Consider the following 72,089-nt stretch of genomic DNA (forward strand, 5'->3'; position numbering starts at 1 on the left):
CTTTTGTCCCTAAACACTGCTTGATAAACAGCTACCCTTACCGTGTCGGTTGCTTCACCATACTTCCCCACGCTGGTCAGGGCGGGTTGGTGGAAACGTGTTGGTGCGGCAACACTGGACCACATATATCGCTCAAACCCTGCACGGCAGGAGGCCACCGGAGCAATGACCTTTTAAATCGAACTTGAAACTCATTTCTCTCGAACCGCTTTTGTGTTTATTTTGTTGTTGTCATTCCCCACCCCGCACCCTCCGATTAGCACGGCTGGCTTCGTACGGTGCGAAAAAAGTTCAACGTTAAACCAAACTCAGTACACTGGCTGCATAGCGCAGGGCGCAGTGCAACTAATCCACTCAAAGCACCACACTAACAGCGAGTGCCCAGGAACCAGTTCAGATACACCTCGTGGCCACTGATGTAAGCAGGAGGCTTGGAATCCAACCCTGGATAAGCCGGATTTATAGCGCGTTGTGTGATCCGCTGCACCACCACCACCACCCTCCTCTTCACTGGGTGACATTCCCTTGTCGTTGTTATCTGCCCGTGTGGCGCTGTTTCGCTGAGCACTCGGTTCACGATCTCGCCTCTGCCCTCACGCTGCCCTTGTTAGTTTCGTGCCACTAACTGGACCAGGACATCGACAACCAGCGGCTCCGCAAACTGCGTGCGTGACGTGATATGTATGCGTGTGTTCGTTCGCGTGAATTCGTAGCTCTTGAAACATTGAAAAAATGTCTCGTCTTGTGATGTTGGTTTGCCGACCTCTGGACTGGACACTCGTGCAGTCGCTGCCTTTGGACTTGAGAGGATTGCGGATGAAAGATTCTACGTACTCTTTGGTTCTTTCGGTAAAGTCACGTGGGTATAAAATAAAATCAATCACGACGTTTCGGGCGCAACACAAGCGTCCGTCATCAGGTGGGAAAGCTTGCTTGCTTTCACACCTGATTTTCTACCCACGTGACTTTACCGAAAGAACCAAAGAGTATGGATTCCTGCGATCACGAAAGCTTCAAATCAAGATTGATTCTACGTACGTAAAAAAAAGTAACTATCGGCAAGATCGGCTCCTCATCTCTCCCAGATTCCAGATTTGAAGCTTTCGTGACTGCAAGGATTCATATTCTTAGGTTTTTTCGGTAAAGTCACGTAGGTAAAAAATAAAAATTACTTTTATTAATTTTAATTTTTTACCTACGTGACTTTACCGAAAAAACATAAGAATATCTCTCCCAGAGTTGATGGGAGTGAATGCCGACTCTGGAGGAGTGAACTCTGCGGGAAGAGCGGTTCGTGCGCTCGCCCTCTGAACCCGCTGGCCAGATGTTGGATTACCCGCCACGTGTAACATCAGTGGCAAGTGATATCAGAACTGTTTCTGCCCCCCCCCTCCCCGCCGCTCCTACCTTCCGATCACTTCACCAACCATCACCGACCAGTGTGGTGAAGTATGGTAAAAAATATAAACCCACTGACGGATTGAGAATATCAGCAAAATGTTGTGCATATACCATGGGAGCCTCCTTTGCCAGTAGCAAAATATGATAATTGTTTTTTTACCCTTTTATCTGGCAACAAAACTGACACCTTTTTTTTCATCTGGTCCAACACCATGTGAGACTAGGCTCTAAGAAAATCTGGCTCGGGTGTGGACCAATCAATTTCAAGGACAGTGCATACATTATCAGAGTTGTTTTTTGTTTGCATTCCGACCGCAGGTATTGTGGTCAATGCAAACATGACTCATTGTAAAAAAAGGTGTCAGTTTTGTTGCCAGATGAAAGGGTAAAAAAACAATGATCATGTTGTGCATATATTACTGTACTTGTATATAGTGACACACAGCGTATGGCTCGTGGTAACAAACGGAAAGCTGTTACTTTTCCCATTGCTAAGAGCAACTATGAATGAGAATACTTTTTTCCGATATCACCTCTTTATCTCTCTTTTATAAGTGACGGACACACTAGGACCTCCTGTGTACCGCATGCATTGCCGAGACACTGTACGTTTGACAATGCAAGCTTCTAATCTGTGTGCCATTCTGTTTTTTTCTCTCACCTCAGTCTCGCGGCACTTTTACAAACTGCTGGGCTCCATCTCTCGAGGCTTGAAATACGCGAGGGGGTTGGGGGGTGAAAAAGTTTTAATCGTTTTCCGTCTGTGCCTTTCCAAGCTGTGGAAATCCATAAATGTTACACTCTCTATCTAGCTTTCACGTCACGCTTATCTAAGTTTGTTGCGTAGTTTCTTTTGTGCTTGTTCCCCGTTCGGAGTGGAGAAGCTTTTTTGTTGGAGCCTTCGTAGCCACGATCAATGGATTTTTTTTTTGTTAAATCAAAACCTCGACGAGAGTGCAGGACTGGCCCAAATACGTTGTCTGGGAGGATAAGAGATTACAGTGAATAACTATAGTTTATATAACGTCAAAGAATACATGTGAAGTTGAGGGGTGTACTGTGTATAAGTGATTATTTGAACGTAACATTTGTGGTTGTTTCTTCGTTCGCCTCGGAAAACATCACTCGGCCTCAACATTCTCGTTTTCAGAAGGGTCTTGCTGGCAACATTTGGGCTGCTACCTTTTGATTATATTTCTAGGTAGGAAGAAAAAAATCACGGTACCTGGAGAAAAACTCGAGTATATGAGCAGAGAACTTTGCATTTCCAAGGCTCGAAATGGGAAGAAATTACTACCCCCATTAGATCTGGACCGTACATTAGATATGAGGAGCTTCGATCCGTGTGTGGGTCTCTGTGCGTGTCTGTGGGTCTCTGTGCGTGTCTGTGGGTCTCTGTGCGTGTCTGTGAGTCTCTGTGCTCTTCTCTGGGTCTATGTGCGCGTCTGTGGGTTTCTGTGCGTTTCTGTAGGCCTTTTTGTTTGTCTGTTGATATTTTTGCGTGTCTGTGAGTCTCTGTTAGTCGAGGGGATCTGTGAGTCAAAACAATATTAATCTTCTTGGTTCTTTCGGTAAAGTCACGTAGAAGGGAAATAATAAAATAATACCCGTACCCGGCCGGGTACGGGTAGCCGAGTATCGGGTAGGGTACGGGTATCCGGTACCCGGTTGCGACCTCTGGTCGACGGCGCCTACGAGAAAGTAGGTGAGGGCCGACGTCTGACAGCGCGAAGGGCCACTCACTGCGTGGGCAGTGCGAGCGCCTGAGTCGGGGTGGCTATTGGGAGGTGGGGCGGGGAGGGCCGGCGGGGAGGGAGGAAGAGAGGGAGGCTGTGTTGGTTACACCTATTATTATTATTATTTCATGGGACCTCCTTTGCCAGTACCAAAATATGAGAATAGGTTATTACCATTTTTTCTGGCAACAGAACAGCTGTGTTAAGATGTTAAAACATCAAACTGAAACGTTTTGCAATGAATCATGTCTGCATTGACCACAATGCTTGTGGTCAAAATGCAAACAAAAAACATACTCTGATTAAATATGCATTGTCCTTGAAACTGATTGGTCCACACCAGAGACAGCTTTCTTTTGAGCCTCTGAGCCTCGTCTCAAACGGTGTTAGACCAGAGGGCGCCAAAAGGCGGACAGCCCAAAGACAATGCACTATCAGAGTATGTTTTTTGTTTGCATTCTGGCCACAAGCATTGTGGTTAATGCAGACATGATTCCTTGTAAAAGGTTTCAGTTTGGTGTTTTAACATCTTAACACCTATGTTGTTGCCAGAAAAAAGGGGAAAAACCTATTATCCTATTATTATGTTTCATGATTCTTCATCCTGGCAAAAAAGTCCCATAGATATAGACCGTGCTGGATCACCACGTGTCTTGGTTAATGCTCCTAGAAATGTGATCGCTTTATTAATACACCCCAACAACCAAAAAAAAATCCACCGCTGTAAAATGTCAAAAACAAAGCAACGGCCTCCCCACATGAACACCAATTACACCGAACGGCGAGCCCTGTGTGAACTACCCGTGCACACACTCGCATGCACAATTTCAATACATTAACACCTTTATTTGCCGTAAAGGATTCCATTTCATGAAGTACATACATTTATTTAAATTATGACCCAGTATTACAGCCGTTTGACGGCCAACAGCACGGACATCTCAAAATCCCATTCTCAGATTCCCCCCCTGCACGGCTGCACTCCACACTCACCTCACTCGCCACCGAATCTCCGCATAATTGTCAGATTAGCTTGAAAACGTGACACGTGCTCTATAGCCTCTTACAGGGACGTCTCTTCCCCTAGAGGCGAGTGCCTCGTGTACAGACTCTTTATATTTAATTTTACCAGGTAAGGCCCACTTGTAGCTCTTTCCGAGAAGCGACCTGGCAACAAATGAGAGCTGAACAAAGTGGATTATAACTCACGTGTATCATACACAGGCTGTTCGGGTGTTGAGGCAAATGCTGATGCTTACCAGACCAGGCACTCATTTGAAGGCTGAGTCAACCTGGAGGAGGCGCAGGATATATTCAGACAACCACCCACTGATGTTACCCTGAGCCGGGACTCGAAATCAATGTGCTAGGTTTGTAGTTCCATAAACTTACCACTTTCTTAGAGCTTCCTGCAAGTACACACGTGTATTCACACGTACACAGCATGTTTTTTTTCACATTTCAAATACAAAATAAAGGGACACAGTGCGTGGTCCAATACATTGATATTTTCCCCCCGAACAAAAGGCTTGACATATACTCTAGCGGTGCAAATAAAAAGATCCATACGGTCCCATCGAATGAGACCACATTGTGCAATCGGACAGCCCTAGGACATTGCATGTAAATCAGATACCTGATTCGTTTCAGTATTCCTGTAATCCTCTCACTACGAGTGGGGGTTTGTGGCTCACGCTGAGCTCCATGTTTAGGGCGCCACGGTGGCGAGATGTTAAATCCCACGCCTGGGATACAGGAGGTCGTGGGTTCGATCCCGACCCTGACGCCTGCTGCTGTATATTTGGAGTTTGCACGTTCTCGTGGATTTGTCTCTGGGTCCTCCGGTTTTTCCCTCCGCATTTAGAATCAAAATGCGTTTCGAGTATTTGATAAGGAAGCTCTAGCAGAGTGGTTAGTTTGATGGCACTACAAAGCTCGCACATTGATTTTGAGACCCGGCTAAGGATAACATCAGTGGGTGGTTGTCTGAATATATCCTGGGCCTCCTCCAGGTTGACTCAGCCTTTAAATGAGTGCCTGGTCTGGTAAGCATCAGCATTTGCCTCAACACCCGAACAGCATGTGTATGATACACGTGGGATACTTGCCGTTGTGTGCTTAAGTAGAATTAAGTCTTGACTTAAAGCTTTCGTAACTGCAGGAATTCATATTCTTTGGGTCTTTCGGTAAAGTAAAAAAAACTACGACGTTTCCATCGCGACGTTTCGGAGACTTGTGTTGCCTCCGAAACGTCGTGATTTTTATTTTATTTTACTTTTATTAATTTGAATGTTTTACCTACGTGACTTTACCGACAAAAACCTAAGAATATGAATCCCTTTGTTTCCACAACGAGTGTCAATTGTGCTGCCTCGGTGCTTAAACCAAGAGCTCATTCTTCCCGCGGTGCTGAGCCGATCTCATAAAAGTGAGCAGAGCAGCCCAACTTCACGATCCCCTTTCCCAACCCGTGTCACACACACACACACAGAGCCAGGCATTGTGCCATCTCAGGGTCGAGATGCACAACACCGTGACATCACATGATTAGCTTAACTTCCCAGCTGTGTTAATGTTAAATATGTAATAACTCAGTGAGACAGGGTTACGGGTTATAAAAATATATATATATATACGCTTATTTACAACCTAGTTGCAAGTCCCGTTTTTCATTTTAACACCGTGGTATTTTTACCGAGCCAAACGTGGTCTGCACTGTGGCTTCACACTTGGCAGCGCTGCGAATTGCTAACAAGATCACTATATTACAACTTCTGAGACCTCCTGTCTCCCCAAGGCTTGTTACAAGCTCGCTTGTATATGTCATATTTTCCAACCAGAGCCTTTGATCCTAACATTTAGTTGGGTCCTTGTTCCGATTTCGTAACAAGCTGCAACGATGAATTTAAAATACCTGCCGTGGGCCGCCTGGCTTTGCCCCCAGATTTTTTTTTTAAATCAGCAACCGGCCTATCGTTACAAACGTGCTCTGTTACAACACCCCACGTTGGCTCTACCCATTGGATTACGATTGGTCTGCGAGGCTGCTCTGACAATCCTACCCCGCTTGCAATGTATTCTCTCACTCTCGAAGATAGAGAGACCAACGCAGAGACGCAACGAATTATAAACGAGCAGAAAAAAAAGACAGCCAAGCGATGAGCTCGCATCACATTCTGCTGCAGCATGTGAATGTCAAGCAATGGAGGAGACAAAGGTGGTTGGGAAATGTCCAGGCTCTTACGTGCGGCGCAGGAACGAGTAGGTTCTCGTTGACAGCACTTTCCCCTATGGTCTCAGTGGCTGAATTGGGGGGGGGGAGGGATTTTTAAATCCTTTATATTAAGTTCACTTGCTTGCTTGCGTGCTTACGACCGTGCAAATCTTTCGGTCGTTTTTTAACCCACTTCCCGTGATCCAATCGAGCTGACATTTTGCACACAGACTCGTTGTGCGTGACAATTGATTTTCGTGAAAATTTGTTCCAAAATTTTACACTGTTTAGGGAATTTTTTTAAAATATTTACTTACCAGATGCTTAATGGTGGCAGACAATCATCTGACCCATAGGTGGCAGCCATCTCAAGCCAGAGGATGAGAGGACTCTAGCCGCCACGCATATAAAGGATTTAGAGTGAAAAACTTTGCTTTTACGGGTTAATGTTTTTTAACGTGTGAACTGTAGAAATAAAACCATCGGAAGTCTTGTAATAGATATTAGAATGTGCACGGTTGGCTACGTGCGGTGCGAACTAAGTTCAACATACATATGAATTCTAGTTCATCACCGTTATTGGTATTTATAACCACGACAAAACAATGTATTGAGCTTTTTAAAAGCGTTTAATATCTTTTTACAAATCGAGTTTGAACAAAGACACGGGCCATATTGCCGAGAGACGTTCACGGTGCAAAATTAACCACATTGTCTCATTATTATCCTTCATTCCTTTGAGCCTCGCAGTCTATACGCCTGGCGCTTCACTTTGTAATTTGTATTCAGAAGAAGTTGCGAACATTAACGTCAATAGATATGCTAAAATCTCACCTTAGTAGCTTGCGTTTCTTCGGCCCCGAGGATTGTCTGTGTCGCATGTGCAAATTGAAAATGATTGTAAGCACTGGCACATGTTACAGAACAATTCCCCTTGAGTATATTTCAACAATATAAAGGATATACCCGCGGCTTTCACGCGTGCATTTTTGCATTTTCTACCGCCAAGGTACATCGTAGTTGTATTACGCTCGCACGGATGACCAGCTCAAGAGGGGGGCCCTTGTGAGCTTCGTGATGGGCCCTGCCCCGTCTCCCTGTCCGTGTCAAAACCAGACATGTCCATGGGACCGTCGTCACTGCAGGACCGCTGTACAAATCGTTTTTTTTCTCGATTTAAAGCTTTCGTGACTGCAGGGATTCATCGTCTTGGTTCTTTCGGTAAAGTCACGTAGAAGGGAAATAATAAAATAACAAAAATAAAACATAATCTAATTTCGATTTAAAGCTTTCGTGACGGCAGGGATTCATCTTCTTGGTTCTTTCGGTAAAGTCACGTAGAAGGGAAGTAATAAAATAACAAAAAATAAAACATAATCTAATTTCGATTTAAAGCTTTCGTGACTGCAGGGATTCATCGTCTTGGTTCTTTCGGTAAAGTCACGTAGAAGGGAAATAATAAAAAAATAATAATAAAATATAATAAAATAATTCTCACGACGTTTCGGCCACAACGCAAGCAGCCGTCCTCAGGTTGCGTTGTGGCCGAAACGTCGTGAGAATTATTTTATTATGTTTTATTTTTATTATTTTATTATTTCCCTTCTACGTGACTTTACCGAAAGAACCAAGAAGATAAATAGTTTTTTGTTTCTTTGGCTGCAACCCAGCAAGCTGTGTCTGGGGAGGAAGAGGCTCACTGTTGCGTTGTTGTCGTCGTTGGTGATGGACGCCAGGTGTCTCATCCTGGGCTGGGCCGCCACGGTGTTACCCCCCCCCCCTCTCTCTCCTCTTCCTTATCCCATGTCTCCCTGCCCTGACCCCGCCACCCACCACACTCCTCTTCCCATCCACCCACCCCCAAAACTTTTCCCGAATTTCTACTCGATGCGGTCTCCCACGTTGGTGAAGTGACTTGGGATGTTGGTTTTGTTGTTGTTGTTGTTGTTGAAGCCCTCATAAGGCGGTGATACTCAACTTTCACCCTAAGAATGTAGGCCCTCGAATCACACCCCATCTATTCTATGACATGCACACATTTGAAAAGTACAGTTGAACTTATGAACTTGTAAATAATTGGGTTAAATCTTGCAACCATGGCGTGCCCTGCATGTTAATCTAATAATTAATCATAGCGTACATATGTAGTTCCGGTCCTGGTTATACGTCCGCACCTCCAATAAGCGCGGTTGGCTACATATGGTGCGAAAGAAATTAAACATACATATATGCATACATGGACTCCTCTACTTATGAACATTTGACTTACGAACTTTCAGAGATAAGAATAAACCTCATCATGGGAACTCCTTTGCCAGTACCAAAATATACTAATAGGGTTTTTCCCATTTTTTCTGGCAACATTACTGACACCTTTTGCAAGGAATCATGCTTACATTAACCACAATACTTGCAGTCAAATGCAAACAAAAACAATACTCTGATAATTTATGCATTGTCTTTGAAACTGATTGGTCCACACCAGAGACAACTATCTGCATGATTCCTTGCAAAAGGTGTCAGTTTTGTTGCCAGAAAAAAGGGAAAAAACCCTATTAGAAGAATAAACCTGTCCGGATGTCCAGTTCCCTGTTCGGACCAAGAGCGTAAGTTCAACCACCGCGCAATAGACCGTGCTGGTGGCATCTATATCTGCAGAACGTGAAAACCCAGTGGCATCTAGAGGAGATAATACAACTTTAATATCCATTCCCCGTGTTTAGTGTACATGCTATAGAGCATGTTTGGAATCGACAGAAGTTACGAACAAATCGACTTACGAACTCATTCGTACGTACATAGAAACCACCACTACACGAGTATATGCAAGTGTGTTCTGGCCTGCGACCAAATCACCTGAATTGTGCCCAATCTCATCGGATCTGGCAAGGCTTAAACCTGCATGTAGTTGCTTTAATGGGTGACCACCATGCATTTATAAAAACAGGTGTTATAGGCGATTTCTGAGCTCCATTGTGAGCAAGGCCCAATGCAGAAAACGAATTGTTGTACTCTACTATGCTCCAACGTCTATGCTCCACACCGTCACCAACCCGAATTGATCAGCTTTGGTGAATTATGGTCAAACGAACCACCATGACCCGCCCGCCATGAGGCCTCTGTTCAGCGTTGGATTGACACGAGTGCTGTTTTTACGCGTGTATTGTGTGTGTCGCAGGTGGATGTACGAACCCGGCAGCCTACCTTCGCCCCGACGTTCTAGATAACACATCAGTGGCGAGTCTACGTCAATTTAATCTTATATTGAGTTCCGCGTGGAGTGTGTAAAAGCAGCAGTCGTACTAAGAAGCCAAATTTGGAAAATGGGCTGCTGGCTGCAGTCCCGTGTCTCGTGGCATGCAGGACAAAAAGGATGAACCGCTAAAAGCACTTTCACCCAAAAGGGTACAAAGGAAACCTATGTTTTGTTTGTTCTGTACGTCTGCGGGCGTGGATACAAGCAGCTGACCCCGTAATGTGCATCCGCTAGCCCAGGAGTCGGCAACCAAAACAACAAGAAGAGAAAAAAATTTGAATTCGTTCAAAAAAATAACAAATATTTCAAGAGCCGCAATGCCTGTGAATACGAAATGGTGGCCTTTGTTAAACTGAACTTCCATAGTGAACTGGACTCCCATGGTAAACTGGATTTCCATGGTAAACTGAACTTCCATGGTAAACTGGACTTCCACGTTGAACTGGACTCCCATGGTGAACTGGACTTCCACGTTGAACTGGACTTCCATGGTAAACTGGACTTCCATGGTGAACTGGACTCCCATGGTGAACTGGACTTCCATAGTAAACTGGACTCCCATGGTGAACTGGACTTCCATGGTAAACTGGACTTCCACGTTGAACTGGACTTCCATGGTAAACTGGACTTCCATGGTGAACTGGACTCCCATGGTGAACTGGACTTCCATAGTAAACTGGACTTCCATGTTGAACTGGACTTACATGGTAAACTGGACTTCCATGGTGAACTGGACTCCCATGGTGAACTGGACTTCCATAGTAAACTGGACTTCCATGTTGAACTGGACTTACATGGTAAACTGGACTTCCATGGTGAACTGGACTCCCATGGTGAACTGGACTTCCATAGTAAACTGGACTTCCATGTTGAACTGGACTTCCACGGTGAACTGGACCTCCATGGTAAACTGGACTCCCAAGGTCAGGGGACGGCAACCAAAATAACAGGATCCAAATTTTGTGTTCGAATTTCAAGAGCCGCACTGCACTCCTTAAAGAGCCACCGCATGCACCTCTGGAGCCGCAGGTGGCCGACGCCTGCCCAAGGTCAACTCAGCTTTGTGTCAACAGAGGCTGCGAGGCATGGTGCTCACCACATCGCCGCTGGTGTGCAGTGCCTGATTTAATAGGTTTGTCGCTAACGTGCTAAATGGGGTGTCTTTTCCTCTGTGTATATGTGTAGAGAAGTTCCGACGGACGCACTCGGAGACGGAGGTGAGTTAAGGGCTTCCGCCAGGGTTTATTAAAGCTGTTACAATAATTCTTAGGTTTTTTTTCGGCAAAGTCACGTAGGTAAAAAAATTAAAAATAATAAAAGTAAAATTAAAATAAAATAAATATCACGACGTTTCGGAGGCAACACAAGCTTCAGGTGGAACCGTCACAGCACGATAGCTGTATCACTTTTACCTACGTGACTTTACCGAAAAAAACTAAGAATATGAATCCTTGCAGTCACGAAAGCTTCAAATCTAGAACTGTTACAATATTACACAGGGTACACAACTCCCAGGGGCCAGGGGGGTCCTACTCTGAGTCCGGGTCCCTGCCGGCTAGCTCCGCTCTCTCTCTCTCGTGTCGGATCGGGGACTCTGCCGACTCCACCGACCGGAGAGAGAAGCACCTCTACGGCTACCACCGGCTTCTCCCCAGACTCCCTATTCGAACCCTCTCTCTACCCCTGGTTCCCTCTTCACCCTGCTTACTCTACGCGTTCCCACAGTGACCCCGCTTACGTCACGGGGTATCCCTTAAGTACCCTAGGAGACATGACGTCATCGCACTGAACGGCACACCTGACGTCACGTCCCCATATTACTCCTCTACATATGTATCGGTAGACGTACGTGTGTGGGGGTAGCGGTTAGCGTGCTTCAAACCCGGCGACTCGAGTCCAGCTCACGGCCAACACCAGTGACGATTATGTGAACTGGTGCTAGGCCTCCCCTCGGTCGACTCAGCCTCAAACGAGTACCTGGTGCCGAGTGTAAACATCGTCAGGAGGAAGACAAAGACGGCCCAGCGTGGTATTGGCCACCCATCCCCTCGTGTACCACATCAGCCTTCAAAGTAGCTCGCTCATATTATCTTCCCTAACAATCTGTTAAAGGCTACGTGGGGGATGTTTGTCGTTGTATAACACTGCTAAGAATGGCATTACTTGTTCTAAAATTACATAATGCACGGGCATAATATGACTTTGAAAACCCCCCGCCCACCTCCTACGCATTCCATAAGTAGTGACTAATCCCATATCTGCATTTCCCATAAATATGCTAAATTCCTCGTGATATGCAAATGTATTTGTCTCGGCGCTCTTCCCCCTCTAACCCAGCTTAAATATACGCTGCCAAGCCTGGTAGTGTTCATTCAGACGCTGTCTTTCCGACAGACCTGTTCTTCACCTGAGGACGGCTGCTTGCGTTGCGGCCGAAACGTCGTGAGAATCATTTTATTATGTTTTTTTTTTATCATTTTATTATTTTTCTTCTACGTGACTTTACCGAAAGAACCAAGAAGATGAAATTACTCGTTCGCATCGTGAAAATATTGCAATTGTAAACCCGCGAGACGTAACCCAGAAATTATTTTGAGCAACAACAAGAAGCTCGCCCTCCATGTCAAACAACAATTACTTCCCGTCAGTAATAAAATAAATCAAGCGGATCACAAGCTTGCGGTGAAGGGTAATGCCGTGTTCACTTTTGGCAAGCGCAGAAGAACGACTCTCACTTGTCAACGGATGAACACTCACCAAGCGAGGCTCATTGCATCTCGGCGTCTCTCAAAATAGATTCTGCTCAATGTGCCTTCTTTCTCTCGGCTTAATGAAATTTCAGACATTATTCATTTGCATCTTTTTTTTATAATTTCACGCAAATTTGTTTTAAATATTTATAAGTGTTATTATGATTATTATTCAGAGGCTTTGGTCAACACAATTTCTGGATGAATTACCACCCCGTGGCATATCGGTCGGTCACGGGGGATGTTTGACCATACTTCACCACGCTGGTTAGTGCACATATCACTCATCGACTGATGTTCGCTCAGGAATCGAACTCAAGCCACCAGGTTCGGAGCAGCGGCGTGCTCCACACCTCGAATTTACTCAATTCACTTTGTTTGTTGCCTTTTTTATGAGCATCTGCTTTAGCATCACTTCAATAGAATAGATGTGACTTCATATTGGCCCTACACGCAATTATTTATTTCCCTGTTTTATCCCAATTAACGTTTGGAAGATATTCAAAATCTGTTGGCAAGTGGAAATTTTTTATAAAGACATTTAATACAAATTAAACTTTGGTCCAAATACATTTTATCACCAACATTTACAATTGTTTCAAAATTTACATTGATTAACAACTGTTACGGATTTTTTTTTGCTTCACATATATATAAGCAACTGCTTAGGGCAGTGAATCACCATAAAAGTAGAGAATTAAATATTTAACACGTGGTCAATTCATAACACAGCTATGCCTGATGATATAATGCAAGCGAACTGCATTTGTAAACACTCATTATGAATGTGATTAATCCATGAATGAAGCCTTAATAAAAACATAAAATGCAAGGATTCAGCAGGTTCAAATTCATTACTTTTTAATTCCAATTTGATGAATGCTTGCGGACATTACAGATATATATCACGGCACACAATGTCCTCAGGAATATGCCAGTTATATACACACACACAAACCAATAAGCAGAGTCTCTTATCCTGACCTGGTTAATAAAATGAGATAAATCAAGTGAATCTGCGGCCACATGAGCATTGTGTTGGCACTCACCTCGTGGGGAAATTCCACATTGCCACGCGATTTCCCGTTGTAGACTTCCCACAAAGTTGCTACGCAATTTACCGATCTCAGAAGGATGATCAAGAAGCAAGTCGATCTCGTCTCGCGACCAGTGGTTGGGCATTTGTGACGACTGCACTGTGACAGAGTGAAGTGGAGCATGTCTGCTGTTTGGTTCTTTCGGTAAAGTCACGTGGGTATAAAATATAAAATAAATTAAATCACGACGTTTCGATTGCAACACAAGCAAATCGTCATCAGGTGGGAAAACTACGGCAAGAATTTCTTTTTTTTACGTGGCTTTACCGAAACAACCAAAGAGTATGGATCCCTGCAGTCACGAAAACTTCAAATCTAGAATGTCTGCTGTTGTTAGCCGACTTGCGCTACGAACCCAGTGACCTGAGTTTGATTCCCGGCTATAGCTAACAGCAATGAGCGAATTATATATTTGATCTGCTCCCCTAGACTTCCCGTTCACCGACTCGCACTGACCGGCTTGGTTAAGTATGGTACAAAAAAACAACCCTCACCGTGACCGACAGAGCGTGTAAAACACATTCCTGTGGAGGAAGCTGGTAGGAACGTTGGGTTGCTCGGTCAATGGCCAGGGTCAACGGCGGCGTGGTGTATTCCGCAAATATGCCCGATTGTGAGGGTGGGCACAAGCCGGCGTGAGTAGGTTAAACGTTGAGTTTTATAAGGGCACCACGGGGTGACCAGACCCACCCCTCCCACCCCCACCCAGCCCCTCCCCACCCTCCCCTTCCCAACCAGCCCCACCTCTCCCACCCCCCACCCAGCCCCTCCCCACCCTCCCCACCCAGCCCCTCCCCACCCTCCCCTCTCCACCCAGCCTCACCCCTCCCATTTTTGAATGCACGATGGACGGACGGACACAATAATCCCCTGTGGGCTGGTGGAACCAGTTGGTTCCTACCAGTATCACAGTAAGTAATATACGGTGCTCAGAGTATTAGGCGTCCCAACGGACTGTGATAGCAACTGTGTAAATGCGATTGGGTTGGTCTCCACACATTTTGACACAACTCTTTATTCAAAGCAATATTCAATATGACGGTGTGGAATGTCGCCGGTGTCAACGTGAGAAAGGCGAGCAATAGAATGCATACATTTGTGCCAGATGGCTTCCTGGAGCTTGCATTGTCCTTGTAAGCAGTGACGTGTAAAAAAAGAAAGGACGTAGTTTTTTTTCTCTGCATCTTCTTCCTGCGTCTGTTGTTGCATATAATTAACAAATGTCACGACGCGTGTGTGTGTGTTGTTTTTTGTGTATCTGTGTCACTCAAGCGTGTGTAATGTTGAGGATTAGAATGGCGCATTTGGTTTAAATGAAAACATCTCACCCAAGACATAAATAAATACCAAAATATGTGAGTGGTTTTATTTTAAATAAACACTGTGCAAATACCGGTCTCCATGTTTTATGTATACGTTATACACTATACCAGTAAAGTACGTCATGATAAAAATTTGTAGCATTTTCAAACACGCGCAATAAAATAGACACGGGAGTAGCAAACAGCAATGCTCAAGAATATTCATTAAATAATGCCGCGGTTTCATTCCCAAGGACTTCATGTCGTTGATTGACAGCTTGTGTGCGTGCGTGTTGACGTGTGGTACTAGTGAGGAGCGGTGGTGGAGCGATTAGCGTGCTGCACTATGAACCTGGCGACCTGGGTTCGATTCCCGCTCACGGCCAACACCAGTGACGATTATCTGAACCGGTCCCGGGCCTCCCCTAGGTCTACTCAGCCTCAAATGAGTACCTGGTGCGATGTGTAAACATCGCCACTAGAGAGACAAAGGCGGCCGGGCGTGATGTTGGCCACCCACCCCCTCGCGTGCCGTGCCAGCCTTCATAGGTGCTCACTAACAGCACTTGCCCCAACAGTCTGTTAAGGCTATACGGGGGATCTTTGTGGTACTTCCACCGGCTTCCCAGATATCTCCCCCAGTTCTGACAGCAGTGACCTGAGCAGGCGATTGCAGCCAAGGTACAGCAGAAGTCACGAATAGCAAGAGTCATGCACCTTGCGAAAGCGAGTTTTATCAGTGCGGTTTCACGTTTATCCGTCTGCAATATGCCGCGAAAACCATTCCCATCGCACATCCCGGCCTCTTTCCTAGCATTGAGGCCCATCTCTCATAACGGAGATATCGCCCAATGCCTTTGTTGTTGTTTGACTCTGGCTTTATTTTCAGCCACGGATAGAATTTGAATTCACAACGCCGAATCCCAAAAGCAAGCCCCTGACTCAAGAAAGAAAAAAAACTTCTGCAGTGGTGGGGACACTGCGTGACAAGAGATTTATGCCGATCTACATGAGCAGTGTGGATGACCGTATTTATTTGCTACCTGTTGGTATTGTAAGATAAAATAAATCAGATGCCAAGTGTGTGCCGCATGATGTTACAGCAAGCTAGCAGACGGTACATTACGTTTAGACCAAAACATTGCATTTTTTAAGTGCACTCAATATCAGAAATACATATTTTCAATGTAACTTGTTGGTACATGAAGCATTATATTTGAGGGTATGCCTGATCTTCAATTGATGCAACCTTTGTGATTTAAAGCTTTCATGACTGCAGGGATTCATATTCTTGGTTCTTTCGGTAAAGTCACGTAGAAGGGAAATAATAAAATAATACAAATATAAAACAATAACAATTCTCTCGACGTTTCGACTGCAACACAAGCAATCGTCATCAGGTGGATTTCACACTTGTCGTGAGAAGTTTTATATTTTTATTATTTTATTATTTCCCTTCTACGTGACTTTACCGAAAGAACCAAGAATATGATGCAACCTTATTTAATTTGTGCGGAATAATTTGTGCGACTCTTCATCAACAATTATGCAAAATTATTTTGCTTGTGTCTGAGATGTATTTAATTAAACATAATCATCCCTCTGGCAGGTGTGAGGCAAGAGATGCTGGCAAACATCAAAGTCAGGAGTTAAAATTTGCTTCACATTCCAACTATTTGTTTACTGCAGGCTGGAGTGCCACTATTTTAAGCATAAAAATTCTGCAGTAAGTTAGCCAGACCTCGAAAAAAATATTCCAATCAAATATCTCACAATCTGCTGTGTAGTTATGTATATGTGCACACACATGCACATAACACTGCATTTTGAGTGCAACTCTGCAGCCTCCTTAAATTATACTGTGCATTGTATAGTGTGAAATATAACACATATTACTCCTTCACCTGTCGATGACTTTTTTTTTATCCAAATACACATTGGCTGCATACCAACATTTCACACATGCACATGCATTAACACGTACAGCAATCCACAGCAAATGTTCTTTTCGGTTTACCATAATAACTTTCAAATAATGTCCATAATAATAGTAATAGTGGCAATGAATCGTTTTACGGGAAATAAAAACAAACATATCCAAGAGCAGCACAATGGATTCCCCTTCTGAGACATCTAAACGTACCGTTGCACCCCTAGCAAGGAGGAATATAGCATCTGTAAATAACTAACAAAATCACCATGTGTTAAACAAATTTTGAGACACGGCACATATTTCTTTTTTAGTTTAAAGGACACAGAGTTGCGTTCGTGGGATCTGCAACACCTTGTGGTATAGGATGGCTAGATTGGGTGGTTGTCTGTGATGGAAAGTCTTCATTTTTAATGGTGGACTGAACGGTGGACGTGGCGAGAGGACACTGTAACTCTCGTGAAAAAAAATGTTCCAGGATGAATGAAACTCGAGTCCACAGTTGTGCCGCGACAGCGAATAGGCTCTTTACCCCGATTGAAACTGCCCAAACTAATCAAAAGATTTCGTTTGCTGCCCAGCAACTTGGAGACACGAAGCAGAACCAAAACCAAAAAGTACTATCTTCTTGGTTCTTTCGGTAAAGTCACGTAGAATGGAAATAATAAAATAAATAAAATAAAACTCTGTCTACTCGACAGACCTGCTCTCCACCTGAGGACGGCTGCTTGCGTTGTGGCCGAAAAGTCGTGAGAATTATTTTATCATGTTTTATTTTTATTATTGTATTATTTCCATTCTACGTGACTTTACCGAAAGAACCAAGAAGATGAATCCCTGCAGTCACGAAAGCTTTAAATCGAAACAAAAAGTACTATTTCAAATATGAAAACGCATCTGCCCTAGGAGATACCTTTCAGCTTCCATACCGTTAATAAAATACTCCCGAGGACAAAACACACGTTGGAAGGCGGCGGGTTGCGTAATCCATGTTGCTCGCATGCTTCTTGTCGGAAGAGAATTTATTTTGTTGTTGTCTCTACAACGCTGCATTCTGACCCACTGCCCTTTTGGCGTCATCATCTTTTACGTGCGTTCTGTACAGCGCTTTGAGATGCGGATGCATTGACGTGTGAATGCAAATATTTAACCTCAACCTATGTTAAAGATGTCCATGACACTTATCTGTCAAAGAGCACATGGTATACAGAGCAATGTTTGTAATCTGCAAAGCTATTACTGGTGACTCCTATTATCCGTGGGAGTTTTACGGTCTAAACCCCTATTACCTATGCCCCTAGTCTTCTCATTGTCTGCGATTCTCCAAGGATTTCTTTCCCCATGGGTAGTGGAGTCAGTTCGTGAATTGCCTCATGGGACAATAAGATTTGCGATGTTCATGCCCCACGTCACCAGATAGTTTTACCGTAATGGGTGAGTTCCTTTTTGTAGACTGAGGATGTTACATTCATATAATTCTTCAAAAATGCAACATTGCAGCACAAGAAAATATGCCAAGAGGCAGACAGTGACCGGTACGGTAGAAACCAACAACAACACGTGAAAGCCAAACACACTGGCTTCACCGACTCCAGTAACACAATATAATATATATTTAATATAATGAATTGTAACTTTTTTGCAAGTGTATGCATCCTACAAAGTTGTCTGCTTGCGCTAAAAAAAATCTTGTAATGTTACGCTTAGTTTAAATCAGGGATGGGGAACCGTTTTTCTGCCAAGGGCCATTTGGATATGTATAACATCATTCGCTGGCCATACACAATTATCAACTTAAAAATTATCCTGTTATATTTGGTCAAACATTTAATTAACTCACCCCTAATGTGATGGCTGGAACTGCTTCTCTTTGGTGAGGCGTGTGATGTTAGCTGCTATTGATGATGTTGCTGCTACTCGGAACTGCTTTTCCAGGTTTGCTCCTGGATTTATTGAATTTCGAGTCCCGCCTGCGGTTGCCTTGGCAGGGCCACACCAAATGATTTCTCGGGCCTTATACGGCCCGCGGGCCAGACGTTCCCCACCCCTGGTTTAAATGCACTGCGTGTACTGCATTGAACGTAAAACCTGTCGCATATGAATGATATGCATTGATGCTTAAATAAGACATTTATATTTTAGTAGTTCACGTTGGCATTGCAGACTCTATTAATTAATTGCTGTTATTGGCCACCAATAGCTGCTGATTCTAAATACCCCTTCGACGTATAAATACCTTCAAAAGTGTATTTCTAAGTCAGCAAAAAGGGGAAATTATGAGCATAAGATCAGTCGTCCCATCATGCATTGCATCTCACGTGACACCAACCGAAATCCGCGTGTCAACGCAAAACAGCCTTGCTTTAACCAAATATTTAATACGAGCTCAAAAAGCCTGTCTTCGCCAGGCAAAAGTTTTCAATGAATATAATAATTAACCCGATTTCATTTCTTTACAATCTTTATCTACGATCAGACACGAACAACGACTCCAAAAATTTGTATTTTTCGACAAAAAAAACCTAAAATTGTTGACGTACCCATCAGAAACCGCTCAATTTAAAGATCCCGTTTTTTATTAGAACAGAACATTAATAACTTCATACTCTGTGAGGGAAAGCTCATATTTGACCGTTTTCGAATTATTCGGGATTTGAACGTCATAAAATTCGTACTTTTTTTCTTTCAAAACCGCTTTAATCCGAAATATCTCAAAAAAAATAAAATATGAAACAATGGTTCTCCTTTTGATTTGATTTGCTGTTTAAGGCTCTATCAAATGAAAACACCGCAATATTATATTTTGAACGGTTTCTGAATGACATCAGGCACATTTGTATGCGGCACCTAAAATCGAGATTTGAGGGCCTGAAAATGAAAAATCTCCGTTTTTCAGATGTTTCCTGTTGTTTGTGTCCTTAAAGCTACGTAGCAAAATTTCAGATTTCTACATTGTTGGGAAGTACCCAAGAGGTTTTCAAACATACACACATGCAGATTAAGGTCTTTATTTGAATAGATATAATCTCGCTTCTCTGAAATACAGGCATCGGTACTCCTAATCCCTCTGTATGAGTTTACTAGTAATATGCATGGGGGGAAATGACAAGCGAACCATGATATTTTTCCACTTTTGTACGAGCCTGCTTAAATCACTCAGTGCTAATAGATAGAATGGAACCGTGGTAATAAATTACATGCACATTTATTACACTTCATCTAATCTCACCCTCCCACCTGGTTGCTCAATTACAATAACCCCCCCCCCCCCCCCAGCGGATATATGCCGAGCGGCCTGACCAAATATTTGGGGCATTTAAAAGGCCGTTCCTTAAAAACCCATTCTCTTTCTTCCCTGAATGAAACCCGTCCCTGCCAACATGAGATTTCACACGACAGACGCTGTGAAACTTCAGACAGGCCCCGTAGAACACTTTGCTACCTCTTGAACATTAAATTAGCTACAGAATATATTTTTCGATACTTATCAATATCGCTGTTCAAAAACGGATGCATATATTGATGGCCATTTTCACATCGATGGTTACTTTTTTTTCCAGCCTTAAAATTTTGAATGGCCTATGAGAGCAGCCATTAACGAACCGGTGTAGATGAAGTGTAGACGGTACCGTCTTTTTGCTGTGGCCTGAACTCACGCCGTATGGATAGACCGTCCACAGAGAGTTGCACTTAACCTTGCTAATGATTCAATCAGATGCTGCGTGACAAATCCAGTTAATAATGAAACATGATGGCATCCACTTGAATTTTTGATGGGAAATTATTCGTGAAAAAATAACAATAGCCAAACCAATGCAATGAATACGTTCATCTGCAGATTGGCTATTTTAAATGCCCATTTGGATAAACATATGCCTGCTTGGCTAGAGAGCATTCCCTTTGCGCCAGAATGGTGTGATAAGGATCGATAATGTTGTTGAGTGCTCGATTAATCAGCTTTTGTCGAGTGGAAATTAAAAAGGAGTATAAAAAACCCCCAATGGATTATGTTGATCTGCAATGTGTTTCAGGTCGTATACAACATCTTTGCTCGGCTGCTTCGGGAAATGAATTCCCAGCACGCGGAGCGAGACGTCGGCAATCGTGTCGAAACAACACGCGGTACGACCCGAAAACGCGTCGGAGGGAGCTGCCCATCACAACCGTAAACACCGAAGCTTATCTTGTCAGAACATCCATCATCGTCGTCACCTCCTTTACTTAAAATACACTCCCATATATATGCTTATAAAAATCACATTTCGCCAACGCATCTTCTACCAAACCATCCTACGGCAGCAATCGCCCTCTCAATTTCAAAGTTGAACTTCCATATATATATATTTATTTACATCATTGAATACAGTTCTTCTTGTATGCACATCAATGCAGGTATCCCTCGATTTACAAACGTTCGGTTGATGAAATTTCGCACTTGACAAACTGTGGACACCATTGGAACCTCATTTGCCAGTAAAAATATGATAATTGGTTTTTTACCCTTCTATCTGGCAACAAAACTGACACCTTTTTACAAGGAGTCATGTTTGCATAGACCACAATACCTGCAGTCATAATGCGCCTTTTGGCGTCATCTGGTCCAACACCATGTGAGACTAGGCTCTAAGGAAAGCTGTCTCGGGTGTGGACCAATCAACTTCAAGGACAGTGCACATTATCAAAGTTGTATTTTTTGTTTGCATTATGGCTGCAGGTATTGTGGTCTATGCAAACATGACTCCTTGTAAAAAGGTGTCAGTTTTGTTGCCAGATAGAAGGGTAAAAAACCAATTATCATATTTTTACTGGCAAATGAGGTTCCCATAGTGTAGATGCTTGCCCCGAGCTCACATATTCTGATGGTGCATTGTCTTTGTTGTGCGCCTTTTGGCGTCATCTGGTCCAACCCATGTGAGACTAGGCTCTAAGGAAAGCTGTCTCGGGTGTGGACCAATCAACTTCAAGGACAGTGCATACATTATCAGAGTTATGTTTTTGTTTGCATTATGACTGCAGGTATTGTGGTCTATGCAAACATGACTCCTTGTAAAAAGGTGTCAGTTTTGTTGCCAGATAGAAGGGTAAAAAAACAATTATCAAACTGTGAACACTTTTCGATCGACGCAATCGAATTTCCGCGTGAAAGGAAATTCCACACGGCGCGTGCCGTGAGATAAAACAAGGAGCACCTGGGAGGTTGCATCGTCCATCCGCGACAGCGTCGTAACGCCTCGACACCACCTTCCCATTCTAGATTTGAAGCTTTCGTGACTGCAATGATTCATATTCTTAGGTTTTTTTCGGTAAAGTCACGTAGGTAAAAACATTAAAAAGTAAAATAAAAATCACGACGTTTCGGAGGCAACACAAGCTTCCGTCTTCAGGTGGTGCCGTCACAGCCACGACAGCTGTATCAAGTACTTGTCGTGGCTGTGACGGTACCACCTGAAGACGGAAGCTTGTGTTGCCTCCGAAACGTCGTGATTTTTATTTTATTTTACTTTTTAATGTTTTTACCTACGTGACTTTACAGAAAAAACCTAAGAATATGAACAACCTTCCCAGTCAATTCCAAAATGCAGATCTGTTGGTGCTTTCCCCGAAAGGTTAATTATTTTAGTTTAAAATGAATTATCATTCAATAGTTTTCATACGTGTGTTCATTGTTGTTAATCAGTGTACTGTGGAAAGTGATATAGGTGTTTATTTTAGGTTAGGAAGAAGAGTTGGAATGACTGTCCGAAACGCATCCCTAATTTTAAGCATGATATGAATGGGAAAAGCCATTGCGATTTGCGAAATTTCGTTTAACGCCGTGTTTATTGAAGAACGCATCTTTTTAGTAAAACGAGGGATGCCTGTAATGACAGACTGTAATATATATATAAACAAACACTCTAGCGTGGAAAATTTGCAAAAACTAAATTGCAGTGTATATTGCACTGAAAATTACCACACTAATGAAGGCAGCCTAACGTTCAGATTTCAAATCTGTATTTGTACTGGAGGAATAAGCTATAAAGCTCTTTTTTTTTACACAGACGTACAGCAGGGTCGGGTCAGAAAGTTCTACAAAGTCGCTTAGTGATGCCGCAACACAGAAAACCAGCTCGGCGAGAGAGCCAGGGAGGGACGGCTCCAGGGGAACGGGGCAGGGCGGCGAGTCAGCAACTTGCAAACTTAGATGAACACCGCACGCACCGCGGGCGAGCGAGCGTGCGTGCGAGCGTGCCACGCGCGTGCCACACGCGTGCTGGCTACAGGGTGGTGGTGTGCGACGTGCACATGCCGTTGCCGAACACCGTGTGCAACGGCGCCGCCGCGCAGTTATCCGCGGCGGCCACGGGGGTCACCCCCACCGTGCTGGAGTTCCCGCTGGCCGTGCCGCCCACGTCCGCGCGCGCCCTACCGCCGCCCCCTCCCTGTTCCGTGCTGCTCCCGGCCAGGCGGGCGGCCATGAGCGCCGCCGTGGCGGCGTTCGCCCCGGGGTTGCTGCTGCTGTTGTTGTTGTGTTGGCGGTGGTGGTGCGCCCCTCCCGCCGCCGCCGGCTGCGCGGGCAGCTGCTGCCCTCCCAGCGGGCGACTGCGTGGCGCCGTGGCGCGGTAGTCCATGGGCTCCTCGGCCGTGCCTTCCACCCAGCGCAGGCACAGGATGCGCTGGAAGAGCCTCTTGAAGTTGTCCGACAGGAAGCCGTAGAGGATGGGGTTGGCGCAGCTGTTGGCGTAGCTGAGGATGACGAAGAAGTTGGTGAGGCGCGGGTCGAGGGCGCGGCTGAACACGTTGACGAGCTGCATGATGTAGAAGGGCATCCAGCAGACGACGAACACCGCCACCACCATCATGACCATGCGGGTGATCTTGAGCTCGGAGCGCCGCCGCTGCTGCCAGCCCGCCTTGAGGGCGACGACGCGCATCTTGACGATGATGAGCAGGTAGCAGAGGCAGATGGCCACCACGGGCACGAGGAAGCCCACCATGAACGTGTAGACGACGAACGCCGACGACCACGTCTCGTTGGGCCAGATGAGGTTGCATATCACGAGGTCCTCGCGGATGAAGTCCGTGTCGGCGTAGATGATGATGGGCATGATGACGGTCAGCGAGAAGACCCACACGCCGAGGTTGATCAGCTTGGCCACGGTGGGTCGCCTGCAATAATCGTTGGACACGAGAAGGACAACGTCAGACTGCGGTGAAGCGAACGTGCTTCCAGTCAGGGAAATCCATCGACCACACTGCACTCCACCAGCCCGCCACCCACAGCCACTGGCGGGGCCCTCATTTCGATCGGATCATTGGGGTTTATTAGTAATAAATCGGCATTTTGCGACCCCCCACTGCCACTGTGTAGCATATTATTACGTGCCAGGGACTCTATGAGATGATAGGACAATAGTCCATAATTGGAAATAAGTAACGGCAAAGCAGTTATAAGTACACGACTTCCCTGAAGGCAAACACCTTCAGCGAGCGCGATCCCGATCACACAACGCGGTTCGAATTCGACCCTCGATCGATGGTTGCGCCATCGCCGCACACGCGTCGATTAAAAAGCAAGGGACAAGTCCTCACTAACAACTCCTCTAATTCAGTGGCGGCTCGTCAATAGAGGGCGCAGGGGCGCCGCCCCCATCAATATTCAAGAAATATACATATGCAAAATTTATATAAAAATACATAAATAAAATATTTTTTTCATACGATGTGCCGGCTGGTAGTAAGAAAAGCATCAGCATTTAATAAAAACTGGCTTTAATCGGTCAACTATTTTCTATGTTTTTCAATGTGTTTCATGCGGGGCGCCGGACAAATGGATGTCTATGTGAGACTTTACATTTTCGGACAGCATGTGACCTGAAGCTGGTCTCTAATTGGTTTCTTAAAGATTCTCCTCGGGGCGCAAGTCGTTGCGTCCCTGGCCAATCAGAATTGGATACATGTTATTTTATCCAATCTGATTGGTTCTCGTCACCTGTCATTCAAATTTACGCTGTAGGCCACTACTGCGAGTGCGAAGGCGACACCACTTTGACACTTGCTAGGCTGATCAAATTTTTGTGTAAACAATGGCAGCAGTTCATCCAAATTCTGTAATTTATTTACTAAAAAACCCTTTCACAAGGCTTTCGCTGGAAGAAATAAAAAAGATAAAGGATCTCGGACCGGACCAACCCGATTTACAAATCCAGCAGCAGGCCAGTGACAAAGGACGAAGCTACACACGAAGCTTCACCCGCGCTTGTTATGAGAAACGGAGGTGGCTGGCTGGATGTGATGTTAGCAATTCTCTTTTTTGTTTTCCCTGTCTTTTATTTCAAAGTGTCGGCACTGAAGTTTTGTGGACAACGACGGGGGTAAGAGACCTCAAACATCTCTCTGACAAATGCAAACGTCATGAAAGTAGCCGCAGCCATATTGATAATAGCATGAAACTAACGTTTTTATGTTCAAGTAGGAAACATGCTTTTTGGTACTTTGGTCTGAAATGTATATAAAAGAGAAACATTTATGTTCAAGTAGGAAACATGCTTTTTGGTACTTTGGTCTGAAATGTATATAAAAGAGAAACATTTATGTTCAAGTAGGAAACATGCTTTTTGGTACTTCTTTTGGTCTGAAATGTAAATAAAGATCATCAAAATTTATATTCAAGTAGTCAAAATGGTTTTTGGTACTGCTTTATATTTATTTGCCCCCCTCAATAAAATAAAAAAAATGCGCCCCCCCAAAAATAAATATCACCAGCCGCCACTGTCCTCTATCATGTTTCATTGCTGGAAGGGTTGCCCCCCCCCCCTACCTGAAAATCCTGACTCCGCCATTGCCCACAGCCAACCACCATCACGCGCGCAGTCGGATTGCCACTTGTCCTGGGCGTCCCAAGAATCATCCTCTTTCCGAGAACTTTTCTCAGAACATCTGTAAGCCATCCGGGATGCTGCAAGTCCCGGTTTGTTTTTATCAGTGATGAAATAACACACCACTCCCGTCAATGCATTTACTCGTAAGGTAATTCTCGCTCTTGGTGTTGTGCGATATTTCCCTTCGCTTGACGCGTCCCAGCTTTTTTTGTTGTACCGCGGGAGGTGGTAATTCTCGCTATCACTCACCTCCACCAGCGAAAATCCACCCTCAAATAGCCTTCACAGCACCCCTCCAACACACCCCATTAGCAGGACTCCCCTCCCTATCGCTCACCCGGCCCCGGCCCACTGTCACTCAGATGTCTCACACGCAAAACACGAACCATTCATTTCTCATGTAATTCTTCCCAGCACCGTGTTGCTCATGTTTAATAAATAAAGTGGTACAAAGTCAGGGCAATCCTTGGCATTTGTGGTCACGGTTGTTTCTATTGAACATGTCATCCATTTCATTATCACCTTTTTGCACACGGAGCAATGTGGGTTTTTTTTCTCAGTAAAAAAATAAATACTCCTGTGCCTGCTAATGCATGCGGTAATGGGTGAGCAATTCCCACTCGGCGGATGGGTATGTTTAGTGGGTCAACGCACAAGACATTGGGTGATAACCAAATCACAGCTCTGAAAGCCACTCAGCAGGTGATAATAATGCATCATTAAGGCGCTTCCACACTACGCTCGTAATCGAGGTTTGTTTTTCTGCCATCGGCTCGAATATTTTAAGTACAACAGGGCTTCAATAATCCACGGGGCTGCAGGAAGCCGCTGATCACTGGCAGTTAACGAATCCTTCCTGGACTAACCAGGACCGTTGATCCAGAAACACGCGGAAAAAAATATCACGGACATCGAGACCCGCTTACGGGAGCAGCCCATTCCGCTCGCAATCCGCGGTGCACCGGCTGCATCGGCTGCGTCCGCGGATTAACCTGCGAGCAGCGCCGAACCTCTTTGTTAATTCGCAAAAGAAATATTTGTTTTGGGTTCAACGGAGGCGGCCAGCTCCTTCCTCAAAATCCACAGCGCACCGCGGCGGATGGGAAACCGCGATGAGCTACAGGAGCGGGGAGCTACAGGGAAAACGCGGAGGTAGGAGGTTGTTTTTTTTTAAATCCTTTATATTAAGTTCACTTGCTTGCTTGCTTGCGCGCTTACGACCGTGCAAATCTTTCGGTCGTTTTATAACCCACTTCCCGTGATCCAATCGAGCTGATATTTTGCACACAGACTCGTTGTGCGTGACAATTAATGTTCGTGAAAAAACATTTCCATAACTTTACACTTTTTAGGAAAAAAAAATTATATTTAATCACCAATTGCTTAATGGTGGCAGGCAATCATCTGACCCATAGGTGGCAGCCATCTCAAGCCAGAGGACGAAAGGACTCTAGCCGCCACGCATATAAAGGATTTATAGTGAAAAACTTTATTTTTACGGGTTAAATTTTTAGCTGTGCTCCTGCAGCTCAACGTTGGCCGTGCCCAACTTCTCCGAATGTCAGTTTGCGATCCGCAATGCATCATTTCTTTAGACTAGCTGTGCCAACGTAATTCCTTGAGTACATTTTTTTTAATCCATAAAAAGGTTTTTTTGGGTTAGATCGCGTAAATATAAATGTGTCGTTAAACCCGCCACCACCCAGCATCAGCCAATTAGTGAGGTTTGTCTCGTAAACAAAACATGCAAATTCATTACGAGAACAGCACACCGATGTGTTGGAGAGTAAACCCACAACATTTAGAATTCGAGTATGACGTTTCGCCAGTCATTACAAGCAGCATCATCAGGCGACAGCCAGATTTTCATTCTTAAATAGCGGGATAAGTGTGATGACACATTTATATTTACGTGATCTAACCCATAAAAACCTCTATGACATTACCTATTATAATCACCCAGAAATGTCTGTCCGTCCCGCGTGTGACGTCACTCCACATGATGCCCCCCTCCCCCACGTGACGTCACTCCACATGAAACCCACCCCCCCCGTGACGTCACTCCACATGAAACCCACCCCCCTCATTAATATTCACGAGTGGGTGGATTTTTACACTAACGCAGAGGAAGGTCGAGCTGAATTAAATAATTTATTATGCAAAGTCACTTATGACGTTTCTTTACAGAAAGTGACAGTACAAAATAAATCTACGCAGCGCAATGCTACATCCGTGCGTGACGTCACTGCAAAAGAGCCCCTCCCCCTTACTTAACATTCATGCCCGCGTGGAAATTTACACGAACGCGCAAGAAGGTCGAGCACTCCACATGCCGCACCCCTCCCCAATAACCATTCGGAGGTGACGTCACTCCACATGCCGCACCCCACCCCTCCCCAATAACCATTCGAAGGTGACGTCACTCCACATGGGGCAACCCCCCCCCTCATTAATAATCATGAGCAGGTGACGTCACTCCAGATGCTGCACCCCTCCACAATAACCATTAGCGGGTGACGTCACTCCACATGGACCAACCCCCCCCCCCCCCCATCATGAATAATGAGCTGAACAATTTTTCCATTGAATATTTCAGATTTGCTGCAACATACACCCGTCCTTGGACGGGTAAAAAAGCTAGTGGACAATATTCGTCGTGAAAGCCTACGTGTTAAACAGAAAATAAATTAACATTTATTTAGACTCCGATATCAAGTTTTTAAAAATGCAACAAAATGTTGTTTTTAACCATCACTCACATGGTAAACTTGTACCATTTGGGTCTTAGGAAAACATTGCCACCTCATTATCCGTGATTTTTTTTTGCTGATTAATGTAATCGCATGGCTAATTCCTCCTATAATCTGTGACACACCCCACCAAATTATTGGGACAGACATCTGCGGTGCAATATCCATGGGGCCTCCATGTTCACGGTGGATTATCGGAGACTAGCTATTCACATTTTTTGAAGACCTTTAACTTTGGCGTTCCCCATTGCAGAAGTTGACACCATGCATTCATTTCAGGTACCTAGGAGTGGCCGAATATATAAATGTATGAGCTGGAATTACACTTTAGAATGCCAAGAATTGTCATGCAGTGCATGAGTCACGATGGCACTGTGGAATATTAAAAAAAGAACAGTAAAACCGCACAGAAATGTATGAACCGGCCTCAAGCTCAACTGAGGAAGAACCCGCATTAGACTATGCCCACCCACGTGAAATAATGGACAATTTAGCAGAACAAATGACTGCGTGCAAAATTGATTCGGATAATATTTTTCGGGAGGTTTTATTCTCATACGGCTATTTTCTGCCGAGTGATCACATCTTGTTGGGCTTGACAACTCGGTTGCTTTGCTTTGTTGTAACAAGTGGAAGGATACTTCCAATGAGACGTTGTGAAGGAAATATGAAGAGCAGCAAGAGTCAGTGCTCGCTCCCCCCAATGTGCGCGAAAGCAAACGGTGGTGAGCGAGCCTTCAAAGATCCAATCTTGAAAGTTGGCATAGAAGTGCAATGCCCTCTGCGTAGCAACATTTTGTTCAAATGTTTTCATGTCAGAAGTGACCCGCGAGAGACGACGTTCACACAGAGGCCAGTTTGCAGAGGAAAATCATGCAAATTGCCCTCGGGCGCATTGAAAGCAGAAGTGAATGTCTACGCGGAGTAGTTTGTGCTCCTTAATAACCGCTCTGACAGCTACAGGCTTAGTGCGGCCTGGAAGCGTATTTTTAAATAACACATCTTACAATTCCTTCTAAAGGAAACACATACTACACTTATTAACCGATTACTAATCTATTATATAATTACAATACTCCCCCCCACCCTCCTCTGATCTCTGCACCTGATGGGTTCAGAGATGACGTTGTCCTGCTACTCTGATTAGGACCGGAAGCAGGTGGATTGCTTCTCTATTTTCTTGGTTCTTTCGGTAAAGTCACGTAGAAGGGAAGTAATAAAATAATAAAAATAAAACATAATAAAATAATTCTCACGACGTTTCGGCCACAACGCAAGCAGCCGTCCTCAGGTGAAGAACATGTCTGTCGATAAGACAGAGTCTAAATGGCTTCTCTATTGTGGCAAATCGCCCGATGATGCTGGTTATAATTACCAGCGAAACGTCATATTCAAATTGTAAATGTGGATTTACTCTCCAACACACCGGTGGGCTGATGTAGTAACTAATTGGCGTTTTGTTTACGCGACAAATCCCTTACTAATTGGCTGCGTCGGGTGGTGGAGTGTTACGACGCATTTCTACTTACGCGATCTAACCCAAACACCTTTATTATAAATAACATTCGTCGCGAAAGCCTGCAACGTGTTAAATGTCCTTAATGAGTTTGTCTCCTGTTTCTCCTGCACAGCAACTGATATACAGAGAGAGAGAGAAAGCCACGTATGAGCTACAATGCAATGGCCAACATGCGGATAATACTGAATATGAATCCACAAGAATTATCGTTGACTTTAGTTTTCATGAAATTAATGATTTTTGTTTTTGAGTCTGTCTCCTGTTTCTCTTGCGCAGCAACTAAATATACAGAGAGAGAGAGAAAGCCACGTATGAGATACAATGCAATGGCCAACATGCGGATAATACTGAATATGAATCCACAAGAATTATCGTTGACTTTAGTTTTCATGAAATTAATGATTTTTGTTTTTGAGTCTGTCTCCTGTTTCTCTTGCGCAGCAACTAAATATACAGAGAGAGAGAGAGAAAGCCACGTATGAGATACAATGCAATGGCCAACATGCGGATAATACTGAATATGAATCCACAAGAATTATCGTTGACTTTAGTGTTCATGAAATTAATGACTTTTGTTTTTCGCCTCTGGCTCATGGGCCATCAATGCAGTACATCTCTCTGGCCGTTTCCAATTAAAAACACGAAATATTCCGCTTGCGAGCACCCACATTGGTTTTCCAAATTACTCCATGGTCGGCAAAGTAAACGTCGCGCAATTACAAACTGGATTTACGTAGCGTCTGGCGGAAGGGAGTTCTAGACTCTGGGTGCAGAAAAAGAATTAGTGAAGGGAGTTGACAAGCCGAGGCATTAGCGGTGCCCCCGTGATCATCGTGGTTAAGGAAGAGATGATGATGATGACGATGGTCACATCTCAAGTTGAACTTCTTAGCCAACCACGCCAAACAGTGGAAATTGTTATTACTTTGCAGGGAATGGCATAGGCAGAGATACACTTCCACACAATACGTTTTGGATTTATTTGAGGCTGTACACAACAGTGGGCATATGTTTGCATTCAGAGATGTAGGCAAAGGGGATTTCTACAAAATTAATATGTTTAGCCTTTGAATTGAACAGGAAGAAAGGGGGGGGAGGGGTCGACAGCATGGACAGCTGGGGGGAACGTGTTTTAGACAGTGGTGCAGCAGAGGAGAAAGTGACCACCAACTGAGAAGAGAATTGACAGGGAGATTCAATAGAATGCCTTGTCTGCTGGAGCAGAGAGGCGTCCGTGAAATTGAGTAGAGTGGAGAGTTTGAGAGCGTGGCGAGGGGAGTGGAGTGAAATGACAGGGAAGACGTAGGAGAGTGCGTGGAGGGGAGTAGAGTTGGATGAGAAAGGAGAGAGAAAATAATGTGTGGAAAGGGAGTAGAGTGAGATGAGAGGCAGGAGAGTGTGCGTGGAAGTGAGTAGCGTAATATGAGAGGAAAGAGGCAGGAGAGCATGTAGAAGGGAGTACAGATAAATGAGAGGAGAGAGGCAGGAGAGTGTGTGGAAGTGAGTAGCGTAATATGAGAGGGAATAGGCAGGAGAGTATGTAGAAGGGAGTAGAGATAAATGAGAGCAGAGAGGCAGATGAGTGTGTGGAAGGCAGTCGAGTGAGATGAGAGTGGTGATGTAGGTATGGCCGAGTCCATGGAGCATCTTGAAGCCGATTAATTAAATCTTGAAATTTGATCCGGGAAGTGAATTCAGAGCCAGTGGAGCAAAAGGAGAATTGGGGTGATGTGATGTCGTTCGCGGGTGCAGGCGAGGACTCTGGAAAGTGCATTTTGGATCATCTTGAATTTTGAGATCAGAGATTGGGGGCCTACATGTATGCGGTGGCTGTCCCTGTGTGTGTCTCAGCATACCTGTGCAAAAGCAGATGTTTTCCAAAAACATTATGAATGAAACATCGATGACTCTGCCTCTAATTTCACCGTCGAATTTTTCCCCCCCCCCAATAAATGCCAAAGCGGTGTTCCGTGCCGTTCACTTTGTTTTAAAGGTTTTCCTGGTTGCCCTGGCTGATGGATCACGTGTTGCCGCCCAGGGCACAGAGGGGAGGAGGAGCCGGCGGCGGCGTGTCGCCACGTGGCCAGCACGCAGGTAGCGGCGCACTGCGGGGGGTGCGAGAGATTCCAGTGCGTGGGGGGTGGGGGGCATGGAGGGGCACGTGGGTGGGAGTGCTACTGGGGAGGTGGCGATCCTGGAGGTGAAGGAGGACCATCGTTCAACGACGGGTAGTTTCGTGCTTTATTTATTTTAAACAAGTTTTGCTGGCTCGCTGGAGGGAGGGAGGGGCGGACGGACGGTTGGATGGACACATCTAAAGTCCGTGCGAGCTGCTAGTTTCAATAAAAAAAACTGTTTAAAAAATAAGCATCTAAGGAGCTTTATTGCCCGAAGGTGAAATCAATTTTTGCTGGTTTTCAATTTAATTTCTTGAGTATCGTGTCGATTTTTAAGTGCCCCATTGTAGAAATTGAAACCTGCTAACATGATTGAGACTTTAAAAATAAACGTCTAAACCACATTTCCGAACTTAAAGGGTTTACGCGACATGCCTCAAATAATTTGTAGCGAATGTGCTTTACCGCACTCAACGCAAGATCACAACACAATCCATTAATTCATACCGAATACATCTCCTTGCTCTTTAAAACGCGTGGACAAGGAAGGGCTAAACACGTGATTCATCATTATTTTTATAATTTGGGTTCGATCGTCGTGTAGGTATAATGTCAACATTTGACTTTCACCCGCCACCGCCACCTGAACGAGCCGATCAAATCTAACTGATTCGGTATTTCAGCAAAACGTAGCGGAATGGTGAGAAGCGAGAAATGTCTTTGTGACAACGTTGTACGACGTTTCGCCGCGGATTATCACACCCAGAATCATCGGGCGTTGACAAAAGTTGAGCTCCCCTCGCGCGAAAGAGCTAAAACAGAGCACCGAACACGGCGGTAAGATTAGGAACACCGGACTCATGTAACACAGGTGAGATGTTTCAACTTCAGTAAATACCATAGTGGTGGTGATGGCCCTTTAAGGGCCCTAACCAGTCTTTATTTTTTTATGGTTCTTTCGGTAAAGTCACGTAGAATGGAAATAATACAATAATAAAAATAAAACATAATACAATAAATTTTAAAACATAACAAAAATAATAATTTTTTTCTTATACTTTTATTATTTTATTATTTCCATTCTACGTGACTTTACCGAAAGAACCAAGAAGATGAATCCCTGCAGTCACGAAAGCTTTAAATCGAAATTCAGTCTTTTTTTTTTGGTCTCCCCCCCCTCCACCTCGTGAGTTGAGATGACAAGACAGATGGACAAGAGTTGGATATTTAACAAATGAGTAAGAGGTTGTGATTTCATTACTTAACCATGCCTAATTAAGTAATCACGTCACAATCTCAGCAGTATAGTGTACAGTATTTACGTTAAATTCAATTCGCATAGCATTTTATAACATTGCTAACCCTATAATATAATTAATTAACAATGACTAGCCTGTATCACCGGGTAAGTTTATAGACTTTCTGATTACATATGTAATATAATTTATTATAACCAAGCATAACCATTTCGCATCATTAACTATAACTAACCTGTATCGCCACATAATGCCTACATATTAACATATCAAACATAATTAATTTTAATGTAATTGTTTATGTTAATATATTCACCTCTAGACATCACTTCCTGTTACCTCCTGCTGTCTTGTGGAGGTGCAGTGATAACATGACACCATCCATTTAGGGGCCGTCCATAAATGACGTCATGCTATTTTGGACGATTTTTAACCCCCCCTCCCCGTCACACGGCGTCACAAAAAGTCAGACCCCCCCCTCAAATATGACGTCACAAAGCTCTGCCCCCCCCCCCCAAAACCATATTTACATTTTGAAAATAAAACATGCTTCAAATCGCTTTAAAATATTGTCATTGTAGTGCGTATTTAATGTGGCGCTGCACTCTGATATTGTGGGAGAAAACATTTATCAAAAAGTCTATTTAATTAAGTAGAACGTGTTGTCTATATTTATTTAAAGTTGCGCATTTTGATGTGACGTCACATTTCTCAAACTCCTCGTCACACAGCGTCACAAATATCTGACCTCCCCCCCCTAGGTGCGTGACGTCATTTATGGACGGCCCCTTAAAGCCCAAGACTGGGGGAAATGTCACAATTGACGATGGTGATTGTAACTCCCAGCGAAACGTCGCACCCATTCGTTCCGTGTCCTTGTGCAGTGCTCGCCAACACACGAGGGAGGATGCTCGGGGCAATAACAAACTGTCACATTTGACCACGTGACAACTAGACTCTTAGGTGTTTTTTCGGTAAAGTCACGTAGGTAAAAAAATGTATAATAAAGTAAAATAATAATAAATGAAAATAACTCAATTAAATCACGACGTTTCGGAGGCAACACAAGTCTCCGTCTTCAGGCGGAACCGTCAAAGCCAAATTTACTTGATACAGTATTTTAATTTATTATAATTATATTTTATTATAATATTTTACCTACGTGACTTTACCGAAAAAACCTAAGAGTATGAATCCTTGCAGTCACGAAAGCTTCAAATATAGAATAAACACGTGACAACTCTTACTTATTCGTCCGTGTCGGGTGTACGACACACATTGTCATTGCACCCACGTGGCAATCTGAGCTGAAATTTATTATGAATCATCTCATTTGTTAAATTAAAAAAAGGCTCTGGCCTTGGGGGTTTTTTTATTCGCGGGATATCTGTTGCTACTCCCCCGTCCTCTCGCTCACTCTCTGTACAGGGCCTCTTGTTTTCATTAAAACAAAATTGCTGCCGTGCCCCAACTGGTTGCCATTGAGCCTTCATATTCTCAGCCACCCCGACAACAATGAATCTTGCAGGGGCATATCTCCTGATTTACCGCTGCGTTATAATCCTGGTTCATAATCATGCTCATTTGGGTTAGATCGTCGTGTAGCTATAATGCCAACTTACCAATGTAACCCTGCACCATCTATCGGAGCTAATACAATCAAGTTTTCACGTGGGCAAATGTGCCAATTAATTGGGTTTTTTCAGCAAAACGGAACGGTATAATATGCAAGCAAAATATTGATAATTAGAATCGTATGCAGGTTTCCTCGCCTGGTTGAAAGATCTCAGTTGAATGTGAAGTGTGTTTTTACAGTTTTATTATTTCAACCTGCCTTTGGCCCGGAACATTCTTTTTGTACAAACATTACACACTTTTATAATTGAAATTAATGGCTCAAGGGTGGCCACGTGAAGTAGTTTTGCATGGCCTACAAACAATAACCTATTAGGGTCATGAGGCTATCATTTATTTGTCGATTTTAATGAGGTTATTACCATGCTGTCACTTTATATGGCCATGCCTTTCACTTTAAATAGGGTAGAGTCACCAATTACCATCTGATAGACTACTATAATCTCTAATCCACCGGTGCTTTATACTAAAAGAAATGGGAAAGCTAACATCCAGGTCACATCATTTTTTTGTCTCGTCAGTTAAAGTGGCTTCATTATCACTCAAAATCAGTTCTATTTGCAGGCACCAGGAACAATTATGAAAAGATGAAACAATTACCGGTATCTCTGTAGGTTTTGTGCATCAAAAATCCATTCCAATGTTTTCAACAGTTTCCTATCAGACATGAATTATAATAATCACAATAACGCAGCTTGCTGGGGAGGCAACAAGTGTGCAATCGTGAATTCATCTCTCGTGAAATATGCTGCGTGCTAATGATACTCGCAGATTTCAAGTGTTCCTTGTGGGCCTACGTTGACTTGAGATTATTATTCGTGATAAAGACACACCGCCGACATTTAGCAGCGCGCATGCACAGCCCATTGGTCAACCCACCGCTGAACGAGAGCTTCCCCATGCTGTATGGGTCATGGGGATTTATTTGGCCTTATTCGGTCAAATACGGTGGCGAAATGTTAACTACCTCACATGGTATGGAGGAGGTGGTGGGTTCGAACCCGACTGTATTTGGAGTTTGCGTGTCTCTCTCCCCGCAGTCGTGTGGATTTTCCCCCGGCTCCTCCGGTTTTTCCCTCCACATTTAGAATCAACGCCGCGCGTTTAGAGTATTTGGATGCTCTAAATGTCCACGTGGCGATACGCCGCTTCGTTGAGCTCTCATTTGTGATCGCCAGGTCACTTCTCAAAACGAACTGAGTAGCTCGGTGGGCCTTACACGGTAAAATAAAATAAAAATTAGAGTATTTGACTGCACTGGTCAGTGTGGGTTTATGACTGTGGGGAGCATAGACATTGCAACATAGTACAGTACAACGATGAATTTTGCTGCACTGACAACGTGGCCCCCCAAGAGCCTATAGCACCTGTTTCGTAAATGCGTGATGTTCGCCCGTCCAAGTACGATCCAGTCTCAACCCCGCTTAGCTTCTGACGAGATCGTAGCGTGACCTTACTTAAAGGGGCATGACGTGAGGGTGGGGGGTCATTGCACAGATGACGTCTGGTCCAACCCATGTGAGACTAGGCTCTAAGAAAAGCTGTCTCGGGTGTGGACCAATCAAATTCAAGGACAGTGCATATATCAAAGTTGTGTTTTTTGTTTGCATTATGGCTGCAGGTATTGTGGTCTATGCAAACATGATTCCTTGTAAAAAAAAAAGGTGTCAGTTTTGTTGCCAGATAGAAGAGTAAAAAAACAATTATCAAACGTTAAACGTTAAATATTGTACCAACATATTTTTACTTGCCTATAAGATGTTTGAAAGAGGGCAGGGGGCCCCTCCCCACGCGTTCCCCCTCCCTCCCACCCCCTCATCCCACACCCTCTGGCTGGATTGGGTGCATTCTGGGTGACTTGGTCACAGGCTTGACTTGAGATTAGCATTCTTACAATAGTAATACACATGCTAGCCATTTTAACAACACACAACACAATTTGGGTTGTGTGTGCAAGCGCAGTTTTTGTTGTTGTTGTTGTCACTCTCGGATGATGAATGCACAGATTTGTGAAGGTTGACAAATAGCAACGCAATGCTTAAACCACAGGGTCAAATTCTCTTGCCATCATGACTACCAAACACCATGAAATAAACAGGATATTGCAATCTCGTAACACGCTAACACATTAGGCGATGGTCTTTCGTGACCGGTGAATGTATGATGTACGATGTGGTCTGCAGAGGTCAAAACTCCTGCATTCGATGACCTTTCAAAAGTCAAATGTGCTTTGAAAAAGGTCCAAAGCCCAACACGTCCCCTAATCTATATTATTTTCCTTTTGGGGCAGTGTTACTGACGAATTTGTTGAGTTTTATGTCTTATATAACCTATATTAGGGACATTTTAACAGTGTGGTAAGAGCAATGAATTATATTTAGAGCAAATTTCATGAATGTAGCTATCATTGCTTGAAGACAATGGCGAAGCCCGCAGCACCATGGAGGTGAGGATTGGTGGATCACACGAATGTTGTGAGAAGCCCTCACCTTGAGCATCAAAGCGCCATACCCTGGCATGCCAGAGAAAGACTGCACAGCGAGAGTGTGGACTATTGCCACCTGTCCCTTAAGCTTGGGATAGAGTGTTGCCTCCTCGCACGTTTGGGGTTGTTTTCCAGGCGCTCCGGTTTTATCCCACGCATAATCACTCATGAACGAACAGCGGCTGTGCTGTACAGCTCCGCAATACGTTTCCAGATTGTGCCGCGTTGATTGTCGCGATGTCTGAGGTGTTATGCTCAAAGTGCTCGGAGCTTCTTCAGGACCCGGAGAAAAACATCGAGTTTGTGAAGAAACGTTCGGCCGCCATGCCAAACAACACACGATACAATCCGTAAACACACCTGAAAAGCTGCACAGTGGGAGATTCAGAGGGCAAATATAACTGAATAAAAAAAGAACACATTCCTGCGGAGGGAGCTGGTAGGAACGTTGGGTTGCTCGGTCAATGGCCAGGGTCAACGGCGGCGTGGTGTATTCCGCAAATATGGCCGACTGTGAGGGCGGGCACAAGCCGGCGTGAGTAGGTTAAACGTTAAGTTTTATAAGGGCACCACGGGGTGACCAGCCCCTCCCCACCCAGCCCCACCCCTCCCACCCCCCACCCAGCCCCATCCTCCCCACCCAGCCCCTCCCCACCCTCCCCACCCAGCCCCTCCCCACCCTCCCCTCCCCACCCAGCCCCACCCTCCCCACCCAGCCCCTACCCACCCTCCCCTCCCCACCCAGCCTCTCCCTGAACGACGGACGGACGGACACAATAATCCTCTGTGGGCTGGTGTAACCAGGAGGTTCCTACCAGTAAAACCTCTGTCAATACTGTTTTCAAATAAACACAGCCAGTAATCCACCTAAGACGAAGGCACATTTACAGTTAGAGTACGTGAAGATAAAAATGGCCACTCTCTTGTAAACAGTAATGTTCACTTCATAATCTCTATCAGAATCTGAATTTATGCTGGATAAATCCGATGAGCTATGAAGCTCCTTTTCACAGATGTCCAGTCGGGATACGGGGTTAGAACGTTGCAACCACAAACACTTCTGAAAAAAACGATAGGAGGGCAAAGTATGGGAAAGCTAAGCAAATCAATGAAAATCAATATGTATAACACGTTCCTTCGGAGTGGGCAGGTAGGAACTTGGTTGGACAGCGCATTCGTGCACGACAGACAAATATGCACGACAGACAGACAAATAATCCCTGGTGGGCAGTGTGGAAGCTGTTGTTCCTACCTGTAATAGATCAAGTAGAACAGCAAAAAGGGTCCCAGACCGCACCAAGACACACAGTCCCTCAATGGCATTGCACTATCACATTGAACTACCGATAACATTGCGTGAGGATGCAAGTTGCAAATCACATCTGCAAATGCAGTTGTATGCAGCACCGATCGACGGCTTCGAGATATGTCTGAAGGCAGATTGACGATCTTCTTGGTTCTTTCGGTAAAGTCACTGACTCTGTCTCCCCGACAGACCTGGTCTTCACCTGAGGACGGCTGCTTGCGTTGTGGCCGAAACGTCGTGAGAATTATTTTATTATGTTTTAGTTTTTTATTATTTTTTATTTCCCTTCTACGTGACTTTACCGAAAGAACCAAGAAGATGAATCCCTGCAGTCACGAAAGCTTTAAATCGAAACAGATTGACGATGTTAAGGGAGGAAGCAAGGTTGTTCCAACAACCTTGTTATTTTGATTGTTTCTTCCCTTTATGCTGGTGGCGATACACAACTCGGCAAGGCTCGCATTGTCCACCCTTTCATAAAGGGAGCTGTGGCCAATCCTTCCTAAGGTCATACCGCTCACTCATCAGAAGTCACATTTCATAAACCCCCGCTGCTTTCCAACCGAGCCAACGGTACAATGGGGGAAATGCTCTCTCGCCATACCAAAGGCAATTCATTTTTTTTCTTCCTGAAAAACATTGGGTGGGCAGCGGGTGGCCTGCTCGCGCAACAAAAGCATCCCCGACCGAATCCACCGTCGGAGCTCGATATGTTTGAGGAGCTAATCAAGAAATGACTGCACAGCTACGCTACGTGGTTTCGAGGGGGCCTTCCAATAATGTATGGAACGAGGACATTTCTGTTAACAATCGTTCGCACCAAAACAACTCCCCCGTTCTCTGCCCTTCCGAGGTATGACTCACTCACCTAGGATCCGAAGAGGACCGCTATTTTTTTTTCTAATATGGGATTTGTATTTACCTTCCGCTCGTCTAAAGCCCAGCCGAGAGATGGAGTGATGGAATTATCTCACGTGCAGGTGCTTAGATGGATGGATGGTCGCATCGCAATGACTGTGAGGGATTGTGGCAGCTTTCATTCAGGAGTGCATAGATTATGGCCGATGATGACAAGTGTACGATAAAAATATATATATACATATCCCATGTCGCCTTAACAGGCTGTTGGGGCAAGTACTGTTAGCGAGCACCTATGAAGGCCGGCATGGCACACGAAAGTGTGGATGGCCAGCACCACGCCCGGCCGCCTTTGTCTCCCTCGTGGCGATGTTTTACACATCACACCAGGTGCTCATTTGAGGCCGAGACAACTTAGGGGAGGGGGGCCCGGGACCGATTCAAATAATCGCCACTTGTGTTGGCCATAAGCAGGAATCGAACTGGGGTCACCGGGTCCGTAGCGCAGCGTGCTAGCCGCTTCAGCACCGCCCTCCACGTCGTGTCGGTACGCATTTGTACACACACACACACAAACACGCCGCACTTACACACACACACAAACACGCCGCACTTACACACACACACAAACACGCCGAATGCACATTGTAATACCTCGAGTGTATATTAGCGACGCCGAATGAGACCTTTGTCATTCGGCACGCTGAAGCTTGGCTTAGCTGCAATGCATCGCAACAGTCTTAATATATTGCTGGGAGGGAAAAAACAACATGTGTGATTTGTCCATAGCAAAAGGGAAACTTTTTATTATTATTATTCCGATTTGCTTCCCAGATGAATTGTTGAAAACGATCCTCTGTTGCCTCCGAGAGCGGCCCGCCACCCTTCTTGGGCAATGGAATTAATGTGCAACGAAGATTACTTTGTCGTCATGTTTATGGACGGAAACAAACTCCCATTTCAGACAACCATAATATATTTTCCAAGCTACTCGTAAAAGAGGCACCTGTGTGAATTGCATTGGCAGAGCATACAACTGGTCATTAATTACCGGTTAAAGCACCATTAAATTATCGACACAGTGCTGTAAATTCAGCGAGCTTCACGAAAGAAACCGTCTCTCATTGGGAGTTGAAAATGTTGGAATCTGCCGTCGCAATCTCAGCCACGTTCAAATCCCATCTACGCTATTGCGTCTTGCCCTGTGGCGGCGTTTAAAGCATTCCAACGTTGGGTCTGAAGGCTGTCCGCGCTTTGACCTTTGGTGTCGTTTCACTTACGTGATGTCTGGTTGGATGATGTGGACTGTGAATCACTGACATTTATGGAAATCGTGTCAATGTAAATCGGGTTAATGTAAATCGGGTGATCAGTGGTCTGCATGGAAAACAATGACATTCAGACTTTGCTGCCATTTGTTATCCAGCAGCAGCAGCAGCAGCAGCAGCAGCAGCAGCAGCAGCAGCAGCAGCAGCAGCAGCAGCAGCAGCAGCAGCAGCAGCAGCAGCAGCAGCAGCAGCAGCAGCAGCAGCAGCAGCAGCAGCAGCAGCAGCAGCAGCAGCAGCAGCAGCAGCAGCAGCAGCAGCAGCAGCAGCAGCAGCAGCAGCAGCAGCAGCAGCACCTGAGGACGGCTGCTTGCGTTGTGGCCGAAACGTCGTGAGAATTATTTTATAATGTTTTATTTTTATGATTTTATTACTTCCCTTCTACCTGACTTTACCGAAAGAACCAAGAAGACTCCTCCAATCTCTCAGGATATTGCGAATGCAATTAACCACTACACATGCCATTAATAGGTGATTTAAATGGCGTTTTTACATATTTCACGTTAACATATACACACCGACACGTACGGTGCACGGCACATTTCACAAGCAGGGTATATTATTTACACTATGTCAAGCGCTCATCATCAGGTTCATTTGGTTCTTGGCAAGGTACGACACCGTACTCCCCACCGTGTTCTCGACTTTCAACACAATGTTAATAGTGACAGAGTATGTTTACGTAAAAAAAAGGCAGAAGGATTAATGCCAGGCCAGTTCATCTCGTAAATTGTGTTTTCATAGGGTACAAATCAGTGTTTCAGGAAACAAATAAAAGCACGCTGTCGCTTAAAACGTTGATTATGTGAACAAGTCTCAATCATATGCAGCTCGCACACAACATAGTGGTGGTGTGACCTAGCCCAGCTGTGCTCCTGCTGCTACGACTGCAACAGAGGCAGTGCACTGACTGGGAGATGGACCCCCTTGGGATGTTCCTGCCCGAGCCAATAGCGTCATACCATATGCTCTGTGAGCACTACTTTTGGACTGAATTTAGACTGGTCCTTTCTGCATATGTATATGCACAACGCACACGTTCGGAACTTTGTCAATCCGCTGCTCAATGAACACCTCCCCCCAAACCGCGTGGATCATCGGGGTTATTCAACCGTACTTCACCGCCACTTTGCGTCTAATGAGAAGAAGACCTTTGGTGCTGAGTGAAGACATTCAGATTTCTTAGGAGAGCAACCTCTTGACGAGGGCGATCCTGGAAAAGCAGTAACAGGTGGCAACCCTATTCACCGCTCTGGCTCAGTGCAGGTTTGGCGGAGACAGGAGGACATGGAAGGGTCAAAGTGCGGTACAACCGTGGATTTTGCTACATCACCCTCTGCTGCCCCCAGCGCGGGTGGCACGGTTGGCGACGTACGGTGTGATAGAAGTTCAGCATACATGCGTACGTGCATAGGCGACACCTGCCGTGCATGGTAGTCTCCCCGTCCGAAAAACCTATTTCAGCTTAGTGCCGCTGAGCTGTTGAGATCTGACAAGACGAGGATCATTCCAGGTGGTTTAGTCATCGGCGCAAGGCTGTTAAGCACGGGTTTGTAAAGAACGATATGTCACTAAATGTATTATGAATAATGCCCCCCCCCCCCCCCCCCCATTAAATAACAGCCTAATTTCCTAATTCAAACATTATTATTATTGAAACAAAATTTCTTTTTCATAACTTAGCAAGAAACGTTGATGGCCACTGAACCAGAGTTATGGACGGAGTAACAGCCAAAGGGAATGGAATGCGTCGAAGAGTGAGCGCCACCAGAGAGAGATGGAACAACGAAATGAGCTCGTGCGCGGGAGCGAGGTGGATTCCTACACTCAAGGATTGTTAGAGTTGTGCCGAGGGTTTTGCGAAGGCCTTCGTTCATTCGCACGGTGCGCGAAACAAGTTCAACATGCACACGTACATGGCGGATGGATTGTGGCTGATGATGATGGCGATGGTGGTTTGTAACCTACGTGAGATTGGGGTGTACGGCGTACAAAGCGTTGTCTCCTAGCTGATCTATCACCTCCTCACACTCACTTAGATTCATGCCCAGAGGGTGAGCCGAGCCCCTCGCTGGGCTCAGCCATGTGGTAAAGGAAGAAAGGAGAGTGGTGAGGGGTTTAGTCCAGATCATGGAAACATAATTTGTGCTAATCTGTGCCAAAGCAGCTTGGTGCCACAAATCCCGTATCATTTCAGGACATGTTTTAAAAGGTAGTGGGAAACTCTCCGTCAATCCGTTCCAGGTTGGATCATTTTTTGTAAACATCCCTGGATTGATATGCAGCTCCCCAGATAAAAAACAAAATCGTAGGAATAATAAGTTTTAAAAAATGAAATAAATGAAAACAACGACAAGACTTTACCGAAAAAACCAAAAAGTATGAATCCTTGCAGTCACGAAAACTTCAAATCTATAAGTAGGAATAATACGTCCGATCTGTGAGTCGCTAACACGAACCAGAGGTGTAGGAAAATGCATTCCACAACCCAGAATCTTATAATGACGCTCACTGCCCGCAGGAACATTTCTTTACAGCATTGTAGACGCTCTCCATAGGCCATACTAAATGTATAATAAGAAACTACAGAGGTTCTCTGTCAAGATCAATAGTCAGTGGGTTATATGAACCTCAAGGTGCCTGAAATTTTAAATCAGAAAGGCACGAGAGTCTGATATGGAATTCCAAAATTACCCATGCACCCCCTCGTTGCCAAACAAAAGTCGGTTGTAACTGCTTTTGTCAAGGCTATTAATCTGAGACACATTGATTCATGGATAAATAGCAAGGTACTTGCCAATCCTATTAATTTAAGCAGCGATTTGTTTTTCGAAACACATGTAAATGCTTCTACTGATTTTTTTTTTTTAAGAATCATGCCACACTCTCCAATACTTTTGAAAATAATTTTTGGTCTTCACTTCGAAATCCGGTATGCGGCAAAAGTGTGCGTACATCGGCAGCCACCTGCCTAAGTTGAACAAGATTGGCAAGTATGTGGCGCTGATTGGTTTTTCGGCCCCTTCGCTGGTTTGGTCAGAATCAACATTCCTCTATTTGAGGCAGCTGGCCTGAGAAAACCTCGACAGTCTCCATGGAACGGTGAACGTCAGAAAGTTTCGCCAGCTCTAGCGCATCTTCTTGGTTCTTTCGGTAAAGTCACGTAGAAGGGGAAGTAATAAAATAATAAAAATAAAACATAATAAAATAAAATAATTCTCACGACGTTTCGGCCACAACGCAAGCAGCCGTCCTCAGGTGAAGAATGAAACACCACCAAGCTTGGAGCGTATATTTAAGCTGGTTTGGAGGGGGGAGGTGGGAAGAAGAGCGCCTTAGAGTCGCGGCATCTCTTCAGAAAGGTGAGAGACTCGATGTTTTATTTTTATTATTTTATTACTTCTCCTTCTACGTGACTTTACCGAAAGAACCAAGAAGATGAATCCCTGCAGTCACGAAAGTTTTAAATCGAAATTTAGCTCTTGCACAGTTTCTCCCCTCTCCTGGTATTTGGAGACAGTTGTTTTCATCTTCGTTTTGTCCATGACATGCCCGAGTTCTGTTTGCACTCCAGCAGCGAGCAGCCCCGTTAAAGCACAACATGAAGACGAAGTCGACATGCACGGTGTGATTTACACAGCCAGGCAGATTGCAGGGCGGCTGCCGAGGACAGGAGAAATGTTTGTTGTCGCAAATCCGGGCAGCCTTTAAAATGTGTTTTTTTTTCTTCTCGCAAAACGCAAAAGACTATCATCAGTAACGCAACACATCGGAAAATATCGATATCGGTCCATTGCTTCCCAGACAGCGTAGATCGACGTGAAATTTGCTGCTGCCCACCACCTAGTGCCTGCAGCAGCCTATAACACCTGGTATGCATAGTGGTGGTCCATCCAAGCACTTATCCTCCAGGCTTACCGCTGGGGGGAATTTCGAGATCTGACAAGGTCAGGTGCAATTCCGGTGATTTTGGTCAGAGGCGTTTGGTTCTTCTTGCGCGGAATTGTTGAACAGATGACGGTTACCGATGTCGTCACATACAGAGCGGAATTAGTTTATTTTTGGGATAGATCGTGTGGGTACATCGTCAGTGCTTGACGATAACACCGTCCACCCACTTGACAAGCGCCAATCAAATCGAGCTGTCGCGTGTGCAAATGTGCCGATGAATTTGGTTTTCAAAACATGATATTAGGGGCGAAAGGCGACGTTTGAACGTAACAGAACACTTTCAAGTAATCTCATCAGCGGTGCATTTGCTGCCCAGTGATAATTCAATGAAGTCCAATCAAGTTTCTTAATAGCTTGGTTTGGAGAATTAAAGTTATTTTACAAAGACATTTAAGTTGATATGTACAATTAGCCCAACATATTCGCTGTTTTGAGATGTAATAATGGTAAGGGCCGAATCGGGGATATTTATGTTCAACGCTATTTCATCGAAGCCCGCTTAATGTATAGGGTTTTATTTTACTTGTGATCTCAGAACCAGGGTTAAACAACAACTATTGGGGGTTAAACATTCTGAATGTGGCAATGAAAAGTAAAGTAGGTTTTTTTTTGCTGGCAATAGCTGCGTATTGAACAAAAAGGCCAGAACGTACGATAATTGTGGGCCTGCCTGAGGCACCGGTGTTATTGATGGTGATATTTTTTCATATAAACGTTTTGCCATACATTTGTGATCAATTATTAAGATCATTATTTTGTTATCTCACAGAACTGCATGTACAGGTGAATTATGAGTGGATTTGACTGGTTCGTTGGGCATGCTATTCCAATTCAGGGGGCAAGGAGCCATGCTGGAACCTAATTACATTTTAAGGCCACCTCCAAAGCTGTGTGGGGATGCCCCCTTTTGGTGTAACGGTTAGCACACTGGACTTGCAATCCATAGGTTGCCAGTTCAATTAAATCCCCCAACTCTGTAGGTGAATGAAGCAATAGTGCAAGTTTCTTAAATCCCTCCCGCCTCTGTCCACGCTCAGCAGTATACAAATTGGGCACACCACAATTCGCTGATCGGCAGATTGCGTGAAGTGGGGTACTTCCACCTCTTCCAAGACATCTGGCCAGTGTGGAAGAGTAGGCCAATTACACCCTCCAGGATTTTCGAGAGCCACCTCGAGCGAGGGCCCGTTCTGCCAGCAGTGGCGTGAGCAAAACATTTGCAGGGCTGCGCCTAAGACTCGAAAAATAAATAAATAAACCAGGCTGAGCCATTGTAACAAAAGCCAGCTTAATGAGGAGCAGAAGTGGCCACAAGCAAAAGATGCAAGCTCTTGTGTCGACACCTCCTGCTGCATCATGGGATCAGCATAGGGTAGGGTTTTCGTGGGTGGTGAGAGGGGATCGAGGGGCTGCGTGCAGAACGAGAGAGAGCGAGAGAGTGAGCGAGAGAGTGAGCGAGAGAGTGAGCGAGAGAGTGATTGAGCGAGAGAGCGATAGAGTGAGTGAGCGAGGGAGTGAGTGAGCGAGAGAGTGAGCGAGAGAGTGAGCGAGTGAGCGAGAGAGTGAGCGAGAGAGTGAGCGAGAGAGTGAGTGAGCGAGAGAGTGAGCGAGCGAGAGAGCAAGAGAGTGAGAGAGTGAGCAAGAGAGCGAGCGAGCAGGAGAGCGAGCGAGCGAGCGAGAGGGCGAGCGAGCGAGAGAGCGAGCGAGAGAGCAAGAGAGCGAGAAAGTGAGCAAAAGAGCGAGCGAGCAGGAGAGCGAGCGAGCGAGAGGGCGAGCGAGCGAGAGAGCGAGCGAGAGAGCGAGCGAGAGGTGGGGGTTTACATAAAGCAAAGTTATTTAAAAAAAAAACTATATGATGAACGAAGCAAAGTGCCGACTACACCGAGCATCTTCTTGTTTCCACTGATCATAAAAAAGAGAGGGGATCGTGAATAAGCACTGGGGCACAGGCAGGAGGATGAAGGATAGTTCGAGCACTGATGAGTCCTACAGCTACATGGACAGATCCCGCCTACAACATCTGGAAACATAACAGCATTAGTGGCACAGGTCTGACACTGCTGATAAAACCCAGAAAATTGCCATACGGTCCAAAGTTTTTATGTTTGAACAAAGGCTGTTATGAGATTCTCGTCCCAAAGGCTAATTGGAGAATGGACTATAACGCATTTATATTTTATGTGGATGGATAAACTCGTTGTCTGCTTAATTATAAACACAAAGCATGCCATAAGCCGATGCCAGATGTCCCTCCTGTGTGAATGACAGGTAAATGTTTCCCTTATCAGGAGCCTCAATGCTGCCGTAAAAACCGGTGCCATCTACGGCTGTCTGTAACTAACCAGTCAAACGCAAGAGCAAATTTTGCATTAATTCAAGTCCTTTATCAAGCTAGCTTCCAAAGGGATTTGCATGTGTGTGTGCTTGATTGGATTCTTTAAAATGTATTTCTTGCTTCTAAACATTCCGTTCGGCTGAAAAAAAGAAACTCAATTGCCAATACATTTCCCACGTGACAACTTGAGTTGATTGCCTCTGTTGGGTGGTGTTGGGATATATTTAAAATTTACATTTTTGACATTACCTCCATGATCGATTTCAAAAGAAACGAATTATCATTCATCAAGTCCTCTTTGCGGACTCCCGTATGATGAAGCTGAGTGCATTGCCCGTGCCTCTGAAGAGCACGAATGACTATGTACGGTGCGAAAGAAGTGCAGCATACATACGTACGTGCAACCCACGCGTGTTTTGTCGAACACTACTATGGATGAGGTTTTTCTTATCTACATTTTCCAGTTTCTAAAGAGTCAGCTTCAATTCATTTGTGTTGAAGTGGCATGGTGTCACGATGGTTCACGTATAAACTAAAAAAAAACACGTCTATTTTATGAGCTATATAGCCCTTTCTCAGGAGCGTCCTGGCCAACAAATGATAGCTCAACGAAGTGCCCTATCGTCTGCAAATGTATAGCAGCCAAATACTCTAAACGCGTGATGTTGTTCGGATGTGGAGGAAAAAACCAGAGGGACCAGGAAAAAATCCACGCGACCACGGAGAGAAAATGCAAACTACAAATATGCAGCAGGCGTCAGGGTCGGGATTGAACCCACAAACCTCCTATACACCAGGCGAGGCAGTTAACATCTCGCCACCGAGGTACTGTGATTAACATTACACGTTGCACAATTAACCCAACGAAGTGAATTTAATTTCAAGTAACACCTTAACATCAACAGTCTTGGGCGCTCCATTCACCAACCCGCATTTGACCGGTGTGATGAAGTATGGTCAAACAACTCCTATTGCCACATGTCACGAGGAGGCCGTCATCGAGCAGTGGGTAGATCATGGCAGATGATGATGATGAAGTAATGATAATCATAATTTGCACTTCTATATAGCGCCTTTCACCCAGAGGTCACAAAGCGATTTGGAGCCACTGTGACATTTTTAAAATGCGCAGATTAACTTGTCTCCTGCTACAGGTTAACCAACGAGCTACACGCCAACTAAATAACACTTATTCAACAAAACAGAACGTTCAGTTAAATAGGCGCTCCGCATAATTCTTGCAGCACCTGTAATTTGTGCATGCTCGAACTTGGCATGCAAAACACGATCATTCGTATTATATTAGTTTTACGACGAATCTAAACAATTATGTAGTGCGGCAGTTACAGCCTTAATAATCGGGAAACTAAAATTAAATACAAATATGTAAAGGAGACATTTGTTTACAAAGTTATAGTCAATTTAATTCTACATTGGGAGCGTGCGTGAGAAGCCCACTTTCCCCGATTCAGCCGCACGACCGAACTGCCAATCGTTTCAGGCCAGAAAAGAATTCACTGCTGCTCACAGTAATCAAACATCACGTAGGCAGTTGAGAAGTCTAGGATTTCAGCGACGATCCTTGCAAGTGTGGACGGCGAGTCAGAGCCAAGAAGTAGCTCACTCTACGCGTCTTTCATGCCCACGCTCAAACGTGAAGCATTTTTTGAGATGGAAATCGAGGCTGCCGTTAGCGAGAATGGAGGAGCATCGCTACAAAGAGGGAGATAACCTTTGTTCAACGCTTGGCAGCTCATTGAAACAAAGCCGACTCTCACCTGCGCAAACACTGTCAACTGCCCGTTATGACAGCAAGCCCGTGGCTTTAGGCCTTGCTTACAAATCGTACCGCACTTGGTGGGCGCGTGCAACCTTAATGCGACCATTGTTCCCAGCGTGAGCCCCACGCGATCTCTCGCACGTGCATCGGCGTGCGATGCTGCGAGCGTGTCCCGAGTCCGAATGAATGGGTTTAATATCCCACATCATGTAACTGAGTGGAGGCGGTGTTGACCGTTCCATAGTTTGTTTACTTTGGGATAGGAGGCCATGTGGTAGTTTAATGTCCAACATTATTGTCATCAATCCCTCCACCGCCCAACAAGATTGTCACTCTGACAAATATGTAATTTACATGCGTCAGTCTGAGAACAGGTTTTCCCATTTTTTCTGGCAACAAAACAGGTGTTAAGATGTTAAAACACCAAACTGAAACCTTTTACAAGGAAGTATGTCTGCATTAACCACAATAATTGTGGTCACAATGCAAAAGGCCTAACACCGTTTTGAGACCGGGCTCAAAAGAAAGCTGTCTCTGGTGTGGACCAATCAGTTTCAAAGACAATGCATATATTATCAGAGTATGTTTTTTTTTGCAATCTGACCACAAGTATTGTGGTTAATGCAGACACGATTCCTTGTAAAAGGTTTCAGTTTGGTGTTTTAACATCTTAACATCTGTTTTGTTGCCAGAAAAAAAGGGGAAAACAGATTCTCATATTTTGGTACTGGCAAAGGAGGTCCCATGATGCGTCATTCCGTTGATCCAATTCTGACCAATAAGGCTCCTCACTGGTGGCTTAAGACTTTTCATAGCTTGAATGCCACATCAACGTAGGACGATGTTTCACTCACAGTGCTTTGAGTGTACACGGCATGAGGCTTTGTGCAAGCCACGAAATAACATAGACTTTGTTGCATGACCCACTTTCAGGTAACAGATCTCTAACTATTCAGCTGGTGCTGCCAACAATGAGCAATATATGTTTGTTCCATAGTGCCGTGATACCTATTCCACTCACTCCCAAGCGACAACTTCGGTGTGCAACTACCGAGTTTCTCCCACGCGCTCTACCCTTGTCGACGAAGCATAATGAGTGTCCCATCTTGATATGGCTCCTCCTTGTGACGTGGGGTAATGTTGGGTTTTGATCCTGGGATTCTTACCGCTTAAGATCCGTCTTCTGTCTCTGCAATCACCGTTAACCACGAACCCACTTCCACAGTCCGCGAACTCGAGTGGCCATACAACTTTGGAACGTTTCGATTTAAAGCTTTCGTGACTGCAGGGATTCATCTTCTTGGTTCTTTCGGAAAGAACCAAGAAGATGAACTTTGGAACGATGCTCTTCTGCCAGGCATGCTGAGAGTGCATTCGTTGTAACTGTTGGACGGGCTGCCAATTTGGGTGTTGCTGCGCCGCACGCTTTGTGAGCATGCTCGCCGTTTGTTGAGCTTTCAAAGAGTTGGCCGGTCATTTTCTGGAGCAGCTCGGTAATTTCCTGCAGGGAATGAACAAAGCCGTCCACTATAAAGTCGACATTAAACCCTCTGGAGCTGGATGGATCCGAGGTCAGTGCTCTGACCCCTGAACCAAGTCTGCAGCCACCCATCATTAAATCGGTTGTCAAGTGCAGAGAGTTGATGTTCGCGGCTTGGCCACCACTGACTGCACGGCAATCCATCGTATTAAAAATGTGACTCTTGCGCGTATGTTTGGCTGAATTCCATCTCTGAGAATATAGAAAACGCTTTGACGGTCATGCGACAGTTGGATAGCGGTGTGCGGGAAAACGCGACCCCGAACGTATAAGGGATGAAATGCCACTCTTTCGGGACGGGGACTTGTGCGCGACAAGGTACGTTGCTCAACCATTCTCTCGACACACAGTGCAGTGCGCACGATATTCTGCAAGGCTTCTGAATGGATTATTCATCTCGTGATGCTGAACGCACAATATCTGCATTACATTGTGGGGGGACAAGACAAAAGGGCATAACTCAGTCCACGCTTTAACAACAATTGCTCATCATCCATTTGCAAGTGAACTTAAGACTAATAAGGTACAATTTGAACATCAATTATCTAAAAGCGACCGCATCGCAAGATGCTGTACAAACAGGGAGGAACATGCCAACACAAAGAGTTTGGAAGACGTGTTTCGTTGTAAACTTCACACACGTGGAAACATGCATGTCAAGCATTGTGGTCCATCAACCAGCGGGACCCATGGACACTGAGAGCGCGGATGTAAACTTCCCATGAGGATAGAGTCAACTGATTGTTCCTGAATGACTGGTCGTAATAAAAACACTGGTCAACAAAAAATATTTAAAAAATTCTGGCCTGGACTTTTGCAGCTGTTTTAGACTAAGTTCAGGGTGCTGATTCCAAATCTGATCTCAGATTTGTTCTATCACATAATTTTTATGCTATCGGCATACCGCATTTTCATTGACTTTACCCGAAATTAACTCTGTCACTTATGATTGCAAGTTGTTGCGAGTCGGTGACTGCTTTAGTGTTAAAATATGGTGCTGTATTTTTAGGATAGTGTGTTTATAATATAATTTTATGTAGATATCCACATTTATTTAATATTTTTCTTCTGCAGTTTTTATTGAAAATGCAATATTTGACATCTCGAAAACCTGATGTGATAGACAAAAACCGATGCCAGATTTGGAATCAGCACCCCAAAATTACCTTAAAACCGTTGGAATAACATATGCCAGAAAAAGTGTGTTGACCAGTGTAATGAGCACCTCCTGGTGATAAGTAAATAAAAAAAAATCCCCAAATTCGAACGTCTCCGTGATTACTCTGAACGAGGGTGATGTGTTGCTCCTTCCCGTCAGAAGCCCCAAGCGTTGCGGGCAGAAATTCCACATTCCTATGGCCGGAAGCAGGGCTGAAACCATACTCTGGAAGTTGGGTAATGTCCACCTAGTGAATGGTTCTTGGCGGTTATTGGATAGATTGCAGTTACGCAGTAGCCCGCTGTTTGCGAATGCTGTCATTAATTACGTAGCCACGACATTTGTAGTACAGCACTGACAGATCCTAGTTGTATGTTTGTATGTTGAACTTCTTTCGCACCGTACGTGGCTAACCGTGTTCGTCGGAGGTGCTAGGGAAGGACAGCAAACTAAACACAAAAAACAGTCCTGAAGAAATTCGTTTTCAATCTAGATTTAATAGCGAACGCACGTTTAGCTTAACTAAATTATTGCACTGTGACTTATATACAAGAAATGCAACTACTGGCAACTGAGCACTGTAATGAACCTGAAGCTCGTGCGCTGCTACTACGACTGTGTCTGTGAAGGTTCCACTAACACTGGTCAACACACTTTTTCCGGCATAAGGTATTCCAACGGTTTCAAGGTAATTTTGTGGTGCCGATTCCAAATCTGGCATCGGTTTTTGTCTATCACATCAGGTTTTTGAGATATCAAATATTGCATTTTCAAGAATAACTGCAGAAGAAAAATATTAAATAAATGTGTATATCTACATAAAATGATATTATAAACACACTATCCTAAAAATACAGCACCATATTTTAACACTAAAGCTGTCACTGACTCGCAACAACTTGCAATCATAAGTGACAGAGTTAATTTCGGGTAAAATCAATTAAAATGGGGTATGCCGATAGCATAAAAATGAGATGTGATAGAGCAAATCTGAGATCAGATTTGGAATCAGCACCCTGAAATTAGTCTAAAACAGCTGCAAAAGTCCAGGCCAGAAAAAAATGTGTTTTTTGTTGTTGACCAGTGTAATTGGACGTCATCAGCATTGGCGTCTCATGTGTTGTGGGTGTCTCTTAGCCGCATCTGAAATCGTGTGCCGTAGGGGGGGGCGGGGGTGCCTGGACCCCCTCCACCCCCACCACGACTCCCACAGTGGCTGGCAGCCGTAGCCTAACCACATTCGCACCGACGGTTGGCTACGTACGGCGCGAAAGAAGTTCAGCATGCGTACGTACATGCATTCTCACACAGTTGTTGCTCACTCTAATGTTTGACTCATGGTGGCAAGGGCCGGATTGGGTTTAATGTGGTCTCGCGGCTGTTTTAGTTTTGGGGGAGCCCTCTTTATATTTAATTTCTCCATTTTACTGTCTTACCGCCACCCATAGCCGATGCCAAATGCTTCCTTTCTTATTTACCTTGGTTCCTGTATTTCCGTTCCCCTTGTTGTGAAATCTGATACGCGAATGATAAAGCTAGATGAAAGTTAAAACGAACAAACCCGTTTTTAATTTCGGCACACATTTGCCAGTCGCACCCGGTAATGCCACGGATTTCCATGGACACACGACACTGAAATATGTATCATAGCGGTGCATCAGTATCGCATTTAAACCATCCCGCACCTGCGATTATCACGGTTGGCTACGTACGGTGCGAATGAAGTTCAACGTACATCCAAGGCAGCCTGTATGTTTTTTTTGGTTTACCGCCTCTTGTCTTTTTTTTAATCCGAAGTCCCGGGGCAGCATCCCCTTAAAGCCCCTGCGCTAATCCGGCCGTGCCCACGAGATCCACAGACACCAACAACAACAACCACCACCACCACCTAGCGCAGGGACAGTCAGAGCAATCTGTTTGTTGTTGTTATTGTTGTTATTGTTGTTATTGTTGTTATTGCGTAAAGCCGGGGGGGGAAGGGGGGGAAGGCGGGGAGGGGTGATTAGAGAAGGGCCGTTGACAAACTTCGACAACGCGCGATCCACGACCCCTGTAACGGAACCGATCACCCGAACCTGTAACGCGCCGACTTGATGGGGTGCACCACGGCGATGTAGCGGTCCACGCTCAGCACGGTGAGGCAGAAGATGCTCGTGAACATGTTGATGCCGTCCACGCTGAGCACCAGGCGGCAGAGGCCCGCGCCGAACGGCCATCGGTGCATCGCCGCCGCCGTGGCCAGGAAGGGCACGCTGAGCATGAAGAGCTCGTCGGCCACGGCCAGATTGAGGATGTAGATGTTGGTGGCCGTCTTCATCTTGGCGTAGCGCAGGATGATGTAGATGACGAGCGAGTTCCCGGAGAGACCCACCAGGCACACGACTCCGTAGATGAAGGGGATGACCACGTTGCTCGCGTCCGCGTCCCACATCTGCCCCGAGCTGTTGAAGAAGTCGTTGTCATAGAAGGAGTCGTTGACGCTTCGGCTGCTGCTGCTGCTGCTGCTACTGCTGCTGCTGTTGTTGATGAAGTGGCCCATTGTTGGGGAATCGCGAAGGCAGCTTGCTGGTGGCTTGCTGATGGCGATGATGATGATGATGACAACCGTCTGGTGACTACCCACGGGCTAGCAGCTGCAGCTGCGTGGTGCTGAGACTGTGAGGCACGCACAAGTCAGCACCGCGTATGGGAGTGGAGAAAGTCCTGAGAATTTAACCATTGCCTAAACAGACGGCGCTTCATCCGGCGCCAACTCGCGCTGGAGAGTCACTAATTACACCGGTCAAGCCACCACTGCTGCTCGCTGAAGCATTATTTTACCGTCACCGAGTCGACACGCGCGCGTGCGTGCGTCATGCACGCGCATAATAATGATAATACTACACCCTCGCATCGCTGCCGCTGGCCACAGCCTCGGTAGGCAAAGCCCTCGTCATGTCTTTTATGATCCACACGAAGGCGAATAAACACCACGTGCAAGCCTCGACCACGTGTCTGCGATGACTCACTCGACTGAACACGTGGCCTTCATTAACGCAAATCAAAACGAGGCGCCGCTTTCAATTCGGTACTTTGGGAACCACGAAGAAAATAAATAAAAAGGGTCGATCTCGCTCTTCTCATCCCCCCCGCACTGCGCGGCACCACGAGCTGTCGCTCGACAACAACCAAAAAATCCGTGTCAAGTCGGGGCTGCCAGCTGGTGCGGGCACGACAAGCCCAAACTTGGCGGTAGGCGAAATAAGACCGCTGGAACGATCTTCTCACACCACTGCGTCTCGTCCACCCAGAGCTGCGTCTGTCCACCCAAAGCTGCGTCTCGTCCACCCAGAGCTGCGTCTGTCCACCCAAAGCTGCGTCTCGTCCACCCAAAGCTGCGTCTGTCCACCCAAAACTGCGTCTGTCCACCCAAGGCTGCGTCTCGTCCACCCAAAGCTGCGTCTGTTCACCCAAAACTGAGCCTGTCCACCTATAGCTGAGTCTGTCCACCCAGAGCTGAGTCTGTCCACCCAAAGCTGCGTCTGTCCACCCAAAGCTGCGTCTCGTCCACCCAGAGCTACGTCTGTCCACCTAGGGCTGAGTCTGTCCACCCAGAGCTGCGTCTGTCCACCTAAAACTGCGTCTGTCCACCTAGGGCTGTTTCTGTCCACGCGGCTCCGAGCGGCGTGTGCGCGCCAAATGCTCGCGCCGGCAACAGCGCGCTAATGCTGCTGCTGCTGCGGTGGTGGTCACGACAGAAGCAGCGGCGCTCTGAGTCGCCGCGAGCGAGCGTGGTGGTGGTGAGTGGGGGGGGAGGGTTGAGCCGGAATTCTCACGCAAGCCGCCACCCACCCCCCCACCACCACCACCGCTTTAAGTCCCCTCCATCCCGTCGCGCCTCTCACTCCTCCACGCGTCTTGGTGCGCGCGGTGATTGGCGTGGCGAGAATGCGCGACGCACGAGGTTTGTTGAGAGACGCGAGGGGGCCTCTTGGGGGGGGCTTTTGGGGGGGGGCTAATCCCGTGTGTCTCGAACGTCTCCCGCCAGCCCCCTCGCCACGCGATGAGACCGTGCGTGACCCTTTGGTTCTTTCGGTGAAGTCACGTGGATAGGAACATGAATAGATCGCGACGTTTCGATCGCAACGCAGGCAACCGTCATCAGGAGGTGAGACAAACACAGCCAGGAAGACTGCTGAATGCAGTCGCGAAAGCTTCAAATCAACACTGAGGCCACGTGTATTGCGCTAGTGGACAGCGTGCTGCCCGATATGCGTATGTATGTTGAACTTCTTTCGCACCGTACGTAGCCAACCGCGCTAATCGGAGGTGCCGCGTGGTGTAATAGGGTGGTGAGCGCGTCGGGTTTGCGATTGGAAAGGTCTCCGGTTGGTTTTCGATTTGCCCGTGCGTTTACACCACAAGTCGATCGGCAGGTCACAGTGCGGTGGGGTAAACCGTGGGTATGCCCCACTTCTGCACGTCAAAAAGAGCTTCACAGCTCATCGGATTCCTCCAGTCTAAAAAAAATTTTAATTCTGATTCTGGCCATCGTAGAAGAGTAGACCAAACTACCGAACTCTCCTTATAAATGAGGGAAAACCGCCACGCGTGTTTTTTAAACGAGATATTGCAAACTGGATTCGAAGCTTTCGTGCCTGCAGGAATTACTCTTTGGTTTTTTCGGTAGCGTCACGTCGAAAATAGAATCAAACAATAATAGAATACGACGTTTCGATTGCAACACAAGCAACCATCATCATTCTAGTTTTTTTTCATTCATTCTTACCTGATGGTGGTTGCTTGTGTTGCAATCGAAACGTCGTATTCTATTGTTATTAGATTTTATTTTCTACATGACGCTACCGAAAGAACCAAAGAGATATTGCAGGGCCGCACCTTTACCCCTTTACCCCTCGCCCTACATAGAGCGCAACAGCGCCACTCAATATTAAACAAAAGCGCAAACTTACACTCGAGCCTGTTATTCGTGTGCTTTGCCCGATGAGAGAATCATCCGGGGATGCGCTAGTTCTCGCCTAACATCGGACAGCAGAGCGAGAGCTGAGCCTTGACAGCGCGTGGATGGGCGCCCACCAATGCCCGATGCACAGGTGCTGTAGGTTGCAATGGAGGGCAATGCAGCAGAGGGAAATGCAGCAGAGGTCACGTGGGCCGAGGCCACCAAAATGTCCTCAGCTGATGAAGGCTCAACCTCCTCTCTCACGCTCCCCCCACCTTCGAATTTGTGATAGCCAAGTAAACAAATGTTGATGAACACACTTGATATATCTATATATATGCGCGTTTCCTTGGGTATACAGAGAGTTAGAGTTCGAACAGACTGCACGACAGCAATTGGCGCAGGATCAGACCGATATTCATTCTGTTGTTTTCTTCTGCTGCTGCCCTTTTAAAATAAGGTCACGCTCCACGGTTGGCATAGATACGCCGTGGGGGGGCGTGGGGAGAGGCCTTGGCAACTAATATTGCGAGAAGAGAGATTTTGTTTCGATTTCAGTAAAGAAACAACCCGAAACACAACAACAACAACAAGTCACGTGGTGAATAGGAGGACGCTGGGCCTTGACTGGATGACGTCGCAAAGTAGAGCCGCCGCGGGTCTTTTTATTACCACTACACGCTTTCATTTAACTCACTCTGTCTGTTGTTGTTGTTGTCGTTGTTGTATCCTCAAATCTTGGAACTCAATTTTAACCCACTTCCCAATGTGGTATCGACTGCAAACTTGGTATACTTATGTCATAATGATGACAATACTATTTTCTATCATTAAAAAAAATGTACATTATTTTATATGTTATGTTTCGGCTTGGCTCTAATTGTCCAGGCTCAACTGACGTTGGCTTTAATTGACCACGGTCCCTTACGTTATGGCAAGCTTTGGGGCCACTTCCTGAAGTCGTGGAGTTCTTCCATTGCTAGCACATTTCATAAAAGCGTGTTTTTAAAAAAGTTATTTTTTTAGATATATATTACTTATTTTGTGTGTTGCCGGCTCACGTGGCGTCGGCAACACACAAAGACGCGTCACAAAGGACAAACGCCGACAGGGGGTTGGGACAGTGGTGGTGGTGGAGGGTGTTAGGGGAGCGATAACACGTTGGCACAAGCAGACCGTAGCCTCTCAAGGAACGGCGCGTTCTCGTTCAACAGATTAATGTCCCGGTAAAAACTAAAAAAAATTACATTTTGTGGTGAAGGTCAAATCCGCACAGGTCTTCCACCCAATGGTAACGCGTAGTCCCGGCTCGGTGGTGCTGTACGTCTGTACGATGTTGAACTTCTTTCGCACCTCATGTAGCCAACCGTGATAATCGGGGTGGCAGCTGAAATCGAGATCGCGTGCCGAGGCGCTGAATGCATTGCCCCGTTGGGGGAATTGTGCGAGATGGTGCCAGCTTTGCGAGGCCTTCATCCAGCAGTGGATTGATCGTGGCTGATTCTGTTGATGATGATTGGTGGGACTATGACCAAAGCCTTCGACTTAACAAGTAAAAGGTCGACTGTGGTACGACACCCATCATTTCTCTGGCGTCGTTAAAAATCGAACCAATAAACAGGAAATACACACTGGCCGTTCCATGGTTAAACTGGCCCCCGCCATCGTAACGTGAACTGTCCAACGGTGGCTCAGGACCGCTGAAGAAAATTGAGCGCCGTCAAACACGCACATGAGAGGGGAAAGCACTTTGACATGACCCAAGATATATCAACGTCCTTAATTTAAGCCTCACTGAATCTTCATACTAAAATATATATGATTCTGTATTGGAATGTTTGGCCAATTCCGTTTATGGGCATTTGGCTTTGTAGGAAGAAATCTGAGTTCCAGGATGAAACTCGCACGTACGCGAGGCTAAAGCTCTAAACTCTTGCCCATGAAACACAACGCTGCATTGTTGTACTGCCATCTTCTGGCCACCTGGCTGCCCAATCACACAACGCCTGCCATTGGCCAGGCGATTACTCATCTCAATCATCATAATCAGGCTCTTTATCTGCTTAGCTTCCGAGATGCAGCGCGATCGGGGCGCATCCGAGGTGATTTCATTATGCAAATCGCTCTCTAAGCACCAGGCAAACGTGGCTCACCAATACATAGCTTGTGATTATAATACATAGGCACAGCACGGCTTAATACGCACACACATTGAGACGACATCATTTGTTGATTATTCCACAACGCAATATGCACGGAACGACTCTTAATCAAAGGCGAGATTGTAACACAGTTTGAGCGAATTTACATAATCTGATGTGCTACTAAATCAGAAGTTCATGAGGCTCGGCGCCGGGAGGACATCATCGGCAAGTGGTCCTTTGGGCTATTTGCAGACACGAGCATAACAATGAACATTACGCCCATATTTATCTTCGCTTGCCCTTGCCCCGTAAACATAATTTCAACAATGCTTAATTATAATCACAGCCGATCCGTCACAACCAACGCAATAAATATGCGTTCAAAGCGTTCATTTAACATACGCACGTCAATGCGACGTTGCACACCCCACGAGGCAGATTTACAATCCTCTGTCGATCCACTGCTGGATGAAGGAAGGCCTCGCGACGTCGTTGGGCCACGATGGTTGTTGGTCACACTTCACCACGCAGGCAGATGTGTTGCTAAATTCGTTGCACACTTGCTTGGCAGTGTAAGAAGATGTAAGCATATTGTAGCCTACATGTACATGTGGGGCATCTTCTATTCCATTAAGATGCATGCCGACGGCGTTCAGTGAGGAAGTTGATGGAATGGATGGAGGAACAGGGGCTGGGAATGGAGCAGATGTTGCTGTGGTAGGTAAGGTGGAATAAAATTCTTAGGTTTTTTCGGTAAAGTCACGTAGGTAAAAAATCAAAATTAATAAATGTAAAATAAAAATTAAATAAAAATCACGACGTTTCGGAGGTAACACAAGCTTCCGTCTTCAGGTGGTATACCAGGTGGAATAAGGTGGAGTGTGCTGGTGAGCGAGGGTGTCTGACGGGGGCAACGTGGACGAGATGCAGTGGGTGTTGTGGGGGCACACGTGTGAAGTGGTGAAATGGGCATGGATGAGGGTAGGTGAAGGTTGGTAGGAGCAGAGGTCTGGTGGCCAGACTGTTGAGCCGATGGAGGAGCACGGCGTAGGGCTGGGAGAGAGACGTGGCTAGGTGCACGTGGAGACAGCAAGACGTGGGAGCCGGGTCAGGAGTTAGGGTCGGAGTCGGAGGAGGAAGATGACGGGGGGGCCTGGGAGTAGGTTAGAGGCGAGCGATGGAACCAGTCGGGGTGGAGGCAGTACGAATTTATGAACAACTTGTGATTACATTAAACTATTTAAACTAAACTCTTTAATGTAGCTCTTATTCAGAAGCAACCTGACTACAAATGATAGCTCAACCAAGTGGCTTATCGTGCGGAAGTGTATCGCAGCCAAATACTCTGAACGTACGTGTCTGAATGTGGAAGGAAACCCCGGAGGACGCGCAGAAAAACTCCAACGACCACGGGACGAGAGACGTGCAAATGCCAAATATTCAGCTGGCGTCAGGGTCACGATCGAACCCACGACTTCCTGTATGTATACCAGGCGAGAGAGTTAACATCTCGCCACCGTGGCGCCTTATTGATCTGGCTATGACAAAATCACCAGAAATGATGTCCATTCTCGTCAAATCTCTGAAGCCCAGAAGGGCGGTTTGAGCCTGGTCAATGCTTGGATAGGTGACCACCACCAACACCGCCATGTGTAATAGAGAGGCGTCGTGAGCGCTACGGGCAGCAAAGGGGTCGGTGCAGCTAAAGTCTACTTTGGTCTGCACTCCCCATCAACCCAACTGCACTCCCCATCAACCCAACCAGCGTGGTGAGATTTGGTCCGAAAAAATATCCCCCACGGCTCACACGCGCGCACGGTGCGGGAAGGCATCATCCAGCAGCTGGATTCAAACAAAACAAAAACGAGGCCGCGCATGTACGAAGTGATTTGGGAGGCGGTGAATGAGATTTTAAGTGATAATTGTTTTGTTATGAACATGAATTAGAAAAACTTCGCCAACGACCAATTATAACCCCAGAGATGTAGCCTTTTTCCCCTATAGCCTGCTAGAATTCGTGAATACCTTTGAGAGAACAGCAGTGACATTTCACGGCTGTGTTGTTATCTGCTAAAGGATACGATTCTTGTGGAATTAATTATGAAGCGGCCAGCTTCTATAGATATCCGAAAGATACGTGCTATACACGCACATACTGCAAGGCCACTACATTTCTTATTTATATCCATAGCATTTTCCAAACTGTGTATGGGTGATATTTCCGTGGTAATTCCTGGGATTAGCCTTCAAACCACGCAGAATGTGACGTTGTTACCGCTGGAACCTTTGTTGCGCCCAAGGCCAAAATCAATTGTCCGTGAATCGCGACGTTTTCGCCATCCCTCGCTCTAGGCTGCACCTCAGCATGCAGCTCACGCCTTTAAAAAAAGCCCTTTGTTAATCTATGATATCGGTATACCGAACTGCTATTGTTGTAGATAAAGGCGCAGCCTTGCAATGGCTTGCTCTCGCCCCACTGCAAGCAGAATGTCTTTCAGCAGAGGAGGCACGAGAAGGACAATTTTTGTCTAAAATTCCACGGCTATCGGACGTCTCCGAGCAGGTGGGAGTTCCCGCATTTTACCCCACCACACGTGACCTGTCGATCGACCGGGGTGGTCTCAATTATACCGCCTGGTGAACGAAGAGCGGCGAGATTTAAAGAAAACCACCCCATTGTCTTGACTGCCGAAACCGGCGTCAATGGATTTCAAGAGCAGTGTGCTGACCGTTACACCACGGCAGCATCCAAAGGGTAAGTGGCGAGTACACATTCTTATGGGGGGAGAGTTGACTCATCATCTCTCCGGGGTCATTTATCCGGGGTGAATCAAGTATTACTTAAGCACACAACGTTGGTAAAAAAAAACACAGCAGCGATTGTTCCACGAGGAGACTGGTTCCCGTCAAAGTAACGTGGAATCTTCACCGCTGACTTAGCGCCGTCAATATAATACGAGCACCACCGACGCTGGTTTAAATTATGGCAATAATTGGCTAAAACAAAGTGCAATATTACATGAAACCGAACGCGTGAACAATCCCGTTCTTTTTGCTGCACTGCCCTCTGATGCCCACTACAGAGCCCCCCCCCCCCCCTACCCTCCCCTAGCCCTATGGCAGCCTGTTTGTGCATGGTGGTCATCCGTCAAAGCGCCACGGAGACTCAAACCCTGCTTAGCTGCCCGGATTGGACGAGATCGAACGCGTCAGTGAGTTTGTCCTGAGCAAAATAAAACGGACAGTGTCAAATTAGGCGCCGTGGGATAAATATCGCTGCAACTCGTACATACGGTGGCCATATTCGACGCATAGGCGTGAGAAAGTACACATGCCATCAATCCGCCCATTAATGAGACAGCCGACAAGGTGGTCTTTGTGCTTTCTTGGTCCGGTGTAACCTTTGAAGTTCATATCAACGGGTGCAGTTTTTATGGCCACTTGTGAAATTGTGGCGGGGGGGGAGATACTTTATTGCTCAGAACACCCAACTGTCTCCGAAAGAACCCAAGTCTAACAATTAAATCACAGCTGCTACAAAATATTGAGATGTGTCAGACCCTGCGGCCTATTTGTGTGTACGGTGCCTCCAGGAGCTGGTCGAGGAATAGAAAGCGTTGCCAGGATGTGGAGGCATCAGTGGCTTTGCCCCATGATAATGTCCTTTATTGTTGATCTTGATCAACGAAGCTTGCACGAGCCACACAAAGTAAAGATGCCTCTCTCTCAGGGGTTGTGCACGTTTCACGAAAAGCTGAACATGCACGTGCATGCGATTCAAAACTAGTTAGGTCTTAACACAAATTCAATGAAGGAACTATACGTGAGAGCGTTATATATCACGTAAATAGATCGTGAAATGCTATTATTGCATAAATGCTGCACATGTGAATTATATAATGAACGTTGAAATACATGTTGAATACAGTAAACCAGTAGCACCAGCATATTAATATGCATTGTAATATACCTTCAAACATTAATTACAGTGCAGTATAATTGCTTATAAAGCAAGGGTTCTCAAATGTCAGCATTTTTATTTCCACAAACGCCTACACTTCCACACACAAATCAAAACATATCATCATTAATTTTAAGGTTATATTATCATTATTGTATTACCCATTCCCTTCCATCCTAATTGGACAGTCTGATTTGATATTAAATGATAATAAAAACATTTTTACAATAATGTTCAGCCCTTTGTTTAATCGACTTATGTCGGTTTATGGAAGGGGTTGTTTGACCGTACTTCACCACACTGGTAAGCGCGAGTTGGTGAAGGGGACGAAACACGCCAGAATAGAAGCCTCGTGCAACATCGTCCAAGTGTGCTTGCACCTCAGCATTCCGGTCTTGCTAATAAACCAACTAAATTTGCATATCGTCTAAGCCCAAGACGTGACAACTTGATTTGATTGGCTCTGTTGGCTGGTGAAGAGTTACAATTGAAATGTGACATTATGCCTACACAACATAAATCATAAGAAATGAATTATGAATCGGGACAAGACACCCGTTACTTTTAGTATTACAACGCACGTCTTGTGCACGGCTCGCCTTCACGCGTTTCTGTAACCATCGTCGGCTGGGTAAGGGCGGGGGGGGGGGTGGCGGGGAAGGGGGAGTAACTGCTTTGATTGGACATGCGCTGCTAATGAATGCCTCCTCCTATCCCTTCATTTAAGCTCGGTCAATAAGGAAACTGCGACACTGCGGGCGCGCATAATGTGTGCCCCAATGATTACGACAGAGCCATCTCTGCATGCATTGCACGATGCGCGGATGCAGCTCGCTTCCCCCCTAGTTAAAAAAAACAACAACACACATCCCTGGGCAGCTCTCCTTACGTGAAAACTATAATTTCCAATAAATCAAAGCCTGCTTATTTCGATCCGAGGCGAGGACCCAAACGAAGGTCGTCCAATATACACAGTCTTGGGACCAGGGGCGCTCTCCGTGGTGCTGAATTATGCGCGTGCTCGCGCGCGCGCACACTCTCGTAACGAGCGGTAATTAAGCCCCACCACGGATTAATGGGATTGTGTTCCTCGCAGCGAGATACCCGTCTGAGAGGATGCGTCGTCAATCATGGCTCGATGCTGTTCGCCGCTTGAGCCGAGCTGTACGCTGTTTCGCATTCGCTTTTTACGCTTGCAAGTAACATTGGTTACATTACAATTGTGTGCACTGCTCTGTATGCACAGCGATTAAGATGCAGTGTTCTCAGGTTAAACCAGCGTTGGGTGGTTACTGATTCCTGTTGGTAATCGTCAGTCAAGTGTGAAAAATGCACATTTCTATGGCGATGGCCGTTCTATATCTAAAGACAGGCACTGTTGTATAACACACAATCGCTATGCTGCTTTGTTGACGTTGCATCTTTATTTATTTCACAACGCTTTCGTCCATGACCTATTTTATCTTTTCGTGTTTGCTTGTAATGTATATAGATTCATGCCTGCATGTTGTTGTTGTTGTTTTTTTATCCCAGGCATTCGAAGCTAAAGATCATTGTCTTAGTGGACTCTGGTTTGGCTATGAAAAAAACATTGCTGAAAAACAGCACTGGCTTTAGTCGTAAAACCAAGAGTGTTGGCAGCAAGCTGTGAGCACAGTCAATGGCTTTCCTTGTTTATTGTCGTGTGCAACACCTACATATACATTGTGTTTTCAAGTAGTAAATGAAGCACTACACTTATATCATTGTAGAACAGAAAAACACAACTCTGAAAAATGCTGCAACCTGTAATTAACGATTAATAACAAATGCACGAACACAACTTGACGCAAAACTTGCGAGTTAGCCGAAGGCCTGGTGACTAACCATGGATACACCAGCAGGGTTGTGCCTGGGTTAATTTTCTCTAGATTTCCTAGAATTGCTTAGATGATCATTCAATTATTGTGGTACCCTGCCCATCCACGATAGAAACGCGACAATTGTTTCGACTGCTGTGCCAACAAAGCGGGCCGGCGCTACCTCTAGACTGCAAGTCCAGCGTGCTGACCACGACACCACAGTGACATTCCCGCTCCAGTCGAGTGAGCCATGAATAACCTGTGGCGGTGGCTTGTCTGTCAGCTCAGAGCACGTGGAGGCACAATGCTTACACCACGTGGAGGCACAATGCTTGCACCACGAAGCCAACTTAAATATCATAGGGGGAGCCACCCCTCTACATGTAGCTCCGTCAAGCACATACAAGAGTTCTGACTGCTTAGAGCTTATATAGCAAATCAGAACTCGCATACACAGCAAAGCAAACTGTGTCAGTTCAGATGAAATAATTTGTTGCGGAAAGCGGGTGCATCTAAATGTTGTAGATGACCACCTGAGGGTGACTTTGTCTCGACGGAACCTAATCATAGGACAGACTCATCGAAAGACCTGCGATTCTCTTACCTGCCAAGCTGAAGTTACCGCCGATAAGCCCACTGTGCCAACCAGCAGATAACCTCCGTTCTTTGCTGTGTTTCATTTTGTGCAAACAACCACACGTGCACCGCTCGCCGTGCAATCTTCGAATGTGCCGAGGCTCTCCACTGTCTAAGTTTGAATTCGCCGCGGTGCACAATTGTGTAACATCGTCATCATCATCATCATATTGAAGGAGCTTCATGTCACGCGATGAGATGCCATCGGCGATCGGAGAGACGCGCGTTGAAAATAGGAAGGGCCCGATGACGGACCCCCCCTCCCTCCCCGGCGGTACGCGGACTCGGCACGGACGATGACCGTTCGTCGCCCGGCTTGACGAACTGTGATCGACCACGTAGGTACAAATCAATCCACCCCAGTACCCCCCCCCCCCTGCCAATACACAGAACCGTGACCTCAGCCACCTGATGGTGTCGAAGTCGGCTCAGAGAGAGAGAGATCGAGGTCAACCAACACTGTGGCGCGCCAGTCGTCCGTGATCTTATAGAGGTCATCGAGTGTTCTGTAGTCGAGAAGTCTCGGTGCTGTGGAACTTCCGGGTACGCCAACTGCAACGGGGATGAATCTGCACATCTATTCTAGATTTGAAGCTTTCGTGACTGCAAGGATTCATATTCTTAGGTTTTTTTCGGTAAAGTCACGTAGGTAAACATTTTTAAAGTAAAATAAAAATAAAAATCACGACGTTTCGGAGGCAACACAAGCTTCCGTCTTCAGGTGCCGAGATAACAAGGTAATACCCATCGCTTTCACACTCACATCCGCTGCTGTGTCCTCACCGAACTCCCTAAATATATACCAGTAGAGGATGTTATTTCTACGGAGTGGTATCTCTTGTAATCTCTCATTTACTTGATACAGCTGTCGGGCTGTGACGGTTCCACCTGAAGACGGAAGCTTGTGTTGCCTCCGAAACGTCGTGATTTTTATTTTACTTTTTTAATTTTTTACCTACGTGACTTTACCGAGAAACCCTAAGAATATGAATCTGCACATCGCAGCGACGTGAAGAAGCAGCCGCTTCAGACACAAGCACTCTGTGACTGCGGCGTGAGAAAGCATTTGCGGAGCTGCACCTTGACTTTTTACCTTGACGGAACTACGGTAACAAGAGCCTTTCGTGCGTGCAGATACTGATCATAATGGGCTGTTACTTGATTGCATTGAACTCTGTGATTATACATGATCATGATGATGGTTGTTGCGCTGATTAAATTATAGAGCACAACAGCCTGTAGACCAGCACAATAACAAAGGTAGCAATGGGGGACGCAGATTGATTTTCATATGAAAATCTGGACTGAGCTGAATCGATTTTTTTACGTATATTGAAGGGAATATTTGCTCTAAGTGCATCTGCCATCTCTGTCCACATGTGCGACCTGCCGATGTTGTGATGTCCCTCCCCAGCTGAAGCCTCCCCCCGTCATTTGTTTAATCAGCAACAATCGGGCTCGCGGTGCAAATGTCAGAATTTTCAATGGGAGATAATGGTAGTGATTCTCACCTCTTTTAAGAGCCAATGCACAGAGCCACCCATGCATACCATTTAACGTTGAGCATTTATGGGTATAATTTTAAATGTTATACAGCAATGTTACATTTGGGGGGGGGGTGGAGCAGCGATGTACAGCCTTCGCTTGATCTATGCGGGTGATGTTAGTGCGAAAAAAGTTCAACACATTTCGATTGAAAGCTTTCGTGACTGCAGGGATTCATCTTCTTGGTTCTTTCAGTAAAGTCACGTAGAAGGGAAGTAATAAATTATGTTTTATTTTTATTATTTTATTACTTCCCTTCTACGTGACTTTACCGAAAGAACCAAGAAGATGTTATACACACGTGCATAACCTATTTCTACTCAAAACCCGCTCTCTGCGGTTTGAATTCACTCATACGCGGCATCGCCGTCAGATGCGGGACAACATTATCCGTACACCATACGTCCTACTCGGCTGGCAACTCTCTCGTGTGCTACATTGTGGGTTCGGATGACTGGACTGCAAGGTTTCGCTTCGTGCGCAATTTCTTTGTAATGCATCTACCGCTTAAAAAGTATCGGTGAGCACCATTGTGATATCGATGCTCGGCGTCCCGCCTTCAAGCTGCGTCCCCATTGCTACCTTTGTTATTGTTCTGGTCTGCAGGCCGCTGTTCTCTGTCATTGCTATCAGCGCAACAACCATCATTATGATCATGTATAATCATAGAGTCCAATGCAATCAAGTAACATCAGATTATAATCAGTATCTGAATGCACGAGGCCCTTGTTGACCATTGTAACCGGTCTTGGGCATACCACGTCTGCAGCAACCCGCACTGACCAGCATGGTGAAGTATGGTCAAAAGAAAAGCCCACGACCGAAAGGCATGGGGAGACCTTCATCTAGCCGTGTGTGGACAAAGGGTTCTTACATTATTTAGCTACTGCACTGATGAGTGTAAATCAATTGCAACACTTTTGTTTGGTTAGTTACGGTGTAAACAAAATATATCAAAAGAGTCCCTCCATACCTTATTGACAAAATAATTACTCATTATAGATCTATTATTATTTTCTTCAAAAGCCTTTGATTCTGAATTCAAAGGGTCGTATTGTAGTGGGGTTTCTATGACCTCGTGTACAGCAGAGTTTTACAAATGCTCCCGTGCCAGACGTGTCCGATAGATACAGGGCAGGTGAAGGGCGAGTGATTTCCCAAGTCTATTGGCTACATCTATTGAATGAATGGAACTCGTAGATCCCTCAGGGCATGTAACAGCAATTCCATACGCACCACACGTTAAACTCTGCACGCCTGGTGCGACATGCCTGAACCGAGACAAGATTCACACACTTATAACACCTCGGGGGTAAATCCGTGAAACAAAGACGAAACGGCGGTAAAGTTATGCACACACAAACATTCATTGACCTTGTGTGTGTGTGTGTGTGGTGAGTGTGCGCGCGCGCGCGTGTTTGTATACGTGGCTTTATGGAATAACGGAATCATGGGCAGCACACTGACCGACTGGACATTTGGAGATTGTATGCGGTTTGATTTGTTGAGCTGTGCTGCGAGTCAGCAGCAGAGCCATGAGAACACGAGCTGACGGTTGGATTTTGAAAGGGCCATGCGACATCAACAGGGCTTAGGTTGCCCAGAGCGCCAGGCCCGTGAGCGGCACTCGCAAATGCATACGGCCCAAAGAACGTTATAGTTTTACACTATGAGACATCTCCTTATCCAGTGGCAAAATATAGTAATAGGTTTTTACCCTTTCAACTGGTACAAAAACTGACACCTTTATACAAGGCATCATGGTGGCAATAACCACAACACAAGCAGTCAAAATGCAAACAAAAAGCAACAACTCTGATAATGATAATGATATGCACTGTCCTTGAAGTTGATTGGTCCACACTCGAGACAGCTTTTCTTAGAGCCTAGTCTCTATTGGTGTTGGACCAGATGACGCCAAAAGGCGTTTGCATTTTGACTGCTTGTGTTGTGGTTATTGCAAACATGATGCCTTGTATAAAGGTGTCAGTTTTTTTTGTACCAGTTGAAAGGGTAAAAACCTATTACTATAACGTTATAGTTTTACACAAAAAAATACGGACGCACATACTAAACAAGTGCCTATGACCGAATCGCACGGAATGATATCATCAGACCTCGCAAGCCAAGCAGGTTGGAGCCTGTATAGCACTTGAGTGGGGAGCCACCGTTCATAACACACATGTCACAGGCTGCTTCGAGTCTACATTGTCAGCGCAGGGCGCTGTGGCAACATCCATTGTTGTACTGTGCTATGCTCACCGTCATCACCGACCCGCACTGACCGGCGGACCTGGATCTGTCCTGTAATACGGTCAAACAACCTACAGGGCCCGCGTGGCGTGGAGAGACCCTCATCCAGCAGTGGATAAAAACAATTGGGCTGTACATGCGCATTTAATATAATAGGTAAAACACGCGAGTCACGTGACGGATTACTGGAGGGTTATAATCGGGGGGGGGGGGCTCATGTTTTGCTTTGTCCGGCCCAGGGACGTCGTTTACATTTCTGTTAAGACCCCGACACGGCCATCGATCTCAAGGGCAGTTGTGCAGGAACTGATAGCGAGTTGCTAAAAAAAAAAGCTTCTAGGACGCGGAGCGAAACGTCGGACAACCACGCCGAAACGCAACACGACTCGAAGACACATCGGTGAGCGGCTGCGGTGTAGAGATGTGTAACAAACAAAAAATCTGAAGTTTGCTGCCCACTGGTTCAGTTGAGATGAGCGCTGCCCAACATTGAATTGAGAGTGGGAGACGCAGCTTTCACTTAAGCTCAATGATGATGACTGAATGGCAAAAAAAATAATTGCGGTGCAATAATTTATTTATTTTCACCCAATAAAGCATGGAGAGAGACGCGTGCTCACAAATTAAACTGCGGCACACAAAGGGGAGCAACGCTGGCGAGGAAGAACATTCAAATACGAGACTCGAGAAGAGTTGGCTTGGGATTCATTGTTGATGGACAATACTGATTGATCGAATAGCAGCAAAAGCAGAGAACGTGACCATGAGGGGTGGCGATCACATAGGAAAACGTTGATGCAGCAGTGGATAGGCCATAGTTTACGATTGTGATTCAACTTCATTGTGGCGGACTGAGTCCTCCTAACATCGTATGCACAATTTGTCTGACATTGGGAAGCCTTCATCCAGCAGTGGATTGGCCAGAGTCAATGGCGATGTTTCAGCTGCCCTATATGATGCCACCTGCTATTGTATACGCAGCGGGCCTGTGGAGTGCATTTACAAAAAACAATCTATTCATTTTAAATTGCGTTATTAGTGTTTGCTACTCGGAAAACAGCAGCAGCAACAACAACAACAAAGGAGTGCGTTGACACAAAACAAACAAACTAGAATCTGAATACGAGACATCGTTCTTAATTTGGAGACATCGTGCCCAAGTGAGTCATCTCTCGCATTCACGAGCTCCGAGTGGACGTGCATCGTGTCGTGTCGCCGCGTGAAGGGCATTGCAGGATGGATATAATGATTCTAGATTTGAAGCTTTCGTGACTGCAAGGATTCATATTCTTAGGTTTTTTTCGGTAAAGTCACGTAGGTAAAAAATAAAAATTAATAATAGTAAAATAAAAAATAAAATAAAAATCACGACGTTTCGGAGGCAACACAAGCTTCCGTCGTCAGGTGATACAGCTGTGATACAGCAATCGTGACTGTGACGGTTCCACCTGAAGACGGAAGCTTGTGTTGCCTCCGAAACGTCGTGATTTTTATTTTATTTTAATTTTACTTTTATTCATTTACATTTTTTACCTACGTGACTTTACCGAAAAAACCTAAGAATATGGATATAATGGCCAACTTCGCACGCCCATTGTCGCGTCGGTGAACTTGAATTGAACGTGCATCAATGATGTGGTTTTTTTTTCGCAAAAAAGATGTTTGGCATCGAAGAGAATGGGCTTCGTCTGCGAAACCTTCACGATGTTATCGACAAGAAGATCTCCATATTTTAATTCCTAACACGTCTTTAGATGTGATGAAGGTCTCAATATATGATTAATTATTATCTTAATATATGCAGCCCTATTGTTCATCCGTTGTTGGATGAAGGCCCTGTTTACAGAATGCCCATCATGGGGGGGGTGGCTTGTCTTCACCATACTTCACCGCACCTCCAGTTAGCATGGTTGGCTAAGTAGGATGCGAAGGAAGTTCAACAAACGTATCATGCTGCTCAGACCGGGTTGGTGATAGGAGGTTGCCCAGGACCGGTTCAGATTAGAGGTTGCAAACGCGTTTTGATTCCTTACCCGTACCCGGCCGCACCAGGGTCGCAAATGGGTACCCGTTCCCTACCCGTACCCTACCCGAAATGAGTGACAAACAGTTACTCACCAGTGACTCACGACCTACCCGTACCCGTACCCGGCCGCACCAGGGTCGCAAACGGCTAGCCGTACCCGGCCTGGTACGTGTAGCCGGGTATCGGGTAGGGTACGGGTATCGGGTACCCGGTTGCGACCTCTGGTTCAGATAGAAATTCCCACCAATGTAGTCAGCTTTGGCCACGAAATGAACTCATGCCGCTGGGTTCTTAGCCACTATTCTCCGGAATCATCGAGAGATTAGTGATGCCCCTTTGCTCACTTGAATAGACCTAATGGCAGAAGCTACCACAGTACAAGCAATAGAAAACACAAATAAGTACGTGCACGTATGTGCGTTGAACTTCTTTCGCGCCGTACGTAGCCATGTCACATTTAAAACGGCGTATCAACCAACTGAGACAGAGGATATAGCACCATCAGCAGGAGCATCGTCATCAGCAGCAGCATCAGCAGAAGGGGCAGCATCAATAAGCAGAAGCAGCATCAACCACGAAACACGTATGGGACAATCGGAAAACAGAAATGAGATCTGAGCCTGCATCTTAAAATACAATTGCACTGCAGTTTCCATCAATACCTTGAAAGCGAGGACAGTGGCCAATGCATCAACATCAGCAGAGGCAGGAGCTACAGCTTCAGAGCAGTATTAACAGCAGTGATATCATCAGCATGAACAGCAACAGCATTCAAACTATAACACTAAACTATTTCTTATTTTACCAGTTAAGGCCCACACATTATAGCTCAACGAAGTGGCTTATCGTATGGAAATCGATAGCGGCCAAATATTCTAAAGTGTGTTTCTAAATGTGGAGGGGAAAAAACCCGGTAGGACCCGGAGAAAATTCTATGCGACACGCAAACTCCAAACGTACAGACGTCAGGGTCGGGATTGAACCCACGACCTCCTGCATAGCAGGCGAGGGAGTTAACATCTCGCCAGCGCGGTTCCCCTCTAGCAGTGGCACCAACGACAACACAATCAACAGCAATAGCAGCAGCAGGAGCAGCTGCAGCTGCCGGACCTGTGGCAGCAGCAGCAGCAGCATCAAGGAGATCTGAGGCCAGATCTTGAAATAGAATTGCACTCCCAT

General features: G+C 45.6%; 1 protein-coding gene across 1 annotated transcript; it reads right to left on the minus strand.

The window, feature by feature from the left end:
• Positions 1–22,211: 22,211 nt before the first annotated feature.
• Positions 22,212–55,232, minus strand: LOC133360382 (somatostatin receptor type 1-like). Its single transcript, XM_061579084.1, has 2 exons — positions 53,638–55,232; positions 22,212–23,834 (listed from the first exon to the last, which is right to left on the minus strand). Exons 1-2 carry the CDS (start codon positions 54,099–54,101, stop codon positions 22,943–22,945), a joined length of 1,356 nt encoding a protein of 451 aa, XP_061435068.1. The 5' UTR covers positions 54,102–55,232; the 3' UTR covers positions 22,212–22,942.
• Between the last annotated feature and the right edge of the window lie 16,857 nt (positions 55,233–72,089).

This window comes from Lethenteron reissneri, chromosome 8 (genome assembly GCF_015708825.2).
Source record: "Lethenteron reissneri isolate LAM-NWPU_2019-01 chromosome 8, ASM1570882v1, whole genome shotgun sequence".
Classification (NCBI taxonomy): Eukaryota; Metazoa; Chordata; class Hyperoartia; order Petromyzontiformes; family Petromyzontidae; genus Lethenteron; species Lethenteron reissneri.

Bases quoted from the DNA above. Each gene is read 5' to 3' on its own strand.
- LOC133360382 (XM_061579084.1), bottom strand. From the start codon at position 54,101: ATGGGCCACTTCATCAACAACAGCAGCAGCAGTAGCAGCAGCAGCAGC. The intron at 23,835-53,637 runs GTTCGGGTGATC...CGATTATTGCAG, and splicing joins ATCAAGTCGGCGCGTTACAG to GCGACCCACCGTGGCCAAGC.